This window comes from Mya arenaria, chromosome 3, assembly GCF_026914265.1.
Source record: "Mya arenaria isolate MELC-2E11 chromosome 3, ASM2691426v1".
Taxonomy (NCBI): domain Eukaryota; kingdom Metazoa; phylum Mollusca; class Bivalvia; order Myida; family Myidae; genus Mya; species Mya arenaria.
In genome coordinates this window covers 687,301-759,389 of record NC_069124.1, presented here as the reverse complement: position 1 = coordinate 759,389, position 72,089 = coordinate 687,301, and the positions used below count along the sequence as shown (strand labels likewise).

General features: G+C 32.0%; 3 protein-coding genes across 3 annotated transcripts; 2 read left to right on the top strand and 1 right to left on the bottom strand.

Moving 5' to 3' along the window:
- Positions 1–5,492: 5,492 nt before the first annotated feature.
- On the top strand, positions 5,493–12,489 carry LOC128227881 (uncharacterized). Its single transcript, XM_052938793.1, has 4 exons — positions 5,493–5,618; positions 10,359–10,819; positions 11,358–11,371; positions 11,490–12,489. The coding sequence occupies exons 1-4, from the start codon at positions 5,493–5,495 to the stop codon at positions 11,675–11,677; spliced, it is 789 nt and encodes a 262-aa protein (XP_052794753.1). The 3' UTR covers positions 11,678–12,489.
- Positions 12,490–49,380: 36,891 nt separating this feature from the next.
- LOC128226467 (uncharacterized) lies at positions 49,381–52,471 on the top strand. The gene is made up of 6 exons (XM_052936353.1): positions 49,381–49,744; positions 50,560–50,621; positions 50,811–50,846; positions 51,119–51,210; positions 51,521–51,720; positions 52,385–52,471. The coding sequence occupies exons 1-5, from the start codon at positions 49,480–49,482 to the stop codon at positions 51,717–51,719; spliced, it is 654 nt and encodes a 217-aa protein (XP_052792313.1). The 5' UTR covers positions 49,381–49,479; the 3' UTR covers position 51,720; positions 52,385–52,471.
- Positions 52,472–53,159: 688 nt separating this feature from the next.
- Positions 53,160–54,827, bottom strand: LOC128227877 (putative nuclease HARBI1). Its single transcript, XM_052938788.1, has 3 exons — positions 54,415–54,827; positions 53,539–53,758; positions 53,160–53,284 (listed from the first exon to the last, which is right to left on the bottom strand). Exons 1-3 carry the CDS (start codon positions 54,619–54,621, stop codon positions 53,160–53,162), a joined length of 552 nt encoding a protein of 183 aa, XP_052794748.1. The 5' UTR covers positions 54,622–54,827.
- Between the last annotated feature and the right edge of the window lie 17,262 nt (positions 54,828–72,089).

Below are 72,089 nucleotides of genomic sequence, written 5' to 3'. Positions count from 1 at the left end.
GGTCTGCTTTCAGTTTTGTGATCGGTTTTTGTTCGTAGTGATGTTTTTCAAGAATTGCAAAAATACACTATTGTTTTCGTTGTGTTCTACATACATTTAGTATCATTCCATTATTTTTTTCTTTTGTAATAATATCTTATTCCTGATGAAGCAAATCATTTCCTCATCATCATTGTCATTGTTATTTGAGCGTGTTTTTTCTTGAATTTTTTCGATGAGTTCATTTTATTTCTTTTCTTTTTCCTTGTTAATGTTAGTGGAGTATTTAATGATAATGCTTCCAATGGTTCCTTGGATCAGTTCCCAAAAGGTATTTGGGTTATCGTTACTGTTAATTTCTAGTTTCCCTAATTGCAGTTTTTATTTGGTTTTGATACTCTGTGTGATTATTGATAGTATTGTTTATCTTGAAGTAACCTGGTCCTCCTTTTTGCTCAAGTGTAAATCTGTCCTTTTATTTTTCTTGTCGATAGAAGGATTAAGTACCTACAGTGTTGTAATCACCGCCTATTATTATATTTCGTTCATTATTGGTAGCTACAAAAGTTTCTAATTGTTCAAATAAAGTTGTCTTATCATCGTTAGGTCCATATATATTAGTTATTTTTAGTTATATTTATCTTTGTTATTGACTTTTATATCTAGAATGAATAACCAACCAGCTACTGACTCAATAAAATTTGAACATTCGATATTTGAAAATTTATTGACAAGGAATGAGACGCCTTCTGTGTTTGATTTAAGTCCGCTAAAGAATGAACAACCATCCCATTCCTGTTTTTAGGATTGATTTGTAGATGCATTGGTTTCTTGTAAAAAGATGACGTCATACGATTTAACCTCAATATACTTAAATACTTGTAGATGTTTTTGTTTATTGCCGAGTCCCTTAGTGTTTACAGTGCAGAAAGTGACATTCATTATTTAAAAAAAAACACAAAAACAATGATATTTGTATTATTTTTTATAAAAATCCAGATGTCTCTCAGAAACGGATGTTGAAACAAATTAAGTGGCATAAAGTTTTTTTCTGTTCAGACGAACAGTATAGGGATATTCTTGTAAAGCTGGATGTGTAGAATACGTTGAAATTGTTGATCAAATTAAAGATAGAATCAGAAAAAAATCAAAAAAAATATTTTTGCTTATACAAAATGCCATGACCATGCATAAGAGTTATTATTATTCCTGAATAATTTAATTGATACTATAATTTTTATCCTGTCACATTAAAGTTAAACATTATTATTTTTAAAAGTAACATAAACACAACACATACCATGTTTTAACAATATTGAATAATTAATAAGGGGTGTATTGTGACATTTTTTTAACACAAGTTATTAACTATATATAAAACAAATATAAAAAAGGCAAATGCCTAAAATAACTCTGACATATTGTATCTCAAATTAATAACATCATGCCTTTACATAATTAATGTTAAATACTTTCCAATAAACATAGATATAACACTGAGACATAGTTTAGCTCTTCATGACATGACACGCGACTAAATGTCTAGAATATTGTGTAATTTTCATTTCAGTAAACTAATGTTGTAAAATTCGTTGGAATTGCTCCATAGTATTCCATTAGTGGATGCATAATACTTTAATAAAATTTCCAAGAAATGGGATTAACACAAACTTATAAAAAGAATTTTACTTATACTTTTATAAGGGAGCATTACTTTTGGCTATATTCTAACCTCTTAAATTTTCTGAAATGTAAAAAAAACGATTAGAAAACGGAAAAGGTTGGATGGCCGCACTTGTTATTAAGGATGTATCATTAGGTTATACTTATTGTTTGTTTAATTATTTTAACCTAGTTTTTATATGTTCTCTTCTGAATGCATGTATATCTGGTTTTCCATAAGGCGAAATGAAAACCATAAAGATTGGATAATCTAACTACCATCAGCAATAATTGAATTTAATACAATTACCAACTAAATATCTAATGTTACCTAACAAATTTAGCAGATCTGTGAGGTTAGAAAATAACACTCATACCTTATTATTGACTATACTGAGCAAAAGAAAGCAGCAATGTGATTATGCAACAAAACATCTAATTGTATTATTTTTTCGTAATTTTCTTTATATTTCTGCTATTAAATGTATATGTATTTAGTCTCTCATGATCATAAAATGTTAATGACATACGATATTTGACGTTACGTTTAATTAAAGTAACTTAATAAAACCCTAGATTGAATAATACATATGGAATATACGTAATGTTATGTGATTGTGAAACAACTTGTAATACAAATAAGGGGCATCTCATGCTGTTTGTATATAACAGAACATGTCAAAATAATATGTTGCGTAATATTCATTTGAAATATAATTATATGATCATAGTATGGGTCCCTTTATATAGCATAGCTATGAAATATAAGCTTCTGTTGATGTTGTTATAAAGATTTACTAAGAGTCAATAACATGAGTTTATAGTAAACTGTTCAACAAAAAGGGTAGTCTAGTGTTGACGGTGTCTCTGAGGCCCCGGTGGTTCGAGCTATGGGTTGTAATCTTTGAGAAAGACATTCGATGTACTCTAGTCGTAGCGCTCAGAATAATAAGCCCATTTCTGGTCAAGACTGACTTTACCTCATCTTGCCCTTTCAGTCAAATCTCTGTAGAAAGCTGTTGATTAAGATGTATTAAGTCATTGTTACTATTAAGTTCCAGTTTTCTCCAGCTGCTGTATTTAAGGATCGTTTGCTCAATATATTCATGATCAGCAATTTTATTGTCTATTGATACTTGTATCGGCGTAATTACCATTTTGTCTACCATTAAATTATTTCTAGTAATCTCATCCTAATATACTGAAATAAAAATATTTCCGCTTTTAGGTACACACATTTCCATCTTGTTTGATTGTGTTTTCAAAATGCACCTTTTAATCCGTTGTACCTTCGCAACACATTTTAAATAACCCTGGCTATGCATTCAAATCTTTGCCAGCAGCATACATAATTTTGAAAGGCAATCATATCATAACCAAGTCAACATTCAGGAGTATAGTATAGAATAGTACGTTTGTCTCTACACCGGCTCGGTATTGAAATTGATCGATTGAGAAACGTACCAAGAGAAGAACGGTTATGCGCTTCATATAATAAGTTAGAAGACGAATACCATTTGCTATTTAAATGTATATTGTATAATGATATACGCGGTAAATATATCAAGCGATACTTTAGAGAAAGACCAAGTATGTCTAGAACTAATCAGTTGTTAACATTTCATAATGCAAATGTTGTGAAGCTATTTGCTGTATTTATCTTTAATGCTTTTGAAATAAATAGGACACATACCAAAATCCAGGCCAATAAAGACTGACCTAAATAACTATAATGCTGGTCAACCAAAATATACAACCAGTTTCATAAACGTGTTTAATCACTATTAAGGTTTTTAGCATTTTATCATACTCAGATTGGTATACTAAATTAAGATAAAATTGTTGTTTTATGATATGTCTATTTGTTAATTCATTTCTATGCTCGCCAAAGATTTTACTTACGGTCATATGAATTTGATCGTGAGCAATTTCTTCTAAATCGAATATATATGTAAAAGCGTCGCTTATTCCAATCAAAGATATACAACAGAGAAATAAATCATTATTGATTTAGTTAGAATATAATATTGAATTACACAGATACAGCTGTTAACATTGCAATATAAATAAACCTATGTATAAATATGCTCCGCCAAAAATGTATATGCCATTGTATTACATTAGTTTGATCAAGGATCATATTGGCCTATTTCAAATATGTATTGTGTTGTTTATATTTTGAATAAACTTCCTTCTTCTTTTTCATACATCTATACACTTTGCTGTTGATTTCATTGTGTCTTTCAATTGCAACTGGTATCAGACTCTCCTTTTCCTAAGTAATAAGTTATATTATCAAAGTATTTAAGAACATCACTATGGTTTTTATTTCATCCATATTCCTTTTAGTACATTCTGTATTTTCTTTTATATTTTTTATTTCTTCATTTTTCTAATCGTCACTGAAATTATTGTAACTGTAATATGTTCTTTAGTAGAAGCTACAGTCATAACGAAATAAATGTTTTTTTACTATTTCTCCAATCTATATTAATACATACATGTTCTCCATATCCATTTAGTTTATACCTCTATATATATATTCTATTGGTACAACGTCATAAGCTTATTTTTTAAGTTCTAATATTAAAGTAAAAACTGATTTAATAATTTCTTTTTCGTAATATATTTTTGCATTGTCATTTTATGTGCGAATGAAAATGTTTAAAATGTCTATGTTGGGATTTTAGTAATGTTTTTTTCTTTAATATGAGTTTTATTTCGCAAAACAGTAATTTTTGCGGGAATGGCACCTGTACCTGCTAAAACAACTGGTGCAGCTAGTACTAAAGCTTATATGGCTGTGCATCCTATTAGACCGCTTGCTACTTTTAAAGCTGCGCTTATATTTCCACGTATCTTATATCTATTTCTTTATGCTGCAACTAATTTTGTTGAATGAGTTAAAAACTGTCCTAAATTTTCTATTTTAAACTATGTAATTATATTATTTATATTTAAATACAAGTTAACCCAAAAAGTGTGCACCAAATATGCACCAGTAAAAGGCACAGGGACTAAACCGTAGTAGTATGTTATAGTACGTCGTTGAGGGGGGATTTGACTTATTTGGAGTTTACTTTTGTTGAGTGTTGCGAGATAGATATTTGATTGACAAAATCATAACATGACTATGTACAAAATAATTGAGATTGCAAAGTAAATTAATTTAATTCTACTTTCTCGCAACGCTAAATTCTAGATAAGCGCAAAATTGGCCAAACTGCGCTAGGACGAACATACTCCATACAATAGGCACTGGTCACATGCGACCTTAACTTGAAATGAGCGATTCGACGTCTCAAACCGAAAGATTTTAGATCCCCTTTGACTTCAACTACAAAAGGGAGGTTTGACACCTAAAGTGCTAGGGCATTGGTCACATGCAACTGTATCGACATAAAAGGTAAATGGACGCCTACAACTGTAGTGATTTATGCTACATGCAACTTCTACCGGTGACACGCGTTCAGTCGCCCTTTAAAGTGGCAGTTGCAGTCTCCTGCGACCTCATCTGTAAAAAAGTGTTGTTCACCGCCTCGAATCGTAGAACCATATGTCATCTGCAGCCTCCTCTGAAAAAGGGTAAATTGGGCGGCTGCATATATGGCAACCAGCGTCTCCTCTGAAAAAGGGATTTCTGACGCTTGCGACCGTACGGCTAAAGGTCAGCTGCAGCCTCCTTCAGAAAAGTTCAATTGGACGGCTGTCACCGCAGGGCTATAGGTCACCTGCTGCTTTCACATGGAAAGGATTATGTAAAGCTTGAAATCGCAGGGTCACCTTCGACTTCAGTTGGAAGTGGGTTGCATGCTGCCTCGAACCGCCATTAGTGCAGCCTCCACTTGAATATGGCTTTTGACGCCTGCATCTGCAAAGTTATAGGCCATATGCAGCCTACTCTGGAAAAGTTTATTTTGACGTCGGCAACCGCAGGCCTTAGGGCTATCTGTGGCGTCAACTGGAAATGGACACTCGTAGGTATGCAATCGCAGGGTCTCTGGTCACCTACGACCTCAACTGGGAAAGGTAGATCGACGCAAAGAACAACAAGGCCACTGGTCACCAGAAGCATCCACTGGAAAAAGGTTGTTCGCCGCCTCGAACCGCAGGGCCGTAGGTCACCTGCGGCCTCCTTTGGAAAATGATTAATCGAAGCCGAAAACCGCGGGACCACTGGTCAGCTGCGATCTTATCTTTTTTTTTTTTTTGAGTGTGTTACCTTTTATTGTCACCGTACATTTATGATATGCGTGGTTCGGGGCACACCACAGGAACATACCTCACAAAACATTTCATAAATATAGGGAATTTTATACATACTTGTGTATTAAATTTTAGTTATATCAATAATGATACCATCTTAAACAAAACATCATCTATAATTTGAATTATTATATTACATCCTTGTCTTTTTATTTCTATTTCAGATGTTAAAACAAGTATGACATAACTAAAAGGGTGAACACACATCTAAGTATATATATATATATATATATATATATATATATATATATATATATATACATATACACATACATACACACACATTTATACATATATATACACATATACATATATATATACACATATACACACACACACACACACACACACACATACACATATATGCATATATCTATATATATAAACAAAGCAAAGAGGTGAAAAAGTAAAGAAAATATAAACACTATGTTCTTGTACAAAGTATATAAGTTTTTACTGTTTTTTAAAACGTATGTGGTCTAGATAAACAATTTTACAAATGACCAACTTTTAGGTTCTGTTTCATTAATATTTGATTTTTCATAAATATTCCAAGCAAATTTTAAACTACTCTTTAAACCAATAAAGGATGGTCTTATTTTTCTCCTTTTACAGAGATATATGTATTTTTTAATTTCATAACTAAGTATATTATATTTAATTGAATTTTTACAAGTGGTTCCCAACAAAAATGTCTGGCAATTTAATGGGAAAAAACATTTAGGGCTGATAAAAACTCTTTAACACATTTTTTTAAGGTTTGAATAATCTCACAATTCCAGAATATATGAATCAAGGTTTCCTCTTCAGACAAACAAAATGTACATAATCTATCATTAACAATATTCATTTTAAACAAAAGTGAGTTTGTAGCTAAAATCCTATGTATGATTCTTGTTTGAAACCATTGAATATATGTATCTCTTGTAATACTAAATACCAATCCATAGATCTTTTTCCAATTTACATCATGGAAAACAATGTCCCATTTAGCCTGACATGTTGGAGTATCCTTATTTTTTATCAATTCATTATAAACTTTTTTACTTCCTTTGGTTTCAAGCAAAATATCCTTGACATAACATGACATTGATGGGTTTTGAGTTCTATCATTATTACTAAATGTAATTTTACATGTTTTAATGTAGTTCTTAACAACTCTAATTAAACCTTCAAACAATATGAAATTTATATTTGTCCCTGTACAATTCTCTAAGTATCTCTTTGTTACAAATGTGCCTGTATCATCAACAATATCTTTAATAAAACGTATTCGTCTATTATAAAGACTTTTGACAAAAATACCTTTATTACCAATCTTCAAATGATGGTTGTAAAAACAAAGGTGTATCTAGTATATTCTCAACAGTATCAGTGGATAATTTATCAATGTAGCTATTAAATATGTTTAGTACATCAATCCAAAAATTATTTTTTAATTTCTTTATTATACTTTCAGCAAACAATTTTCCTGTATTAAATACTTTACAGACATCAAACAAGCGATCTAATCTTGACATTGTATGTTCACAACCTCAAACCACAGGGTTAGCAGTAAAGGTTTGTTTTTTTACGCATGTGAAGAATGAAACCGCACTGGTCACCGATGACATCAACTAAGAAAGGGTAGATCCTCACCGCAAAAAGCAGTGCCACTGGTCACATTTGGCCTCAACAGGAAAATGGTTGTTTGCCGTCATGAACCGCATGCTCATATTCATCTGCGGAAAAGTTTTTATACGCATACAACTGCAAAAGTGTAGGTCACCTGCAACCTCCACTGGAAAATGGCAATCGTGCACCTGAGTTATCCGGGTCACCGGTCACCTTTTACCGGAACCGGGAAAGGATGGATCGACGCAAGGATTCAAAGGGCCATAGGTCTCCTGAGGCCTCCACTAGAAAAGAATTATTTGCATTTAGTAAGCATTTTCGTCATATACTGTTTCTCTTGACAAGAATACCGGTGTTAACGTGTATATAACGGGCCACTGCATCTATGAGCCAGGTTTTTTGTTTGTAACTTATAATTTTCAACGAGAATTGGTCTTTGTTTACATTTTCGCCGGGCGAACACTCTTCACTTGTTTCATATTACAGTATAGGGTATTTTTTATTTTGTTTTAAATCTCATTTTTATGTTTATGGCAATGTATTATATTGATGATAATATACATGTTCAAGTATGTATAAAATATCATGTTGGCTATTTGAAATTATTTCTTGTGACTTTAATGAGCCTTTGTCATCAAGCCACTGTGGTAAATACTTGGATCGAAGCCTCAAACCACATAGCCATTAAACATTTGCGGACATTTGAAAATGATAGTATAACGTTTAGAACCATAGGGTTAGAGGTCATCTATCCATTTGAAAAGGGATATTTAAAACCTCGAGCTGCAGGACACACGTACGCCTGCGACTTCCACTGGTTAAGGGAACTGTTATTGGACACCTGCAACCGCATGGATAAATGTCACATATGAACATCCAATGGAAAAGAACAATCTTACGTCTGCGACCACAGGTACACTGATTGCCTGCGACCGCAACTGGAAAGACTTCCATGCTTCCTTTGTAGAAAGTAATTAAACGGCAGCTAAAAGAGTAAACGAACGCCTGCATCCACGGAGCTACTGTTCACGTGCGATCGAACTGAAAAAGATTGGTCCGACGACTCGGAAACGCTAATTCTTCAACGTCAGTAAGTGTAATGAAATTATATTCAGAAATCACAGGACCAAAGTTCTTGTTTTAGTATACAATACGCATTTTAATACTTATGACACTCATATTCAACTTCTTAGGCATTTCATGGCTTGTATAAACAGGTTTAAATAGATACTTCCCAGTTTGGATAACTGTGCCAAAGTTCAAATAGCTGTCGGCTTGAACACTGCTTATGTTCTTAATTTCGTAATAGATCTCCGTTGACGAAATGATTATGTAATGGATTCGCACAAGATGCTGTAAATTTGAGAGATCAACTGGTGATTTGACATCAAAACTGTCTGTTAGCCCATGTGTGTCATGATCTCATTTACCTCGATTAACCAATTTGCATGAACACCTGTATTAGTCCATTACAAACATCTTGGCACACAGTGTGTTGTGGCCCTTAAGCACGAGCCTGTTCCAGCGGCGTAGCATGTTGATCCATCGGTGGTAAGGGGTTGGACTCCGTCCTGTGTCGCCAGTAAGCGCGGGAACTGGGGTGAATCTATGTACACCGAGGTCGTATCTCATCGCGCAATTGTGGTCTTTGTCTGAGGGTTGGAACTGCTTGAATCCCCATACTAGGCTACATAAAACCACGACCGGTACAACACAAGAATTCTACAACTTTTCATATGGTTTGAAGCCAAGGTCTTTCAGGTTGTGCACTAGACCTCTACTGGGCCCTTATATGGAATTGATATATTTTGATATATTTTTCATTTTCTCAATATATATTGTTCTATGTTGTTAAACGGATATAAAAAAATAATAATAAAGAAATAATATTCCAAATATCTCCTTTTTTCACGACCGCGAGGAGCAGAGCGCTGAAATTGAGTAATTTATGAATTGTATGACTGAAATTAATAGATCTGTTTGTTGACCCTATTAAGGTAAGTTAATGAATGTATTACGAAGCAATGCCAAATAAATAACTTTATTATTATCTTTTTACCCCACCCTGTGGCGCAGCGCGCTGATATTTTAGGAATAAAACTTAAATTGCATAATTGCACGTAATCAAGTTGCTTGTAGGTTTATCTATTTGAAACTTACATGCTTAAAAATCATCCAAAATCAGAAAGCCGGAAACATTTTTGCTACGTTTGGTTTTTATACAACTAACGTTCGTGAAGACCTTGTCCTGCCTTGCTAAAATCAGCAAAAATCCACGTTATCAAGGTTAACGTTAACGAAACCAATCTATTCATTTGGGTTTTTTTAATCGTTAAATTGTGTTTTAAAAGTGTTATATTCTATTCGGATAACCATATATACTACTGGTATCCTTACTGCATCGCAAATAAATTGGCTCTAAAAAGCTTGGGTTACCGTTAAAGGTATCTTATTTCCAACTCTTTCAATAACACTTAGATTGCATTGATGTTAACATTCAAATACGAAAGTGCTTAACTAAGTATTGAAAATAGTTTTTGAACGTTTATAATTATGCTGTTGTAAATATTAAATCGGTTGTTATCTTCCAGTCGTTAATTGTGTTAATATGAACGGATATAAACACTCACGAGCGGTTGGTAAGTTTAACACACATACTTTAATAACTGATACATGCAAACTGTTCGAATAGTTTCTTTGTTGTGCTTGGTTATTATTAGACTTAAAACTGGACTATACGTTGCATACCTATAAATTACGTTGGTTATTTCATCACAGACAGTATACATGGGTCAGGACACCAACCTTCATGCATCTCAGCAGACTGAAAACCTTAGTCATGTGATGTTCATCTTCAGCTCTTTCAGAGCGGCTTTATATTCACGGCCTTCGTGGCCGGCGCCGACTGTGTCGATCATCTAGTCTTAATACGCCGGAAGTACTACCGAAATACCACGACGCTGTTCGCAGTGGTGCTCTCTGGATTTTTGCATCTGATCATAAGCGTGTACATGTTGACAATTGCCAAAAATTACATAAAAAAACGCGTAAAACAGGGGCCTCAGAGCGTCGGCTCGTGCATGGATTACTCGATGACGGCGGCGTTTGCAAACGGGATGGTGCTCGTGTTTATTGTGCATAATGTTTATGTTCAGAACTTTAAATGGTCGATGTCTTCGTGTCTAGCATACGCAGGCACACTTGGTTGCATCATCACAAGAAGTTTTTCCATTATCAAGATTGTGCCGCAAAATAGCCCACTTCCAGTTGAACAAAATTCGCTTGTGACGCTTGGGACGTATTGAAGTCAGCACTTTGACGTATTCTTGTCCGTGTGTCAGAAAAACGTTTGCGAGGAAAGAGGGGCTATTCCGGCGGAATATTTAGTGATAGCGTACCCGTCATGGTTACCGTGCTTGTTGCTCTTTACACGAAGAGGACAAAAAAACGGGTATGATAACTTGTATACATTATTTGAATTATTATTTTATTATTTATCTTGAATTAAAAATGTTGATAAGATCTATCGAATCTTACATCGTAGGCGTATACTCTCAGCTCGACATAACACTGCTTGAAAGAGACACAATGCAATCTACGCCATTTTAAAAATCAGAAATACAGGGACATGCCAACTTGTCGAACATTCAAAAGTAAAAGCCTTACTTAAGTGGTTATTTCTGCAACATAGTGACCGAAAGTGTTCTAATCTACATGTTCCCCCATTGTTGACACATAAATTTGATTAGACTGCCTGGATAAAAGTAGTTGTTAACATCCAAATACTATATACATTGGTCACATCTCTGAGTCTCCTAATTATCACACCATGTTAGGCTGACTCCGTCACGTATTGTTGGATCTCGAAATTCTTATAAATGTAACTGAATGTCTTTCTGATTTTTTCTTTGCAGAAGTCACCATCACAGAGCTAAAGATTCTCTCAAACAAGAAGTGAAACGTTTCAGTGTTTAACTGCAATTCGGGTTACTTCTGGGACATATTGCCAAGTTTATTACAGACAGTAATTTTCACTTTTATTTGCTCAGAATATATTGGAAAGGTCCTAATTCGATCACAATATTGGAATAATGAGGTAAAATCAAACGGCTATTGTGACTGTAAACATAAGAGGAAGCCCCTTATGCAGGTGTGATAAGCTGTAAATTTCTGTGGACAGGTTATTTAGAAAAGTGTTGTTTAAAAGTAAAGACACATTTCCTTGGAATGGGAAATCCATCGTTATGTTTCCATAAAACTGTGATACTATGCTCAAATATGTTTGTAGCACTTATTAGCACCTAAAGGTATAATATTGACGGAGTTAAAGACGAAATATTGTTGAATATTTACACTTGGTGTCATCTTCTTTCATTTTATTAAAATGTTACTTATGGCAAGAAACAACATGTTAAGATGGAACTTGGGACACAATTATGCTAAGTATGTCGGGAAGCTTATGCGTAGCCTAAAATGCATAAACTTGAGATCTTCAATGTGGACAGAAACACTTGCTGTGACGAGTTGTTAATGTTTAAACATGATATTTGTATGCAAAAGAAGTTGTTTATATATATTTAAATGGATAAAATGATATATAAGTCTCGTGATTAGATACTAAATAAGGCTGTGATAATTGAATAATATCCAAATGAAATAATGTTAAAATGTCGATGTATTTTTTTATGTGTACATTGGCATTTGTAGTAAAGCATAATGTGACTGTATTTAGATAAACTTTCACTATTCGCAATCAGCACAACCAAAAGGTTTCATAACGACATTGCAATTTACCCGGTGAAATATGAACAGGAATAATAAAAGCAAAGCTCATGCGTTATTTCCTCAACTGGCAAAATACGCAACCACATCAACCATCTCGTTAGAACTTCACAGAGACGCATATCAAAACCATGCTTTGAAAACTCATTAAATGCCTTTATCAAATATACTTTGGAAAACAATAAAGACGTTTGCTTTATTAGTGGTATTATTATTTTTTTTATATTATGAAACAAATTCGTAGTTATGTCGCAGGTATGTTGATATGAATGAGTTACTCATAAATAACGCAAGAGTAACGCAAGCGTAACTTGAAACTTAAATGGAAATTTTCGCCCAAATTAGTTTCATTCCTACCATACTTTACTTCCTACTTCACTTGTGCTAACTTTGGTATTGACCTAGATAGGTAAATGTTAAATTTTGAAACATTTTTTTTCTACATATTCCGTTCTACAATCTTGTTTTCTTTCCCTACCTTATTAGACAAATGTGTAGAGATACATTAATATTTCGATTGCAGTTGTTAACAATAACTATTTAAGGTCTAGTGAAAAGAATGCATCTTAAATGTTATAAATATAAAAAAACAATTCTTAGTTCAATATTTATTTAAAAATAAAGTCGTTTCGAATAACGACACATCTGTTAATATACCCAATCCTGCGACTGTCTCAGCTCTCAATACTTCTACAAAAGAATTGGTCCTTTATTACTTACGAATTTAAATCCGAAAAAAAAAAATACTGAGGAAACTTTACAACAATAGTCCTTAATACCGATATGATCTAAAGAGGGTCTGTGTTTTGCTATTTTTTGCCTTCTTATCTTTGTAGTTTACACTGTATTTTTAAAACATATTAGTCAATTTATCAAGTAAATCAACAGGATAATTACGTACGAGTTACAACATAAAAATGTTTATTTCATATTTTCATAGCAAACATAGGAGTGGAAATATCAACTTGAGGAAGTATTGCTTAAATCAAGGGTAGTCATTTTCCCCTTGATGAAACCTAAAGTCATCCCTTTGGGCAAGTAAATATTGTCCAAATGCTGCCCAAAATAATAATTTAATATTTAAAAAAATCTTCTTTTCATACGTGTTCTTCAGCTTGAAGTTCAATGTTCGAACATTTGCTTTCGTGCGATTCAAATGACAGACGAAAACAACTGCTCAAACATGAATTCGTAGTTATATCTCATACCCACTTTATATATGGATAATTGGGTAGAGTTCCATTATATGTCCATAGATTGACATCTATCATCTGCTTTTGGTTAAAAATTACAATGACTGATGAAAGAAAACTCACCAAACTTGCATATATCTCGATGTTAACTGATCTACAAAATAACGCAGCGGAAATCGATTGGGCAATTAAAGTTAAAAAGTTGTTAGAATCTATCGAGTTTGCTGAAGTTTGGCTTAACCAGGGTGTTTTACACACCTTTCAGATGAGAACTTGAGACTGTTTCAACCAAGAATGGAATGAAATTTACGAGAATCATGAAAGACGTCAACATATATGCTTTTTGCAAATTTTGATTATCAGTCATATTTAGACATCACACAGTCCAATAAATTAACAACAGCATTAACACGACTAAGAGTAGCTTCACACAGATTAGAGATAGTAATGGGCAGATGGCAAACGCCCCACTCAATAACAAGAAATGAACGAGAATCCCAAATTTTGTAATACACTTGAAACTGAATACCACTTTCTATGAGAATGTCCATGATACAATGAATAAGACTTTTATACAATATGCGATATTTTGGACTCAATCCAAACATCGAAATATTCATCAAAAGTACAATGTGATTCATTATAAAAGTTGTTATACTGGAAATATTTATATAGTGTACATGTTTATATTATATGTATCTTACGGACTGTAAGCTTGTAGTTAATATAAGTTTTATTCTTCTTCTGCACAAGGCTCGATTTTAAGCTAGTTGTGGTGCATATCAATGTGATGTAGTACCAATAGCCCGTTGTGTTGCTCGTGTATTATATTCTAGCTCGTTAATTAAGTTTATTTTTAAATCAATTACCAAACTCAAGTCAAGTTTGCAAGTGTGTATTAATTCGATGCGCATTAAAATTCACAAATACTCGTAAGGTCGCAATGTAAAATGGTGTGTTTATTACAGGGCTAAGCAACTGATATAATTGATTAGGAAAATATGAAAAGTACATTTCAGTGTACGGAAGTTCACCCAGCTAAAATATGACTCCACTTGGTTGTGGAAGGTACCGAATTTAAAATCCCCGACGCCGTTATACCGTCTGCGTCATACCGACCGCATCATACCGAACGACGCTGAAAAAGTTCTTTATTGAGTGGCGTCAAGTTTTTATTGCTGAACAATTCCATCAGACACTTGTTTTCCGTGTATATATGCTTTAAACTCAATGAATCCATAAGAGATGGGATAACGCATCCAGATCGGTTTGTATATCATGCTGTTTATGGCAGCCGTTATCTAAATGTGACTGGACGTTGCGGTTACATATGGTGTTTAATGTCACTTTTAGTTGTGATGACACGTTTGTCAATTCATAAAGCAAACGAAACCTTTAATAGATTATTTTAAAAATAAAATAAACAAGAGCATCAACTGTCGCAAAATACTAGTGAACCAAGCTTTATGTCGGCCAAGTTTAGAGATGGAAACTGTAAATACAGTTTATTTTGCCAATTGGACTACTATAGTGACTATGAAGACGTTGATGGTTATCGAACCTGACTGAGATATTCTGCCAATAATACTATTGACTTAATACGGTGATGATTTGACAAAGGCTTCTATATCAATAAATCAACCAACATACTTGCCTCCAAAGTAAAACGTAGTAATTATTTTAACAATTTTCTTACATATTACACAAAGGTTAACAAATCCTTTATAGTTCAAAAAAGCATAATGCCATATCTAAGGATACTTGACTTACACACGGAATATGCCCAATTTGTGCCTGAATTTACGTTGAAATATAAAACAGTAATAAAGACAATCCGTTCCATAAAAGTATAATTTATCACCCCCCCCCCCAAGAATACGATCTTACACTATATTCAACAAGTATCTTCTATATCATAAGTCTAAAATAACTCAAAAGTAATATAATTGATAAGCAACAATATTTATGTAGCGTAATGCTGAATAAGATTCGATATTCAAAACATTTCTCGTCTCGCTGGTTCCTATGAAACAAAAATGTTAGAATTATTTATGCGAAAAGCTATGTCATATTGTTTACATTTCGCTTACAGTATCAAATTCCTTGTAATTTAAGCTCTATAATAACACTAACAAATGTCTTCTCGTTTAGTTCTTGAAGTTGTCTTCAACATTAAAAAAATAATTTTGTTTTACTTCAAACTTTAATATTCTATAGCTGATTCTGGTGACAATTGTATTATGTTTGCGCTGTTTCACATTGTTCGTGCTGCACTAAAAGCCCTGGTTGTTTTGTCACCGATTGCTGTGGTTCTACAAGCTGGTTTTGCCAAGTTAACTTATTTAACTAGTATTACCTTTTGATATTCACTAAAAAACGAAAACTATCAAATAATGCTTGTGATGATTTGTAAGACCGCTGTGTTTTCTTTATCCAACTAATTAATCGGATTTTAGCCAGTTCAAGTGTATCTGGTTAAGTTAAAGCTTCAGCAATAAGGGATCGGATCGTCTGCGGCGTCAAAGGTGACAATGCATTTGTTAAAGAAAATATCACATTTTGAGAGGGTTATTGGTTTATGAAGAATATCTGAATAATCTGACAATAATGTAAAAACAATGAAAGTAACTTCGTGTGACATGTATATAAATTGTGCCAACAAAAAGAAAGAAAAAGGCGATAATGAAATGCCATCAATTGGGACAAATCACGAGTTCATGAAGTGTCCGACATACGGTAAAAAATATCATGAAACGTTTCGTAACGACCACTTTGCAAAGAAATGTACAAATGAATAGGCCTTGAACCTCAAAACAACTCAGAAAACGTATAGTACATTCAGGGGAATTAGATTCGAGTGATGAGTTTTATGCCGATAGTATAAAAATACCTTCGAGTAAACCCATGCCTGCATATTGTGTGAAAAGACGCCAAAAAGCAACACTTAAGATTCAAAGAAATGTTATGACTAATGTTTCCAGGCAACCATTGATTTCTCAAAACTCAAACCCATTTTATTTTAACAATGAAAACGGTATGTCACGTTTGTCCTAAAACAATTCACTCACTTGCAAATTTGCAAGGAATCCTTGTTGCATCAGTCCGGACGACAGCATTTTTTTAATCAAGCTGAAAATATTTATATATTGTAACAGAATGGAATTCTTTTCTCAGAGTGCAGGTATTGGATTGAGTGAAAAGTATAACAAATATCAATTATTGTGCATTACTCAGAATTAAGCAAAATATCAATCTGAATTAGCATTCGCAATCTTAGATTTAGAGAGGGCATCGTAGATCACATCCTGGTACTTAGCATTATGCCAAAACGTACATATGTGAGTGACACTGGGGCTTAATGTAATGTGGTATTGATAAAAACATGTGAAAAGTCATTTGTAATGGGTTGATCATAACTCGATGCCTTAGGATATGTTGCTTTTTCCATACAGTTTGGCTCTCTTTCTATGTTAAATGTTTATTTCCTGTCCATTTTAGAAATAGGAAATATTTCGCAAATGCAATAAATAACGTACATAACGTTTTCTGAAATAGCGAGGCACACCGGAAACATATTCATTTTGTTAAATATGCTAAAAGTGATATCGGGGTACGATATTAATATTATGTTTGATAACGTTCACTGTTATATTAGGAGATAGTTAAATGTATGTTCTTTTCCCAACCTATGACAATAACAAAAATGCCATTTCCTCCCAATCGAACACATCCCTAAACTATTAAATAGAGTGTCTTCCCAAAATGCCCAAAAGTAAATCATTACAAACGTATACTGCTATTTACTTGTTGGCGACTTTGAGTTTACAACATGTATAATATAACAACATGGTTTAAAAATACCTTATTTCAAAACGAAAAATATAAAGTGCAACTCATATATTATTCTTTCAACTTGACGTGTTTAAACGGTTCATAAAGACAAAGTATGATCAAGCAGTTTCATGGAAATACTTAGTACACTTAAAGGCTGATTGAAATAATAATATATGTTAATCAAGACAAATAATTTATACATTATTATTTCACATAGTTATTAAAGATGTTAACAGGCAAAGAATTGAACTATTTAAATACAACAACAACAACAATAACTTTTAATGCATTCAGGCAATTATGCCTAAAGCATACAAATAGTTGACGAGCAAACAGGTAAAATTTAGCGAAAGGCATAATAATAAAATGTAGACAAAAAGATGAATGGTTGTAAATCAGTAGTAGTGAACTATTTTGCAATTAAAGGTAAATCTAGAATGCTTAAATAAAATCATTTTGTCATTAGCAAATTGCTCGAACAAAAATTTAAACAAGATATTTACCAAAGTCCGAATGTTTGTTTTACAGATTTTAGAAGGAGTAGTATTTATCCAATCGTGAATATCATTAGCTAATTCGTGTTTATGTATGTTCGTGTTTATTACTACAACTGGCCAACTTGCTTTGAATGAAAAGTATTATAAATTTTCGAATGACTTTTCAACCGTGGATATATAGTGAATTTTTTGAAGCAATGTATGGTAAGTTGTAATAATTCTTATGATATAATTCATATGTAAACTGTCCATCTGGTGAAATTGAATAATGATGTCATGTGTGTTAAGTTCTGAGGTTATTTGCATGGTATATATATTTTGCCATATTCATGGTTGTGTTAATGGTTTCTTCGCATATTAATTTTGCAAACTTGTGTATATTAGGCCATTGGCAATAGTATTATTTAAGAAATTGTTTACGTATATCCCGGAATTTTTGGAATACTAAAAGAAAATGGTATTCCGATTCTACTTGGTTTTGACTGCAGTTTGTACAAAGTCTCTGTGTTCTTGGTACATTGTTATATATCCCCGTTTCTATTTGTAGTGTGTGAGAACTGGTTCTAAATTTTGTTAAGGCTATTCTGTATTTTTTACATTTAATTCGGTCTAGATTCCAAGAGCAAAATTGTGTTTAAATAGACAGTATGTTTCAAGTTTTTCTTGAGTTGTTATTCTTGAGTACCATGATTGTTTATAATAATAATCTGTTATTCTTTGAATAATTCTGGAATGTTAATTTAAGTTCTCGTTTGGTTTACCTATATGTCATTCATTCCGCTTACTTGTAAAATACGTTTTATATGAAATGCCCAGTTGGCTTTATTTATCGATCTATTGTCCACTGTAATTTTAAGCATACTATACGAATTGAATAATATAGAGTTTTAGTCACTTTTAAGTAATTTCGACGAGTATTTATTCAGAATGATTTTCATTTGTATTTCCATTGGAAGTATCCCTAGATCTCCATTTAATGCGTCTATATTTGTCGATTTTTACACATAATAGTTTTCTGCAGTATTTGTTATGGATTAGTTTGATGTCTTTACGTTCGTGATATCCAATTATTTCATCGCCGTGGTTTAGTATGGGTGCGACTAATATGTTGAACAGTTTATTTTTTCTGAAATTGGTAAATTCGTTTGATTATAAATCATAAAAAGATTAAAACCCTAAGCTGCCAATTGATTCTGCTCCACCCAAGGAGATTTTCTTAAAGCGTAAGCAAAACGCCACACAATGAGATATGTTTACGCTCTTGGAGAGCGAGCATAAGTAAGTAACGGACTATTTAACTGCGTTTACTTTTAAGTTGTATCTGTACTATTTCTTCCATGTATTCTGATCGTTTATAAGATTAAATCGGTAAATCGTCGTTCTTTAGTTCTATGAAGGTTTTCTAATAATTTATACCGCGCAAATTGGTGTAAATTACGTTACTGTTAAAACATAACATAAAAAGCAACGATTTAATGGAAATAAAATGTTACACAGAGTGCTTATACAAATAAGGTCATGATATTTTGCTTGATGAAAGAGGTATTCTATATTCTAAATACGTATTAGACAATTTCATCAATAAATCCCTAAACTTTCTTATGGTTGTGCAGATAACACGAGTGTAATTTACGTTACTTTTAGCTATATTTTGCATAAAAACGATTGATGCTGGTAAACTATGAATACCCTTTACACAATAAATCACTTTAGTTATACACACCTTATAGTCTGGTTTTATTTCTAATTTGAACCAGTGATAAAACCTATGTAACCATGATTACGTTTCTTAGACAGAGATTTGAATATTATTATTAAGTTTCATGTATACAATGGGTAAAATCAAATAGAGTTGCAATCAATTAAATGTTCAAGCACAATAATATAAAAAAACATATGTATTTGTTCAACATAAATTGTAAAAAAGGTATATCAAATATATATTTTTAATTCTTTCTCAATACAGCGTGAAAATTCATTGCAGTTTACAAACATAAACATAAATTGATAAATAAGGGGGAACTACATTTTGTAAGATTTAAACTTGAGCTCATGGAACCGGCCAGGTAAGTATGGAAGAGTTCATTTACAACCTAATTGTGAACAAAACCGCCCTTTTCCTATGGTCAAGTTTCATAGTCCTTAGAAACTGCTGATAGGGTGCCTTTTAAAACCATGTGAGGATGTTGCACATATATTTGTCGGCAATGCAACACTTCAAAGCGTACCAATTCGGAAAGCTCGTTGGTTACCCTGATTTATTCAAGTTAGTTTAACTGCGCTAACATTCTTGATATCTGGTCCCGAAACAAGTACTCCTACAGACTGGATGGCCTTTATAGGCAACAATGACATACCAGTAACCAAAATGTCATGTTTACGTTTCGACCAGTGGAAAATTGACAACTTTGCAGAAAAGTTTTGAGACCCTGTTGTTTTAAGAGAAATATGTTATAATCTTACAAGTCTTAAAGGTGCCAATGTTGAAATATTTCACAAGAAGGCGTTGTTTTCATCCTAACACATTCAATGTTAGATCTTCAGATATCCTAGTGGTTAGAGCAGTGTATTTCAGGTTTTTTCATTCTGGAAATGAAATTGGTCAAAACAAAGGAGAAGATATTTGTTAGGTAATGTTAGCCAACATACCTTCACAAGGTGCGAGACAACAATTGCGCCTCTTTGAATCCTAGAAAAGGACTATTTAGAGGTTAATGATTGGTTGCTGCTAACCATTATGCGATAATCGCCCGAAGATAGGTTAGGGTTAGGGTTTCCGATATTTTCTATATTTGGGAAGGTAAGCTGTCATTTAGTTTCTGATGATGGCTTTATTTTTATTTTTTTGTGTATTTAATATAGAAATGTCTTTGTTTGTTTCGATTCCTTTATCCTATTCGTATTTTTGGGGGGTCTGTTTTGACTGATATTTTCGGATTTAATCTTGTTTTCAAATGAATTGGGATACAATTAACTAGTGTCAGATATTTTAAGAAATCGTTTTTATTTTTGTTGTATAAGCGTTTTATTTCTTCAAAACTGTAAAACTCATTTACCCTGTAGTCGTATATGTGTTCGAAGAATTGTATGCCTTTTTGATACCATTCTATAAAATACAGTGTATGACCGTTTTGTTTTATCTCTTTGTTATTCCAATTTATTGTTTACTTACATTTATTTTCGACTTCTCTTCATAAAATGTGGATTTTATTTTTAACCAGGATTTTAGTACATCATTTTAGAAAGATCCTTCTGGTGTTATATAATATATAACTGTTTGATCAAAGTCTGATTCTAGTAGATACTCATGACCGTAGTTTTTTTATATCATCTATAATTTGTTCAGTTGGATTAGCTAGTACAGTAAATGGATAAATGAGCTTAGGTAAAGCAAATGTTTTAATTACCATAACTTTTCCGGCTAGTGACCGTTTTCTGTGGATCCATTGTTTTAATACGTTTCTAAACTTTTGAAATTTTTTATCAATATTTCTTGTAATATTTGCCTTTTTATCATTTGTAAATATTATTCCTAAAGTGGTACCATAAGCAGGTGTCCATACAATTTTTATGGTATTACAAAATTGTATATTTGAGTTTTTTAATGATCCCTACCTCATAATGATTGATTAATTGGTGTTCAGGTTTAGGCCTGAGCATTTTGAGAACATTTCTAAGGTTTGTTAAAGTGTTTAAAAGGATTTTTTGTCACCATTATTGAAACATTTTGAATCATCGGCAAAAAAGGTTTTCTTTATAATTTTGGCATTAATTTTAATGATTTTTATGTCATAGTTTAGTGCAATATATTTAGATAATGTTTGAAAGCAAATTATAAACAATGTCGCCGAAAATGGGCAGCCCTGTCGAACGCCTTTTTCTAATCCAAATGACTGCGATATACGTCCATTATTATTTATCAGACTCTGAATGTTGTTGTAGAATAGGGTTACCCATTTTAAAATATCTGGTCCAAACTTCAATGATTTTATGCATTCAAAGATAAAACTGTGGTTTAAGCTGTCAAAAGCTTTAGCAAAGTCGGCAAAAAAATAAGAGTCCTGTTTTTTTTTGTTTTATTGTTAATATTCTATGATTTCAAAAATTACCCACCTATTATTCTCCTATATATCTACAATTAACAAACCCAGATTGTTTATGACATATAATTGATGGTAAAACTTTTTATATTCGACTGTTTATGGGTTTAGTTGCTACTTTATAATCTCCGTTTAGTTAAGTAATGGGTCTCCAATTAGTGAATTCATCAAGGTCCTTATTTAGTTTCGGTAAGAGTGTTATTAGCCCCTGTTTCTGAAGTTGTGACAATTGTCCTGTAATGAATGAGAAGTTAAGTGATTTAATAAGGTATTGTTATATATCTATCCAAAAGGTTTTATAAAATTCTGCAGGTAATCCATCAGAACACGTACTGTTATTGTTTTGTATATCTTTTAGGGCTAGTTCACATTCCTTGCTGGTCAAAAGGCCTTAACATGCATGTTTTTCATCTTCTTTAAGTGTTCTGTATAAGGTTTCATGTCGTATTTTTTTAATTTTATTATCTTCAGAGTATAATTTTGTATCATATCGCACTTTCTCGTTTAAGATTTTTTCTATACCTGTTTTTCTCTCATTTTTAACCTTTAGAGTATTTATTGATTTTCATTCAGCGCGTTTCTGCTCAAGGTTGGCAAAATATTTCGTGCACTTTTCGTTGTGTTCAACGTGAATTCATGTAGCTCTTAATATGATACCGTTTAGATGTGTTTGTGTTATTTCATCTAGTTTTTGTCTCTTATTGATGATAATTTCAGATATTTGATGAATTTCCTTTTTGTTATTCGTTTTGTTTCTAAAGTTTCTATTTCTTTTTTTAGTTTTGTATTTTTATCATTTTGAATCTTTTTAAGATGAGTTGTTAACTTAATTGTTTAATTCCTTATTGAACCCTTTATCAGTTCCCAAAGCGTTGCATTGCATTCGGTGTTATTACTAACCGTTTCATTGATGCTGGTTGTTATGCTGTTTTGATAAATTGGGTCTAATAGGAGTTATTTATTTTGAAATACCCCGGGCCTCGTTTTATCGTCGACGTGTTTAATCTAATTAATACTAGTGAGTGGTCTGTTTTTTAGACGGGTTTTATAGTGGTTTCTTCTTTAATGTTTATTAAGTCATCAGAAACTAAGAAGTAGTAAAGTCTACAGTGGATGTGAGGATTTGTGTTCGAGTGCCAAGTAAATTGTATTTTTTCGGGGTGTTTTAGTCTCCATGCATCGCTTAAATTTGAGGAGCTTCACATTTCAAATATATTTGCTCTGCATTTATAATGAGTTCCAGTTTTGCCGTTTTTCTAGTCTAAGTTTTCGTTTAAAACTGTGTTAAAGTCTCACCCTATAATAAATGTTTTGTCGTTAAGAATATAGTTTTCAAGCGGTAAGATCAGCTGTGGTTCATCTTTATTTGACCCATCTGTGTTTATCAATGAAAGTTCTGGGTCATGTTTTGTTATGTCAACAATAAAAAGTCTACCTTCCATCAATTCTGTTTCTGGTTTTATTTCAATTTTGTTTTTGGGGTTAAAAATAAAAGCAACAACCTTACTCTTTGAGTTGTTTCCGCTGAATATGCACCCAACCCCCATTCTGTTTTCCATTTTTTTGAATCTATTCCTTTTTACATTGTACTTCATGGAGCATACATATATCATAATGATTTGTTTTAAAGGGGCTGTACTCCGTACGATGAAATAGCGAAAAAGAAGGAAATGATCGAAAACTGACATAAACTTAGTATCGATGTGTACAATGCATTGAAACTTACTAACTGAAGTACCACATAGTTTACAATGAATTCATTTTTCGCAGTTTTTTCGTATTTTTTCCATCAAAATATATTACAAGGTATGTCTACCTAATAGAATTCATTCCTTATGCGTGATTGGCTGGTCGATGTTATCACGTAATATTACCAAGTAAGGTATATAGCTTAAGTATTCCAACCGTTACGGGTAAACCTTCGTAGCACAGTGGATACAACACTGGATTGCAATTTTGGCGACACCGTTTCAAAACCGGTCTCCGACTAGATTTATTTTACATTTTGGTATTATTGTTTTACAATTATGATATCAAAGAGGAACTCATTTTATTTAAAAATTGTCTTGAGATTCGTTACAAAAAAAACTTTTCTTGGTGCCAATTTGGTGTACAGACCCCTTAAGTCATTCAAACATGTGTTTCCATTTCTGATAATTGCCTAAACCACAAACATAAAGTGTTGCTATTTTCGTCTCCATGAACTAAAACATATCAAGTTCAAAATCATTGTAATAAGAAACCATAACCCATTATAAAATATGTAGATTGTATGTATCAGTGTTTTATCGTAAAACCATTAGATCCTTTATTATTTTTAATTGCTTTTTAAACGATGCGTAACAAATATTAGCTATTTATATTTAAGATAAGGTGAGTTTTATTGATATCTATTCAGGGCGTATGTCAACGTACGTTTATATTCATTTAAAAGGAAGTATGATATGGGTTTTCAAAAAAGATAAACTAGAAAGCACGATGTAGTGTTGTTAAAAATATTGTGAGAATAATAGTGTCAAATTAATATAAGATTGAATACTGTGTTACTTTTTAATTTATATACTTTTTTGTGTATTTCTCTGCATATCAATTATATCACAGTTGTATTAGAATTTATTAAATACGATTGATTTCTGCTTACTGCATTGCGCAAATTGATTTAGATGCGTTGGTTGTAATAACACCTTAATTCTAGATAAGATGTTATATGTTCATGTATTTATATTAAAAATGATAGGTGAAAAATGGATGTGGACTGTTAATTTGCCGCACGAAAAAAATGCAATGTATAATATTCTTAAGTATTTTCAATCAAAAACTGTAATGCATATACAAAAGTATGGCTTCTTAGTATATAATGCTCTATTGCACATTAAATACATACTACATGCATTGTTTAAAATAACCTTTTCATTTAAGGTGTGTCAATAAACAACATGTACAAGAATGTAAACACACAAAATCATTATAAATACGTAGTAATGCGAGGTAGGTTTTGATTTTGCGTCTATCCCTTGCGAAAGGTAGTGTAAATTGTAACATACTTGTTACAAAACTAACTCGTCTTACAATATGGCATTGGTATAAACCCATTGATTATCCTTTTATAAAGTACACAGAAAAAGGGTTTCTTGACAATTTGACGAAAAAAATATAACCACAGTTTTCAAATATTTCTATCTGTTAATTTTTGGAGTAGTGTCTATATAACTTAGGTCGTACACATGTATAGCTCCTGCACATGCATTTGTAGTGTGTTATATTTAGAAAGTCATTTGCAGTCGGTAAATAAGCGTATTCTATATTCATTTAAATTAAGCATGACCTTTCAAAAAGGGAAAGTTAAAGCTGTGTGTGTGATTGCACAATGCAAATTTGTTAAGCAATAATGAAAAAAAAAAAGTATCGAAAAATTCATATTAAAATGTTAAGTTATTTTTTTAATTTCTATTCTTGTATATATTTTCACGTTTACATGCATTTCTGAATACGCTGTTTAAGTTGTATACGCGTACAATTCTATTGCCCATTCATTGTATTGTATATTATTAATCAAATATTAGTACCACTTTTTTGACGAGATACCGAGACAAGTGCGGTACCAATACCAGGCAATTGACGGCAATATATGCCAGAACTCGCTCAATATCGACCAAACTCGGCCAGTATCAATAAAACTCGGCTAATATGAGTTTCTTCCGATTTGATTGGCTACAAAACTCGCCTCATATAGGATTTGAAAATTGGGCCATTTTCATTTGCTTTCGAAACTCGCCTTATATGACAAATATGATGGAAAATATTTTTAAAGGTAGCCATTTTGTTTTTCTATTTTCGTTTTCCTACTGATTTATTAGTATCATGAGTTTGTACACCGACAAAATGGACGACGAAGGTGAAACATTTGACGTTTTGGCACTCGACTTACGAAATTAAGACGAAAAAACATGCTTCCTTACAATGTAATCTGCAGACACCATGAATGAATAAGGGATAAATACGACTTCAATGTTGACTAAAGGTAAGTTATGAGAATGTTTTAACCAAAATAGTAATAGTTAATTAATAAAATACTTATTAATTAGGTGATTTCATATTTGCCCAGTTATTTGTCCTCGGTCAGCTAACCACGGACAAATAACTAGGCCAATATGAAATCACCTAATTGATAGCATTATATTATAACATCAAAAGGTATTCAATATATTAAGCGGTTTAAATGACATGTATTTATAAGCGTACTGCTGTTGATTGTCAATCGATAGCCCATACTGTATGAGTACACTGAACGTCACAGATAGTGTATCCCAATACTTTTCCTCACGCGTGTAGTCTACTTTATGCCCATCCAACTATTGTAATCACGGTCTTTTATCAGGCGAATATTCCCTTCTTGTCTTTCATGAAAGAGTTTCCGTTCCCATGCCCATGCTCTTTCTGTCCCACGTTCAGTGTCTTGTAGGGTTTTCCTAATAGTAACAAAGCCGTGTCTAATCAGGCTTGTGAGGTCCTCGTTTATAAAATTAATCGTCCCTTTGAATTCTTTTCTGCGCTTAATGAGGGCATTGCGTTTTATTTTTGAGACGTTCTTCACAATAATAGGCCTTGGTTTTGGTTCAGTTCTACCAAGTCGCTGCCACATATCAATATCGTTTTCATGTAAATTTAAACTTTCAAGTTTCTCATTTAAATTTTTAACTAAAGATTGTGTTGTTCTTTCTGGAGTTTCAGGTTCATTGCTTTCTTAAATGCCCGTAATGATAACATTGTTTCTTCTAGAGTATTATTCAAGTTCTTTTATCCTACCTTTTTGTGTAAACACCGTATGTTCTAAATATGCGAACAACTACAGAAACAAGCTCAGTAGCAAAAAGTTTAAACATAAATCCGGTTCAATGGCACTGGGTAGATGCCAAAGACATAGCACATAAAAACAAAAGATCACAAACAAGAAACATGGAAGAACAGCACAAAACTCCACAAACAGCACAGTGCATACATACTATATATATATATATATATAAAACCAGGTATGTTTATCAAGGATTGTTAGGTACCGCCTTGGAACGGTCAGTTACATGTAAATTTACTGATGGTTAAAATCAGTTTGTGTGCACAACCTGACTCTTTTTCCAGCAATAAGCCAACTACTATTTGATTTTTCTTGTCAGATCGAAGTTGTTTTCAAAGATTGTCATTTCCATTTTCGACTTCAAATAATCAAGACTCTAATCTATCGATCTTGTCGTCAAACGCTTTGATGAGTTCCGATTTCACCTCACTCACTATCTCTTTAAAAATTTCTTTTAACGCCTGGTTGTTTTTTAATACAGCTTCATTGAATTTTTCATTCATATGTTTCAGCTCTTCTTGACTTTTACTAATAGAGAGAGTGGTTGTGAATCCGTAAGATTGTCATAATCGTCGTTTTCTAAAACAGTTTTTATTTCTTGTGGACTGTTCTGGGTTATTTCTAGTCATTTCTGAGGCTTCGTCTATCTCACCAGTATTCCCGTGTTGGCTTCCTTCTTTCTTCGCTTTCTTTTTGCGTCGTTTTGTTGACAATGTTTGATACTATTTGTGCTATTATCGAATTTACTCACGCTGCTTTCACCCTCTCGTATACTTATAGTATAATATTGCTAGACTGAACTAACTTAATCAATAACCAATTGCCAAGTGTCCTTTTTATTTTTAAGAAGAAAATATTTCATTCTATTAATCATTATTAAATCACCAAAACAGATTTGTTTACAAAAAAATTGTGTATTTGTCAAAGGGACACCACTCTTTAAAAAAATGGTTATAATCGAGCAAACGGAACATTACTATTTATCAGCTACGAAACAGACAGTCATAAAAACACATTGCGATAAGTAACTTTTTGATGTATTGGTGACATTCTACACCGTTGGTTCAGGTCTAGGAAAACAGTATCAAATGCTATCCATTTTATGACCTTATGCAGAAAGCTTGATTGCATTTATACATAAGAAATGACTACTTTTTTATCTAATCAAACTTGACCACATCTTCCCAACCGACTACAAGCTTCGTTCATTTCATCTTTCGAGAACTATTGCGTTTACTTATTTAATTGGTATTAGATCACATTATAGCAAATCTTAAATATAGAAACATCGTATGATGTGAAAGTTTGAAACATTAGATAAAATGGCAATTTCTGGATTTGTCAATAATTTGGTCAAATTTGCATCAAAATTGCCAGAATTACTGATTTTAATAGTTATTATATTAATTACAACAAACCTGAAGTATGAAATCATCGTGTTGTAAGCAGTGCAATTTTTAGGGTGAAACATAACAAAACATGGACTATTTTTTAAATCAATCAATTACATGTTCAATTGCCAAGTATTGAAAAATGTTTTTATTTTAAACTATAGAAACAATTTGACTGAATATTATGTGAACTATTAACCAAATAAGAAATGAAAAAAGAAGAAATATATTTGCGAAGTTCTGGTATTTGCTTATTATCGACCTGGATCAACGACTGTACAATTATTTCACAAAATTAACTTTTTAGCAGAACTGACATGAGCTGCATTTCGTGGAAAATATCATTGGAAAACTGTATGCTATCAGATCAAACAGGACATGTTGTATCGATATAAAAAGTAATGAAAGCAAAAACAAAAATGTTGATTTCTGGAATTTAATCACAAACAATGAATACAAGCCCCAAATATGTAACTTTTTATATCTTATGTTTTTTACTAAAAGTGAATTTGTAGATATTTTGTAACATAATTGGTTAATTTTTACATACATTAATCTTTGTTTATAGTTGATTAGAGTAGCAATGTAAGTGGCTTATTGTAGCATAAGCTATGCACAACCTAAAACGCTGATGGCATTCCTACAATATTTTCATGCGAAACAGGCCTTACACAATCTAATCCAATCCTCACGCAGCTGTATGCTACTGTATGGCAGATAGTTTGACAAGCGCACTGTACGACTTTCATAATATGAGCCTGAACTGGTGCTGTTTCAGTTGTCATTGGATATAGTACTTTGTTACTCACTACTTCTTTACCCCCTTTTAACGGGTTTAAAACAGAATTTCCTTTCCAGTCCTGAACTTGTTCTATGTCTTTGGCGTTTACCCAGTGTCATTAAACCGGGTTTATGTTTAAACTTTTTGCTACTGTGCTTGTTTCTGTAGCTTTTCGCATACATATTGTAGAAATACGCGCAAATTGTAATACTTAACAAATCGTACTTCATCATCACTTTTGACCCCAACATTGTCATTCATAAGCACAACGGTGTCTTTCTTTCTAAACGTGAATTCTTTCATAGTTTTGCCAAACATTCTAGCTACCACCATTTCACCAATCTGTTTTGCTTCATTAGCATTACCCTGATATGATGCAACTACAATGGTTATACTCTTCGTATCTACTTAACATTATGTTTCTTGCAAGTGCATTGTAACAAACTTCTATCTTTGTTTATGTCACAGCATGAAGGTCGCGACAGAATCCCAACAGCATTTAAAGTCTTCATACCCCGACTACTTGTCAAACCTCCAACACGTTCAGACGTCACATTAACATATGCTCATTTCTCGTGAGCATCTGCGCAATAACTAAGTCCTCGAGATTAAAAATCATATAAATGTTTATTAGTCCAATTTGTTGTGCGTATATCATATTTCTGTTAATCTCAACGTCATTGGTTTTGCTGCAAAATGATGCGCCGTTATATCAAACATTGTATGACGTTGACTTCACTTCCTTGCCATGATTGATTATATATCTAATGATGAATAAGTTTAAAAAATAATAATAATAATATGAATGATAATAATAATAATAATAATAATTATTATTCCAGAAATTTTAGCTTCTGTTTATAATTTTAACCTCCATCCCTAAATGTTAATTTTCACAGTTAGCAATATTACTTTACAATTTATATCCATGTATAAGATGGTTATACGATAAAGTTATTCTGATATGTCAACGCTAAATTCCATCATGAAATTCTCACGCTCATTTATGGTTAGTATATAACACTTTAACCAAATAATCACCTTTCTCATTTTATGATAATCTGCAACTTAAGTTTGTTGAAGAGCAGTTTAATACAGTTACTTAGGTACCCTTTCAGCTTAATTTCGTCCAGTTCTTGGCAAACTCAAGGAATTCCCACTTTTTTTTCTTTTTTTTTCGCCAAAAACTCATATTTCATTATAGATGATGTGTCAATATATAAGGTATATTATGGTGCGTATACTATCTATTAGATACATTTTATTGCTAAAATTAATTTCAATGTAGACAATTACCAGAAATTCATACTTTTGCTTACATATTTTAACTTTTACCACCTATATCACAACATATGATGTGTCTATACATTACGTATGTTATGGTGCTATATACTATCTTATAAATGTAGTTTTTTCTGATATGTATATATTTATATCTAATTTTGATATAGACAAATCCCTGAAATTCATACTTTACTTTACTTTTTTTTACTATTTTATCCAAAAAATCACAATTAACAATATAAACTATGATGCGTCTACACATTAGATATGTTATGGTGTTGTTCAATATCTAATTAGTATAGTTATTCTGATATTTCTATCGCTAGGTCCAATTATGAAAGAGACAAATCCCAAAAATTCATACTTTTGTTTACATTTTTTAACATTTTACCCAAAAAATCCCAATTAACAAAAAATGATGAGGATATACATTAGCTATGATATGGTGCTGTTTAATATCTAATAAATATGGTTATTCTGATATTTATATTGCTAAAGGATACTTTGATATAGACAAATAGCAAAAAAAAATTAACGTGCAAAATCACGTTAAACAACATAATGATGTGACTTAATATTAGGTATGTTATGATGCTGTATATTATCTATTAAATAGAGTATTTTTAGGGGTTTTATTGCTAAATCCACATTTGATACAGAAGAATTCCAGAAATTCATTCTTATGTTTACAATTTTTTACTTTTTTAACCCAAAAATAGCATTTTTCACTTTTTTCCACACAGAGTAGATATCAAACAACACAAATGTGCAAAAATCATTTTTGCGCATTTTTTCTCCTTTAAATAGAGTTATTACGATGTGACTTAATATTAGGTATGTTATCATGCTGTATAATATCTATTAAATAGAGTTATTTTGGGGTTTTATTGCTAAATCCACTTTTGATACAGACAAATTCTAGAAATTCATATCTATGTTTACAGTTTTTAACTTTGATGCTGTATCACGTTTAACAACTGTTGTAAAGTGCCTTTTTATGGGTTTTTTACTTATTAAAACAACACCGCACTTTGTGAGTTCGTTTATTTGTAAATCATTCACATTCTATATTAAAAGTTAACAGATAAATATTTATAGGACAAATATAATGTCTTTCAACGAGTAACTCGGTTTGTATTAATATATAAACTGCAATGTAGAGCTCGTCCTGAAATTAACAATAAACAATTGTAAGAACATTTTCCATGCATATCAACTGTTATTTTAGCAAATAAACAATAAGCATACACTCCAAAATCCTTGTTAAAAATACATATTACTTTTAACACCGGATGTACGCATGACACCTTAAATATTTACAAATAACACATTATATAATCTCAGTACAATTGTTTGTTCATTCGCATTTCATTGACTGTCCATTCACATTTTCTTGAACTTACAAACAAAGCCTTGTTTGTCAGTCTTTGCACAATAATATTAAATATCAAACAGTGTGGTTCCAACACTTTAAATATGATAAACAAAAATACAAATACTTACAGAATATGTGGTATTGTAGACGAACATCTCTGCTATATATGATATATCACACGACCCGCTCACTGCAACGGTAGCCTGTTAAAAATGACCATGCAAATAACAGTACCTGTCAAAAGTGACAAACAATGAATCTGGAAAAGATTCATTAAATATTCTAGCAGCCCTTGTAAATTTTGAGTGAAACGAATTTCCAAATATAGTGTCGAAAGAAATATAAAAATACAAGAAATAAGAAAGTGTCCCGACAAACTAATATTACGTACATGTAGAATAAAGTCTAAAGTATCCACCTACCTAATATCTATAAGTAACTTCAATTTAACATCTCGATGACTCCAGATTTTCAAACCAACTAAAATATCTTTCTAGCGGCTTCCTTATAAACTACAAATACTCTCCAAGGGAGATCATTACTATTTAAGTCTATCTAAATAATTTACCGACAAGTATAGGTTACCTTACACTATTAATTGTCACCTAGTTACACAACATTATGATGTGATTTATTATTAGGTATGTTATGGTGCTGTATAATATGTATTAAATAGAGATTTTTTTTAACATGCAAAATCACGTTTAACAACGTTATGATGTGACTTAATATTAGGTATGTTATCATGCTGTAAACTATCTATTAAATAGAGTAACTTTTGGGATTTTATTTCTAAATCAACATTTGATACAGAGAAATATTTTGCATTTTTTTCACACACAGCAGATATCAAACAACAAAATTGTGCAAAAATTATTTCAGTGCATTTTTCTCTCCTTGTTTTGCATTTTCAGCCACAGGGTCACTGGACTATTGTGAATTATATTTAATTGATCGTCATTAAGAGTACTTCGCACATCTCTTTCTATGTTATTGCATGTACACTATATAGTTTCATGCTATAAACGGGTTAACCATATTTGATTTCTGGTTATCAAGTGTGTTTTTGATAATTAAAACAGTTGCTCCTGCTCAATTCATACATTTACAGACGATGTGTAGGACTGATTGATAAGCTTTTAAAATTGATTATAGCTTTTAAAACTGAATTGACTTCATGATTCAATGTCTTTAAAATTATCCTATTGACTAATTTGTTTTGCTGGTGATTGATTTAACCTTTTTTATTGCTTTAATAAAAGCAACTTTTGTTCTGACATCGATTGTTTTCAAGTTATGATTTCCCGACCAATGTTAAACTTGGGTTTTGACTTAGGTTCGACATATAGGCAACGTTGTGACATTTTTGAGCTCTTTGTGATGTTTTTGCCCTCGAATAACTTTCGGCCCTTATCCTTTTTTCAACAATGTTTTTTATGAGTTTTGTTATTTTACCCACATATTTAACACTTTTAAAATAACAATTTGATAGTTGACATATTATGTCTTCCCAGCTCACTTTATACTCACGATGCATTATTGTCACCTACGGCTGTAAGATATCCATTTCTTTTAGGATATGTATTTTTTTTAGATATTTCTTACTGTAATATATTCTGTGGTGTCAGGTTATCGACGTTGATGGTTTAACACAATGTCGAGACATCCATAACAACCAAAAAATTGGTTAGGCACTTTGGTAGTTCATTAAAAAATAATAAAGCGGGGGACAAAAAAGAACATTTGATAGATGTTGAAACAGATGAAGACTTGAATGAGATTAAAGAATATTACATTTAATACTGACAATAAGGAAGATGACGTGAGACTTTCCATTAAACACCTTAAAGCTGGAAAAGCAGCGGGACCTGATTACACTATACCCGAATGTGTTATGAATGCAATTGATAAAATAAATATACTTGTTCAATTATTTAACCAACGGATAGGAACTGCAACAAGACGAGGTAACGATTATGACGATAGCTCTAACAGCGGCGTTGGTAGTGGTAACAGAGACGACAGAGGCAACACTGACAAAGAGGTTGGTTAGAATAGTACATTTTCCAATTTGAACGATGGTAGTTGTAACTTCAATGACACGACCAAAACATTACTCGTTTGTAAAACAAATTGCAATCACAAGGAGTAATACCAATCAAACAACAAAAGCCACTGCTTGTCATAATATGCAGAGGAAAGCGCATTAAAGTCGAAAAATGTGACGCAAATGGATATGTTTCTGTATGTATATCCATATAAAAATCGACACGTGTGTAGTAACATTAATGGTCCGAAACATTGTGTAAAACAACAACGTGCGATGGTATAATAACAAAAATACTTATAATGGGTAACAAATCACAAACTAGTCGAAAAATGTCACAAAGATTATATTTATATCACCTCGAAGACAAAACAATTGTCGCTCATTGTTTGAAAATCAATATATATACTTAATGAAGTTAAAACACTATGGTGTAAAATAAAATCGGTAAATGTCACAAAACTGGATAAGTTCGGTATGGATTTGCATACATAATAACCTTAAACCTTACCCTAATTCAGCACACTATTGGTAATATTTCGAAACTAGTCCAGACGGAATTCTTTAACGTCTATAGCATGAACTATCTTTTGAGTGTATCCGAGATTGATGGTCCACAATAACCCACTCTATCTGATATTTTGAAAATATCACTGTATAAATTAGCTGAAATTATAAAATAATAAAAATCGTCCTTACAAACCTTTCAAGATCTTTGCACAAATATGATCAATGATCTTTTATCAATATTTCCGCAATACAGTCTCATATTAAAACATGTGTGAATGTCATGATTCTTTCAAAGAAATATCTTAAAGGGTTGCCACAGTACACTCATTACTCTGAAACCAGCCTTATACAGTCAGAAATAGGGCGTAGATATATCTGACACCTGCCTTCTTTGAAAGTCTTAACTTCTACATTTCTTATCTTGTGATCACTACTTGGAAACACCTTCAAAACAACACAAAGAGACCAATTGTTTCTATGAACCTCTTTATCTTTCAAGGGTAACAAGTCACCAGCTTTAAGCAGAAATACATTACAGCATGGAATTTAAAATAGTCCTGATAATCACTATCATCCATTCCCAGACGCCTCCCAAGTGGCGGGGGGTGGTGAAAATTGAACAACCGCAGACAACCTTTTTCAGAAAGAAACTTCTTGAAAGTGACATCTACGACACAGAAATGATCAATTTATGAAGACAACTCCTCCATTACTCAAACAAAACATGGGCGATTAATTAGTTCCTTACATCTCACTCCTTATTCCTTTTTCGAATAAGGAATTATAACTAGTTTCATATTCCTTTTTCAAAACAAATAATTGTAGATATGCATAAAATCACTTCTTTGTTATGTGTTTGGTATTTTCATAACAATTAAACAACTTTTTAAATAAAGTAATGCACGAAAAAAATAGAATAAGGTATTAAGAACTAGTTCCGTATTCCTTATTCAAACTCGAATAAGGAATATATATATTTTTTAAGTAATATATTTAATTCAAATAACTATGCAGAAGTGGTCTACATAAATAGTTTACAGAAATGCATTGTCTATTAAAGAGAGTGTTAGTGCTTAAAGTGCTTTAAAAAACGCTCCAAAATCCGAATAAGTAACATAATTCACGAAAGAAATTCGATTTCAAAGTGCTTTATATGCTCATTTTTTGACGAAATATAAGAAAATGATCTTATTAATCAATTTGAATAAATGCCTTGACTTATTTAAAGAGATGTGTTTCAAGTACTTATAACGCACAATAAGTCGAATAAAGAACAGAAACGGTGAATTTTCAACTATTTAAAAAAGACATGTTTTGATCAAATAACCATGCAGATTTGGTCTACATAAAAAGTTTCTAGAAATGCATTGTCAATTCAAGAGAGTGTTAGTACTTAAAGTGCTTTAATAACGTACCAACCTCAGAATAAGAAACAGAAATCTTGAAAACGACAAAAAGTGAACTTACTCGTTTTATCACATTTTGACAAAATAACTTTGCAGAAGTTGTCTATATAAAAAGTTTAAAGAAATGCATCGTCTATTCAAGAGAGTTTTAGCGCTTAAAGTGCTATAAAAACTCTAAAAAAACACGAATAAAGAACCGGATTTTCGAAAAAAAAGCTGAATTTCAAAGTGCTTCATATGCTATTTTTTAAAGAAAAATCAATTGCACATTGATCTTATCAACTAATTTGAATAAATACGTTGTCTTATTCAGTGGGATGGAGTGTTCCAAGTACTTCACAACGCACACTAAGCCGAATAAGTAATAAGGAACTAGTTCCCTATTCCTTATTCAAATTCAAATAAGGAACATAAACGGTGAATTTTCAACTTTTAAAGTAAGACATATTTTGAACTAGTTCCCTATTCCTTATTCAAGTTTGAATAAGGAATAGGGAACTATTTCCTTATTCCTTATTTGACTTACTAGTATTGTGCGTTATAAAAAAAACTTGGAACACTCCATCCCTTTGAATAAGTCAACGCATTTATTCAAATTATTTGATAAGATCAATGTTTAATTGATATTTCTTTATATAGTAAGCAGAAACTCTCCATCCCTTTAAATAAGTCAATGCATCTATTCAAAATGTTTAATAAGATAAAAAAAATGATATTTCGTAATAAAATGAGCAAGTTAAGCACTTTGAAATTGAGTATTTTTCGTAAATTCTGTTACTTATTCGGATTTTGGAGCGTTTTTAAAGCACTTTAAGCGCTAAAACTCTCTGGAATAGACAAATAGTTATTTGAAAAAAAAAATGAATTACTTTAAAAGTTTTTATTTTTTATTCGAGTTTGAATAAGGAATAGGGAACTAGTTCCTTATTCCTTATTCGAATTATTTGTTTTTTTCGTGCATTATTTTATTCACAAACTTCTTTAATTGTTATGAAAATACGAAACACACAACAAAGAAATGATTTTATGCATATCAACAATTATTTATTTTGAATAAGGAATAAGAAACTAGTTCCCTATTCTTTATTCGAAAAAGGAATAAAAAATAAGGAACTAACTTATCTCTATTAACAAAATATATCCCTCTATCGGACCTACCTCTGATTGCAATTAATCTATGCATTGCATATATGAAATAAGAAGCACTCATGAACCCAACAACTTCTATATGCAACTTCTTATCACAAGGTATGTGAACATATTACCCCAACATTTACTACAAGCATGGCCTCCTCTCGTCCGACGAATTACAACTTCCAAAGGTCCGAACGCATCTACAACAATATATTAACAGGGTGGACCGGGAGAAAGGCGATCTGACGGTAAGTCGGACATTTTTGGGGGATCAAATTTCCACCCTCCCAATAATTTGTATGTAACACAAGATGTTATGGAAGAAACCAACTTCTTGGAACCAACAATCTTGAGACCGGCAGACCGTAGCTCTTCTTCGGTTATATTTTTCCCTTTATGATTGACTTGATTAAGAAAATAAAACACTTCAAGTTTTGAAATATGATATGTTCTGGGAAGAATCACTGGATGTTTTTCAAGGTTCGACAGGTTACTTTTTCTCAATCTAACACCCACCTTCAACAAAGGTATCGAGGTTAATAATACAACTATCCTGCTGAATTGGTCTAATGTTTATGAAGCAATCTAACCTTTTCTTATTTACAATGTTCTGTACTTGCTGTTAAATATGGAAGCGTCCAGGTGCCAAAGTGGAAAATATTTTCCAGTATACTATCTCCTAATTAGGAGATACTAACTCATAATTTTGACTTACTAAGTCCTAATTACGAGATACTATCTCATAATTAGGAGATACTATCTCCTAATTACGACTTATTAAGTCCTAATTAGGAGATACTAACTCATAAATATGACTTACTAAGTCCTAATTACGAGATACTATCTCATAATTAGGAGATACTAACTCCTAATTACGACTTACTAAGTCATAAATAGGAGACACTAACTCATAATTATGACTAACTAAGTCCTAATTACGAGATGCTATCTCATAATTAGGAGATACTATCTCCTAATTATGACTTACTTTCTCATAATTAGGAGATACTAACTCATAATTATGACAAAAACGATGGTGATGACGTTGATGATGATGATGATGATGATGATGATGATGATGATGATGATGATGATGATGATGATGATGATGGTTGTGGAAATCAAAATGGTGGTAGTGGTTATGATTGTGGTGATGATGATGTTGGTTGTGATGATGTTGTTGATAAGGGTGATGATTAAAATTAGGGCTTTGCATATTACTGTCATTTTTAAGAAAATATTGGACAAGTTGGCAGCCAAGTTGAGCCAAAATGGCAGTTAAAAAAAACTTGGAGTTTTCAAATGACTAGTGCATAGAAACACAATCAATGAAAGAAAGAAGTCCAGGATGACCCTATTTTTAGTTTGAAATGACGTTGAAAGTATGTACGTGAAGTTAGCGGCCTAGCGGCCCACCGGCTCAGCGGCGTGAAGTTAGCGTCCTCGCGTCCTAGCGGCCTAGCGGCCTGAAGTTAGCGGCCTAGCGGCCTGGCGGCCCAATATGCTATCCTATTTTCTTAAAAAACAAAGAAATATTAACTGAGTTTTAAGCAAACACTATCACTCTGAGGCGATTATCAACATTTAAAAAAAATCGAACAAGGAGTCAGCTTTTCAAAGCATGTGAACATGCCTAAAATGGTTTCCTATTTCAAGCATATATTAAGTATGTATACATGCGTTTTCTTCCAAAACTGTAATAATCGCGAGTTAGTATCTCGTAATTAGCACTTAGTTATGAGTTAGTATCTCCTAATTAGCAGGTTGTAAGTCATAATTATGAGTTAGCATCTCCTAATTATGAGATAGTATCTCGTAATTAGGACTAAGTAAGTCATAATTATGAGTTAGTATCTCCTAATTAGGACTTAATAAGTCGTAATTAGGAGATAGTATCTCCTTATTATGAGATAGTATCTCGTAATTAGGACTTAGTAAGTCATAATTATGAGTTAATAAGTCGTAATTAGGAGATAGTATCTCCTAATTATGAGATAGTATCTCGTAATTAGGACTTAGTAAGTCATAATTATGAATTAGTATCTCCTAATTATGACTGAGTAAGTGGTAATTAGGAGATAGTATCTCCTAATTATAAGATAGTATACTGGAAAATATTTTTCACTTTGGCACCTGGACGCTTCCATAGTTAAATGAACGTTCCTGTGTCTATCGTGATGTCACGAGTTTGAGCACTAGGAGACATAGACTGGGATAAAAACAATATTTATGCAAAAAGCTACAGAAAAAAGCTCAGTAGCAAAATGTTTAAACATAAACCCGGTTTAGTGGCACTGGGTAAACGCCAAAGACATAGAACACAAAATCACAAACAAGAAACATAGAAGAACTGCACAAAACCCCACAAACAGCACAGTGCATACATACTATACATAAAAAATAGGTATGTGCATCAAGAATTGTTAGGTACCGCATTGGAACGGTCAGTAAAATTTAATGGGGTGTGAATACCAGTTTATGTGCACAAACCTCACTCGCCACATTTTTCAAGAGAGCAATAACAACGACTAGTCTGCTCCATCCCGAGCTAATTGAAACACTTTCAGGCGTGGTAGTGACGAAGGTGTTTACTTCAGCACGAACGTCTTTGTCAACATCAGGATTTATCAAAGGAAAGCATTCCGGTACATCTTCTTATTTAACATTGTTTTTAACTGGACCACGAAGCCATAAACTATCAACTATTCCTGAAGTCTCAAAGTATGTAGTAGCACAGTCCATTGGGTTACTATAAGTTTTGCCATAAAAACAACTTTCAGATTCTGGGAATCCTGTCAATGCTATTGCCAACATATGTCAACGAGTCTTGTTTTGAATCTATCCTAGAACAACATTGATGTCAGTGAAAAATGAGACACTATCAAAGTGGACGGACACATTTACAGAAACAATATCAAATACTTCTACAGCCAAAACTGCCGCACAAAGTTCCAATCTGGGAATTGTTATGTCAACCTTTAGGAGCAACCTTGGCTTTTCGAAGAACTAAATAATGAGACCATGTAGCATCATCTGACATCGCAAACAAGTAGACAGCTGCAGCAATAACTTTTCTGAAGCATAGGAGTTAACTTGTAGCAGCTCCATTCTCCTGATAGCACTCAGAGAAACAGGTAAGTACGTCCGAGGTATTTCTATGTTCTGTAAACTCTCGATAGACACTTTCAAGTTTTCCCATTGCGTTTTTTGGTGTCCGAGAGAGGTTTATCCCAATCAATCGTCTTTTGCATAAGTTCCTTGAGAATAAGTCTTCCTGGCACTAATACAAGAGCAATTAATCCTTAGGGCTCATAAATGATATTGATTTTCGACAACACGCCGCTTCGAGTAATCGTTTTGTCTTAAACAAACGAACTGTCAAACACTGATACAATTGTGTTCAAGTGTCTATTATAGTTTCTTTTCGCTTGGGTGTCTGCATGATGTGGTCCATTCTTTTGAATCTGATGACAGAAATTATTGTGGCAAATTATTATGCTTTAATCGTCATATACATGCTCCAAAGGTATTTTGATTCATACAAATATGATGACAGAAGCAAAGAGGTTAAATTGTGTAAACATTTGGTTAAGGTATCAAATTTCACGTTATTCAAGCTCTTTCTTTGATATTGACTGCACGCCATATAGTTTTAAGTTACAGAAAGGTTGTCGTTGAAATATGCTTACATTATCGTTATCACGGATGTTTTGGATGAATTACATTTGTTGCTTGGGCTCACTTCAATCATTTGGATAAAATGTCTGCGACTGATGAGTGAGTACTTAAATTGATTATATTTTTAAATATTGTACACTTTTGTACACGTCAAAGTCTTCAAAAATATTTTCGCGAAAACATTATACTGTTTTGGATTGCTTTCATTTTTTTTCCATTGCTGCAATCATATCACCTTTTTATTTTGTAACCGATTGTTAAGGTTTGTCAAGCTTTACGTGCAAAATCAAATTGTTTATCCAAAGTAAGCTTTGTGCATTAACCTAATTTCGATCAATATGCAATTTTGTGACAATATTTTATGTGTAATATTTTAAAAAGAAAAAAATAGATTATTTGTGCACTTATTATTTTTGACCTTTACAAATTTATCAACATTCTCAATATAATACAAGTTCTGTTTTCAACGAGGTATGTGATTTTACAGTCATGTATCTTCGATTAATTGTAATAATTGAGACTTCATAACTTTCAACTATGATTTTTCCCGAATAAATTGAATCAATTATTACTCACGACCGGACTTCACCTATACCTAGTCAACTATCCTAATTATGTTTCGTTTAAATAGATCAAACGCATTTCTAACTATACTATTTTCTTATGCTGTTTATTCATTAACTTTAATGATGGTTTTTCAGTTTGACTATGGTATGTCAACTTGCCTAAATGAAAAATCCAATTTTGTGATATCGTTTGACTTATATTTAGTATATAGCGATTTGCTTCCTCTTATATTAAGATCATAGTAAAGATTTACTCGTATTGTGAAAGTTTAAGAAGCATGTATCCGAATTAAACTAAAAACTCACTCATTAACTTATGGTTCTTATTATGAAAAATAATCATTTTTACATTGTTCGACTGAAAATGCATATGGCAACTAATTAAGGTTTAGTTGAAAAGAAAACTGGGCTTTATGTTTAAACCTTTTGCTACTGAGCATGTTTCTGTAGCTTTTTGCATAATTATATATTGCAACTGTAGCTATGGTTATCTTATTTAAAACCATTAAATAAAATTATGAAGTAAATCAACATAACTATTTCTAATATTTGTTCCGAATATACAACACTCATTTATACCCCCATACAATAAGACACATCTTATAACAGACAATTTTAAAGAAACAAACAATAACTATATTTATATGAAAAAAAAAACACACTACAGAAACAACCACAGTAGTCGAATGTTTAAACTAACAACCCGTTAAATGTCACAGACTTACAAGCTAAACTTATATTAATCAAAATAGAAGGAGGTTCCAAAAAGTACACCATTATTGAATGAAATACGTCGATTCTTACAAACTGCTATATTGATGCAGAATGAATATGATCAGATATTAGCCTCGGAATAGACATTCATGAAAAAACTTATTGCGATGAAAAAAACCTTGATTTTTCCTCCAATTATGAAAAAAAAACTGTTTAGAAATAAATCCTTACTTGAAATATATGTATAAGTCTCTACAGATGCCATCTGATAAAATGAAATACCATTGTGATATGTTTTGTTTGTATTATAATTTATCAATATCTGTAAAAAAAAACCACACAATATTCAATTTATTAAAACAATCAAAGAATGTCGTTACGTATATGCGTTATTCGTAATATATTGCAGGAGGTTTTTATTTGTTATCAAAGAGAGAGAGAAATATAAATCAAATGTTATAAACATTTGCCTATGAATTTGTATATGAATGTTAATAATTAAAACAATTCGATTATTAACTGAACAGTAAAAATATTTTTTTTTACAAATACTTAACAACAATTTTCGAGTAATTCTTATCAATATAAAGCAAGATGCATTGCAGAACTTAACTGGATTAAACGCTTGCAAACTCCATATCCGCTTGGACTTAATGATAATATATTTAATGTAGGTAATATTTCGAAATGTAATAATATACATATTTTTTTCATTATTTAAAGAAAGAAAGCGTAAGACAAGATCACATGGCAAGCGAATTAATGGAAACATTAAAAGAAAACAACGTAGAACAATTGATATGGAGCAATGTAATAGTATCTTGTTACAACATGGCAAACATCGGCTTCTTTCTACTTTATGTTCCCTTTCATTAACTTCTTTACGGTCACTTGATATGGAAGGCTATAATATCATTTTAAAAACTGATCCAAAGTATGAATGCGCTTGTATCGTTAATGGATATACTAAACATTACCTTCATCCCACTATTGAAAATGTTGATACTAGCAAAAGATATCGCATAAAACTTTCTTTCAGCAACAAGGGTATAGATCTTCTTAATATAAATAATTTATTTAAGAATAAAAATGTAGAAAAATGTATTCTACAATACTTTAAGAATAAAGAAATGCCAATGATATGTTACAAATATAAAAAGCCTATTAGAAATTGTATATTTAATTATAATAAAGTAGTATCAGAAGATGATATTTCCGCAAATACGCCTTCTTCATGAGATTGTATTGACTCCATGTACCGCTACGACCCTGTTGGGCATATTGCTACAGGATATTTTTCTTAAATTAAAAATAATCTTCTTAGAAAACTGCTTAACAAAGGTCCTAAATACCGGATTGCATCTGAAATTAATTTACATACATGTAAATTAGAATTGACAGACACTTTATCCAAATATAGTAAAAGCTGGTGCAAAAGAGAAGGGGCTGAGCCAAACGCCTTATTACCGTGGATGAATAAAATATTGTACCTTATAGATAAGAAAATAGAGTATTTCAACAATAATCCGTTGGCACTGCCCCCAAAGCCTATTTCGATAACTCCAAAGATGATAATTGATATCAAAGCCCTACATAAAAAACTTGTATTTGTACCAGCTGATAAAGCAGCTAATAATGAAATCATAGTTTGACGTTTATATTATGTAAATACTATTATTGAAGAGTTACAATCTTCCAGAACTTACAATTCTAACCAACTTGATGAAGAAAGTGTTATTAAAAATCATATTGATTATAATGCTAAATTTCAAGTTCTTTTAAATGATGATCATAAAATCATTCCTACAATACACTGGTTGCCTAAGATGCAGAAAAATCCGTATAAATCACGAATTATTGTTAATTCTATTTCTTGCTCTACTAAACAAGTTTCAATTTTACTTACATCCTGCTTAACTGCTATAAAGTTTCATGTGAAAAAATACTGTAGTGAAGTTTATGAGAATTCTGGAGTTAATCTCTTATATCAATAATTCTTTAAATTTAGTTAATGATTTTGAAAATAGACGGTATAAAGTCGCAGTACTTAATACCTATTACTTTTCAACGCTCTATACATCTATTCCACAATCTTTAGTTACAAACAAATTGACTCCTCTTATCGAAAAAAGTTTTGCGAGGGAGAAAACTACTAACATGGCAGTTAATGTTTAAAAGGCTTTTTTACTAATGATCGCTCAGATAAATATATCTATTGGACATGCACAGATGTCATTGAAGTTTTAAATGTTGTACTCAATAATTCTTTTCTTAAATTTGGTAAATGTTTATATAAGCAAACGATTGGAATTCTAATGGGTGCCAATTATGCACCTTTACTTGCAGACCTCTTTTTATACTGCTATGAAAGTGAATATATGTTAAAATTATTTAAGTCTGGAGATCTAGCTCTTGTTGAAAAATTCAATAGCACGTTTAGATATATTGATGATATTCTAAGTTTAGATAATCCTGTGTTTACAGATAACATTCATTCGATATACCCTTCACAATTGCAACTTAATAAATCTAATACATCCGTTTTAAAAGCATCCTATTTAGATTTGCAACTAGAAGTAAAGGATGATATATTGAACATCAATCTTTATGATAAACGTGATGATTTTAATTTTAAAATAATTAATAACCCTTCTTTAGTAATTCGTAAAATTAGAATGTTTCCAGCAAGAGGTTGAGCAGATAGACTTAATGAATTACTTGGATTTTATTTAAACCGTGGATATAAAGGCAATATTTTGAAGAGCACTTGCCTTCTTGTTTTTGAACATGAATACCTGAAACAAAATATTGGGTTGAATATAGCATCCTTTCATAACTAAACTTACAGTGCTTTGATTTTTATGAAGAATTTGCTAATTCATGTTATCTTTAAAACCTTTGACACGTGTTGACTGACTCCGAGTGTTTTGGCTGTGACTTAATTTTCTTCAAATATTTTATGTTTTCAAATCATTTGGAAGGAGAGAACAGCATATACAAGTCGCTTTAATTTTTAATAATGTTTTTCTTTATTTGTTCCCAATTTTAGTACAATGATGCTTTTTATTATGAAACTCTATGATCACACAGTTTTAAACCTTGCATTTTATAAGGCAGACTGTGTGTGATGTTTTTGGTTTCTAACGATGACTGCATCGTATCTTTGAAAAATATTTGCACTAAGTGCTCTGAATTGTTTCCCTCCGTCTGTAGATAGAGTTGGGATCTCTAATCATTGAAGTACTTGGGGTTTACCTTTTCGTTTTTTATTATTATTTGTTTTATTGATAAGTTTCCTCAAGTTAATGAATACTTTGATAATATTTACCTTTTGCGTTTTATTTTTATTAAGAATTGTTGGGATAAGAGTGAGGTTTGTGCACATAAACTGGTTTAAACCCCCAGTATATTTACATTTTACTGACCGTTCCAAGGCGGTACCTAACAATTCTTGATAAACCTACCAATTATTTATATATATATAGTATTCATGCACTGTGATGTTTGTAAAGTTCTGTGCTGTTCTATGTTTCTTGTTTGTGATTTTGTGTTCTATGTCTTTGGCGTTTGCCCATTGCCACTAAACCGGGTTTATGTTTAAACTTTTTGCTACTGAGCATATTATTGTAGCTTTTTGCATATATATTGTTGAATATAAATATTACTACTTCCCTTACATTGGCATTCTTACGAACAAAATATAAATGTCTTACAGATTGAATTTTATTACCATTGTCAAAATTATGACAAAAATACTATGTTCATTAATGAATGTTATTACACATATATCATACTTCCAAAAACATTATATATGTAAAACACAATTTAACAAATGAACATAACTATCGATCTAACTTGTTTGCCACTACAAACATTTTTGCAAATGTCATTCACTTTTGTTTCATACATATTAACCCTTTCTTTGTTATGACTAGAATGTGTCGTAGGATTCAGACATCTTTATAAGTTTGTAAAATGGAAATACAAATATATGTATCATTTATGTTCCAGGTTAAGGTAACATAGACAAACGGAAACAAGTACTCGAATGGACTTTTAGTAATAAGTATGATATCATATTAGTACAAGAAATACATCGTTTAGAATGTTCTATAATAACCTGTTTTTTTCAGTGGAAATACTACACACAGTAATGGAGTTTCAATTGTTATAAATTCAAAAGCTAATATAGACATACACACATATACTCAATTTTAAGAAAGTGAAATCACAGCTTTTGACATTGAATTAAATCACCATTCCTAAATAGTATGGGCCTAATAAATACGAAGCAACACTCTTGAAATCTTTACAAAACAATCTGCTAAAATGATAATGAAACCTTTATTATTAACAAACAGACATCATAGTTTACAAGTATTTGCCTACGGTGTCAAATTTCATGTGTTTAAGCTCTTCCATTGATATTAAATGGATGCCATATAGTTAAAGGTAACAGAAGGGTCAACGATGAAAAGTATTTTAAATACCTTTTTTATGATTATTAAATATTCCGCATTACACAACACAGTAAATCATATACACACTAAATGTAAAACATATGATGTTATTTAAGAAGTGGGAGCGGTTGCCATACATAAAAATTAGAGAATGTTATATTGATAAAGAAACAGATAAAAGAAGATGAAAAAAGACAAGACAAACAAAATGCAATGCTTAACCAAAAATAAATTAATTAAAGAAACATTAATATACTACGAAAATGTAGAAAAAAAGACTGTACTAGAGAGGTTTGCTTAAATGTATTTTATTACATGCCGTATCTGCTGATGTATGCTATTAAAAATATCTTTATCAGAAAAGAACACAGCAGAACAGAGCAAGAAGCTTGTTGTTTATTTTAATATATACAGTTCATCGTTGTTTACAAGCGTGCTTTGAATGAGTCCAGGCTCAATTCATTAATTTACGAAGATTAATGTAACTGGTCGTTGAATACTTATTTAAGGTACATGACCACGTTACTCCGAAAAATATGAATGTCGGCCGATTTCAATGAAACTTGGAACAAACAATCGTCAATGACTCTACTTTAACGAGGTGTAATTTTTTTTTTGAATCCCGTCTTTTGTTGATTTACAGCGCCACCTAGCGGACACGTGCTATTTGGCGCTAACATTGATAAAACCGTAAAAAAATATAACTTTACGGCTTTTTTTTACAAAAAAAAATCGGAATATAATTTATTGTACGATGAATAAATAATCCTATAATTTTAGTATAAGTATTTAAGAAAAAAATAATTAATTTTAAGTTTTATGACAAAAAGGCTTTAATAAGAAATCGCCAAAAACAGATACCCATCGGTGAATTTGACGTATTTATCTCGAAAACGAACTCGGGTAGGGTATGTTTTTATTTAGTCATAGGAAACGGAACGGAATAATGAATAAAATTATGTAAAAAAATAAAAAATTGACGGTGAGGTTAATTGCTAAAAGATATAAGTAACCTAAGAAAATTAATAGAGTTAGCGTGATTTCTACGCCACCGTCAACGTCAATAAAAACACGTCAAGTTAGTGACGCCATAGGTTTGTTTGATGCATGAGAATAGTTGTGCAGTGTCATTTTGTTTATGCAACAAAGTTGAAACCTTTCGAAAATGTTTAGGTTCTGAAAAAAGGCTTTCTGTTGCATACTATATGACTAATTATCTTAACTCGATTAGTTTGTGGCTGCGTTTCTCAATGTTCGAGCTACAATTAAAACCTTCGTTCTTCCCTTATATGAGTTTGTTTTGTACACGATAAATTAATTTATTACACACGAGTTAACTAAGGACTTGCCTTAGCCACAGGTATTGTGAAAACAAAACGTCATTGGCCATTTGTCATCGAATGATTTGATGTTACAAACTATGTCTGTCAAATAGAACTTACTATACACGTATTTATTAGTAGTCTTTTGTCTTTGGACACAGTTTTGTGATATGTATTCACATTTACGACGTTTCGATAAAGACATCTATAATTGAATCTTTAGTTGTTACATACTATGTATGCTAGTTATCTGATCAAGCACGTGCTAATTTTTATTTTTGACCAAGACACGAAATTTAACACATTTTCTATTATTACTGTGCAATTGTTGGGACTATTTACAAAATGTTTCGCACTGAAATGCAGAAATGTGTTAGGTTTTATCAAACTGTGTGGTTTTACGCACTGTTATCTCAAATAACTAACTACAAATATGTTCAATTTTTGAAATGACCAAAATACGATAAAATAAAAGACATTGATTTTTTCAGACTTTATTATATTTTTGTGTGTTTTTTCACGTTTTCCGCTTTGCAATTTAGTGCTTCTTTTCATCATTTTGTTTTGGATGAAACGCAATGTGTTGCAAGTTACTCTGAAAACCCTTACTATAACTACAAACCTATGTAAATCAAATGATATGAAAAAGGAAATTTGTATATAAACTGACGTTCTAAAGTCTATAGGACTTTATTAAAGTATTATTGTTACAAATAAGCACCTGTTTTAAGGCTGTCCGAAAGTTCAACCATTATGTAATTGATGTAATAGATTCTTAAAAATGGTTATATTAATGCACATATAGACAGTCACAAATAACACATTGCGATAAGTAACCTGGTTGTTGCATTAAATACATTCTTCATCGTTAATTTAAAGTACAGGAAAACAATATCAAATGTTATTCACTATATAACCTAATGATAGCAATAACAACGTAAATAAATATTTTCCTGTAGTATAGTCAAGTGATATATCAATTTAAAGGTTTGGTCATAACAATCACAAATATGCATATCTTTTAAAAAGCACAGTTTGACAGAGTTATGGCCCTTTTAATTTTACATTTTAATATTTGTTTCTGCCAAAATAGGTCAAATTCACAACCTCTGAATTTAAGTGAAATAAAAAATGTAAAACAAAATATTTTCTTTATTTTCTATAAATTTAATACACATTTCTAAATATCAGAGCTAAAATTATGTTTTAAGCAGTATATTTTACGATAAAAAAATTGAGGAAAACATGTTATTTTTAGGAAATTTTAAAAATGCCGCATATTTTGAAGCATGAGCTAGCAATAAAGTAAAAGTTACAGAACATTTATTTTCTTACATTCACTGATGAACAGTTGCATTTTCACAATACATAGTATTATAAATAGGAAGATTAAAGGTAAACAAAAAATTAGTTGCCATGGTAACCATTCAATAAAAAAAAATGCTAAAAAATAACACTTTATGTTAAAAAAGGAAAATTTTGTAAGTATATCTTGGATTTATTTTCCTGACAATTGTTAAAAACGTGAACTTATCACCATTTAGCAATTATAAACAATTTAATATAAGAAAGACATTGGCCCGATTGTTCAGAAAGTCGCTAAAAGTTAGCGAATCGTCAAATTAACAATCGCTACATTTTTTATGTATCGCTTGCTAACAAATTGTTAAAATTCCGATTGTTCAGACTATTGTTATCGCTATCGCTAACTAATAATCGTTAAACTATTTAACGATATCGCTAGGAAGTTTAGCGATATCGCTAAATTTTAAGCGACAAATGTATAATGGGGTTGACCCATAATGCATTTGCTTTTTCCCACAATGCATTTAAATGCATAAAGTATTACCCACAATGCATTGAAAAAAACATAATGGCTGCCCAAGCAGACAACACTTTGTCATTGTCAGAAAAAAATAAGAAAAGAGGTTGCAACTTTAGTGCATATGAGAGGGAAATTATCATAACTGAATATGAAAAAGTAAAGGACAAATTAAATAACGCAAAGGTATCACAAGATGCGAAACAAAAGATGTGGGATTGTATTGGAAGTGCTGTTTCACTTGCTGGAGTTGGGATAAGAACAGGAAAAGATGTGAGAAACAAATTTCACAACTTGAACCGGGTTGCAAAGTCAACAGAAATGCAACAAAGAAAGCATTTGAAGGGAACAGGGGGTGGACCACCATCTGAAAAACCGCCCGAGGAGGTGCTCCGCCTTATTAACATCAATAAGGCAGACCCAGGCTTCAGTGGGATTCCTGGTGGGCTAGAAACCACAATTGCAGCAGAGAAGGGTATAAGACTTCTTAATTCATTGTTTATTTATAGATTTAATCATCAAGTACTACTTAATTCATTAAGTATCATGTTTATTTACAGATATATTTCTACACTATCAAATGCTTATTAAAATATTTCCGTCTGCTAAAAAGATACACAAATGAACTCGACATGTTCTAAAAATAGAATATGGAATTCCTACCTCCATTTTGTTTCCATGTGGAGTGTGAATATGACAAATCCTTGAATAATGAAAAGATGTCATGATAATTTACCATAGTCAATTGTCCATGACATAAGTTCATACCTTTGCAAATACATGCTACGTGTCGCAGCTTCAAATATTATCCAGTAAAGCGATTTTTTCTTCCAGCGCTTGCCAACTTCTGTCATGATTCATGTGCCACTTGATTGTAGAATGGTTTAACCGGTTTATGTTATTAAAATTCGAATGTCACAAACTTTTAACACGATGAAATAATCATTAAATCACAAACAGTTGTAAACAAATAAATGTGATACATGTTAAATGTATCTTTTGCAAGCATTTATATCATTTTGTTTAGATCTATTAATTTATTTATTTAAAATTATAATCAAGCAATTCTATATTTCATGACAGTGCCTTCCCTTGATATTTGAGGCCCTGACATGGGGTCACCATAACCCATTGTATAAATAAAATCCAAATTTTGAGACGGTTATTAGTATTGAACTGCTTCGATACAGCACATTAGATGCAATGGATTTTATTTTATCCTTTCAATTTAACTTTGTTTCATCTATCATCGATGTAACTTTAAAAAATAAACATAACATATATTTTCAGAATTAAAGGTCGATGAGCTGCCAAATGGTGATGTGGTTATTCAAGTCATACCAGAATCAGATGTATGTTTATTTTATTCAATTGTAAATTATCATGTTGATATAATGTATACATTTATGAATTAAATACCTTAATTTTTAGCAATTAAAATTGAATTATATATCAACAATTGATCATTATTTAAGAGTGAACATGTAATCACACCCTATTCTTAAATAGTACACTTCGATGTATGCTTTATACATTTACAGTCAGAAGCAGAGAGACGTGCAGTGTTCGATTTGGACGTAAGAAATTTAAAATTATTTTCTAGGCTGTATTAAAAATGTTAATGGATTTAGAGGCTGAAGAAGGAAACAAATTCTGAAATAAAATATATAATTAAATGGGTGTTATTTAGGGATATAACTTACTGTCAAACTCAGCTGCAAGATATATATTTTATTACATTGAAAGTAAGGTACACACATACGAAGCCAAAATCATGACTTGTAAAACAAAACAATAATTCTATCCAATGTGTATTAATTCTATATCTTAATTTGCTTTCTCATATCAGACGATAGAATTAGACAGAGGAAGCCAGTCCACCGGCAAGGAATTCCAAAGTAGAATGCAATCCTCGAGTAATCAGCAAGTGAAAAAAATGAAGTAAGCAATTTTATACATATAAGGAATTGTTAACTTTAAAATAGAATACTAACTTATTTGAACTCTGGAATGAAATATGTAGCTGTATATTTATGCAACAAGACGTGAATAGACATAATAACATTGTATTTATCGCATTGAATGTTTTCGTCTAGATATGAAGATGATACTACCTTCAATAACCTTGGTTTCAAATACAAGCTGAATAATAGATGGGCAACGCTGCAAATGTTGTTTTATTTAGTTATTAGATACAATAATTTTAAATTTTAATTAATGTTTTTTTTTCATTAACATGTTATCCTTGCAGAACATCTCTGCAGGAAAAGGTGCAGACAGCTCAACTGGAATGGTTCGAAGGACAAAATAAAAAAGTTGAGCTGGAGATGGAGCTTTTGAGGGAAAAGATCGCAACGTCTAGGGAGAAAAGGAAGCTGTTTAAAGCTTTGCAGATAGAGTTGAAGGGGAAGGATGACATGGACATAATTCCATTAGTTTGTGACGAATAGGGTAAGTGGATCAGTTAACAGAAATGCATAGAACACGTAACATAAACTTTACTTTGTTACATCAAAACAACAACATAGCACCAGCTGCATGCTTTCTTCCAATAAGAAATGTTCCTATCCAAAATAGGCCTGCGCAATATGGTCACGGATGGCAAATCCATTTTCACCACCAACATAGGGTATAAGTGGAAGTTCATCCACATCGCCGTCATCAACGTCAGGTTCACCAAACAACATGGCAATGTTATGCAATACTGCGCAAGCGACAATCTCTCTACATGCTTGAGCGGGTGCCTTCCTTACCTAGAGTATAGTATATAAAACAAATTGAATAACTTAACATATATAGGCAAAGCTTCGAGCTTATATATATATCCTTTTTTATATCATTTTTTTAAGATATATAGCATTATTACATAACCTAAATTAATCTATCAAACAGACCTTCTTGCACATGACGGAGAATCTTCTCTTCCATCTACCAAATGTTCTTTCTATAACAACCCTCGAACGGCAGTGGGCTCTGTTGAATCTGGTTTTCACCGGTGTATCAGAGACTCTGTACGGCGTCAACATGTAACGCGAACAAGCATATCTTAAAAAGACAAGAGAGAGAAATACTTTAATCTTGTGGCTGTTAATAATGTTATAAGTTGTTGTTTCAGATTGGACCATAGCAGATAAGAAACAGGGGGAGATCATCAGTTCTGAAAATAATACTGTGTTAAAAAGATGACACTATTCATTCTGAGTATTAATAATGTTTTAATTGATCTCATATGATAAACATATTGAATTCAAAGGTTTGAAATATACATTATAACAGTGTGATATACTGTTGTAATAATAATTAGATTAAATTTTTTTTTATCTTTCAAATGTTTGTGTATATTGTGTGTTGCCCAAAAGTTTTAATGTGGACCTACCCGCTGTCAGCAAGTAGAACACCATCTTCAAGTGTATGAATATTTTCCTCCAGAAAGTCCTGTAGCGAAGACGCTCGAAAAACAAAACTGTCATGCGCAGAGCCCGGCCATTCTGCATTTATGAAAGTAAATCTTCCTGAAAATAAGATTAATTCACTGACCTTTATCAACAGACGATTGATTATGGGATCATAAGGTCAAATGACCAAGTTAATTGTTATCTTTTAAAAAAGGATTTCACCTTGATGAACATAAGACCAAGCTCATCCTACATCTTCAAATATAAATTCAAATACTGATGTTAATACACAAAACATGATTTTGAGGTCAGTGTCCTTCTGACCAAATCACTAAATGATATTAATCCTTTCCAATAGGCGAAAATTCAGATTCAGACTTTTACTTTTCAAAATCGGGCGGAATACTCAGTTAATATGCAATACACACGATAGTTTATGATAAACACATACGTGAACAATTAAAACAGGATTCACCTGAATAATGTATTGCAATATTATGTACCTTTATTATCACAAACTGCCATTACATTTATGGATGCCCTTTCCTTCCTGTTAATGAACGGCCTTTCTTCTGTTGGGCCTGGCTTCGTAATTTCAACATGTGATCCATCAATGGCACCTGTTGTCGAAACACATTTTATTACAAATGAGCATAATTAATATAAATTGATCACTATGAAACGGAATGGAAATTCTTTAATCCATCTACAAATATTTGTTTTTAAGATTAATGATAAATTTAACAACAGCTTTAAAAAAAAAATGAATGAATTGAACCAAAATTAATGCAACATATGAACGTATCAGTGATAATGTGATGTTGGTTACACTCATAATTTTTATATTTTTTAATACATATGGATGATTTCGCACCAATCACATTTGGAATCCCAGCTACATCCGCAAACCCTGCCATAATGTTGCGACGGGTGTCCATTCTAGTCGGCCAACGTATAAAGCGATCTTTCATCTCTACAAGACCTTCTGTTACATGTTTTACCACGCGACAAACTGTCGCCTTGTCGCGCCCCATGGTGTCCCCTACCACATCGAAAAATGCCCCAGTGGCATAATAACGTAGAGCAATGCAAACCTGAGGGTAAGAAAACATACGTATGTTTTCACGTAAGTTTTTGTTTCATTGATAATACATTTATGTTTTCTACGAATTTATTATACAGTTCTCAATATTACTAACTGTACTATTATTTAAATAATTATAACGCTCCTTAGCTTTACTTTTTGTTCATTTCTTGAGATTCTGTTTTCCACCGATTTTTGTATTGAGAATATTTGAAGACGGGCCTCTCATAAACACTACGAAACCGGTTTAGCAATAAAAAAATTAATCAATGCTATCATAAAATTGGATACAGAAATAAAAACACCAGGAAAACCGTGTATACATTTGTGGATTACACTCAAATTGCAAGACACATAAGGTACTTTACGATTTGATTCAATGCATTTATTAATCATTGTTTGAATCTTATCGTAGATAACTTGTATCTACCTGTAGATGACACAAACCTACTATCCAATTTCAACAGTGGAAGGTAAATTTTGCTTTGTCATTCTGGCATAAGTATAATATTAACAATTAATATCACGGGTCTATTAACTGATTAAAGGTCCATGTTAATATTAATGATTGAAAGGTATATATATACACATAAGTCCAATTATAATTCCTCTGATTAATTGAAATTTGTACCCAAAATGAAAAAAAAAAATGGTATAAATATTTACCTGCTCTGCGGGATCCATGGCACAACCTTTACCGGTAGGTCTACGGAGCCTTTCTTCAAGCTGGTCAGTTATAAATTGCAACCCTTCCTTACCAAATCTGTACTTTGCACGCAGTTCCTTGTCTGTGAGAGTTTTATATACAAAATTTGGCCGATAAACACGTTTTTTCCTGATGTTTACATTCTGAGCACCAATTATTGCGGCCATTTTGTTTGTCGTCGTTAACCGTCGCTAAATTTTTGATATCAGGGTAAGAGGTGATTTAAATTTGTTGTTAGTTTAACGAAAATGTTGACGATCGCTATTGCTAAAAACTTCTGAACAATCAAAAACAAATTAGCGAATATCCTAACGATCGCTATCTGTTTATCGCTAAATTTAACAACGATTTTCGTCGTTAACTATTTAGCGACTTTCTGAACAATCGGGCCATTGTCAGCAAATTTTAAGGTTAAATAAATTTAAGACAACTATGACAGTTTCCCTAGAACCGTAGACTCTGGCTACCATGGTAACTGTTTAAAAAATTGACTCATTTTCTGGATTGACATGGTAACTATAATCACGAATACATACTACTTATTGTTTAGAAACAAACAAAAGGACGACATTTCTGTTTCAAAACAAATTTAATACACTTAAGTGTTTAATTATTGGAATCAAAATGTGCATATATTTAGAACCAAAAAGTGCGTACATGTATTTGTAACCATTCATAACATGCGAAATTTTACACATAAAAGATAACATTTAATATGGAAACTCTATAATATTCACTCTATAATCACTCAAAAATGCAGGAACTGTTAATGTTAATTTAAAAGAACAGTTACTTCTAATTGCCAGAAGATTAACCCCCTTTGCGTTAAACTGTACTTCAATATTGCAGAATTTAGAAAATAAATCTGTGAGACACTCCATAGTATGACTGCTGCATGAACCAACCACCGTCGAATTCTGAAGAATATTGTCAAATTACACCAAGTTGATTTTGTAAGGCGCAATGTTGGAACTATTTGACTTTTTTCATGAGCCTGAAGTTATAATAAAGGAATGTGTTGATTCCAATACACATATATACAAAAAGAACTATATGCATTCAGTGCATATGGCAACATATATATACAAATATAAACATACAGTGTAAAAAGGTTTTAACACAATTAATTAAGGGAATACATCATAATACCACATATGATCATAATACAGTTAACATACATACAGAGTTAAGTAAGGATTTTCTAATTTAAAACTTCATTCCGTTCAACATTTTTGTTACTATTATGATATTTATAATTTATTGTTTACAATTTGAACATACAAGTAGGTTACTGTATCTGCATCAGTCAGGTGATGGTAAGACTGAAAGTAAAACGAAACATAATAAAGATTATTCAGAGAGGGATATATATGTATATCATATCATACGCTAGCATTCTACAATTTTAAATGTATACGGATAAACAGAGACATTCAAGTGGCATGGTCTGTATATGTTGTCTACGATTTCGTCTTAGTAAACAGAATAAAAAGAAAAATAAAGATTTTTCCTACCTTTTTTATTTTTAAAATCTTGTTATATAGTAATAGTTATTCATTGTTGCAATTTTTAAGTCGAATAATTCATTTAAAGCCGAACAAAACCACTTCATTTAATAGTTTCGGTCAATAGTCGGTCAATATTTAACATTAACACGTATCTATTACGTTGTTGGGCATTAATAAGTGATTGACCTAGAAACCCGACCAAAACAATTAAGTTCATGATACATCGCGTAACAAAATGAAAGTCATAATGTGACAAATTATGAAATAGCACGTTATATTTATTGTATCCACATCAATATGAACATTAAGCACATGTGTAGAATGTTGATTCGTCTCATATAGTGCGTAAAAACAACAACATACCATTGGTCGTTATACCGGTACGAACAAAATGGAAAACAATTACAAAATGTTTATAAAAATTCGGTTTTATTGTCGGGATTTTGGTCAAAACCAAACGTAAACATGTGTTTTTCTAAGATATTTGGCATACGTAGTATGTTTATACTACGTTTCGGTTACAAAGGTCTTTATTGAAGCGCGTAAATATGGAAATATATCCTTAAAATATATAAAAGTCACAAAATATGTAAAAGACAAAAGAGCAACACAAATGAACACATGAATGATAGGTTAAATTTAGGAAATATTATATCACTTAATCTGATAACACAGCAATACAAAAAACATATCGAACTAGAAAAAAAACACATCGAGAAATGTACAATTATTTGTGTGATTGTTCGAAAAACAATGCAAACACTGTGCTTTGTTATATAAGCTCATAAGTACTAATTTATGGTTGCGAATAGTGACTGTTTTAAACCATTTTGTTCACCTTACGGTTGAATAAGTATCGTGTTTATGTTGACATAACATTGTTATTCATCCGAACGCTACTAAATGCACGGTCAGAGCCCATTTCTGATAACCGACCTGATATAAGAATTAACGCGTACAGAAACAACGAAAACACATTGTCATACCGAATACGTGTATGAAGATTAATCCCATTTCTATCAATTTATATTTTCAGGTATTCAAAAGGACAAGCTTTACTTGATTTCAAACGTGGATGTGCCTGTGTAATAACCTTGCAGGGGATTTATTTGCGGCGTTACGGATCGATGAGCTTTCATCGCTATTGTTTTTGGAAACCGTAACGTAAAGCCGAGAATGTTCATCAATGCTAGCTTTTTGCACTTATTTTACAGGGAATTAACTCTTGTCAACGAGGTTTTTCTATTAAAAACATGTGTGCAGCTATTTTAAACGGATGCATAAAGTTATGTTTATATTTTATGTACTAGTATACGGTGATCATTGTTCATTCACTTTTGCTTGAAATAAGAGTATTTTACGAGAAAAACAACAATAGCAACAACAAAAACAACAAACACACCAGCAACCTCGCTTTTAATCTCAGTTTATACTTAACTCAAAAAATCTTGTTCGTTCCATATCTAAATCGATATATCTGAATCAAGTCAAAATAGTGTAAGAATAAAAAAAGGAAATTGATTATTTGTTTTATTTAAATTTGAGTCAAATGGACACATGTATTTTTCTTATATCACCTTTCCACATTGTGATTGCTTTTATATCGTTTGTCTTATATGGTTACAGTTTAACTTGTTCCCCTCTTTTTTCAAGACAGTACAAGGCAAATATTTCGCTTGTCGTTAGCTATTCTCAACATCTATTCTAAATATTATCCTTTCTGTTGTTGCACTCCAAAAACTAGTTAAACGGAAAGTTAGAAAGCAGGACGAGTTTCGGTTTGAACATAGAAAAACCATGTCAGAGATATCATAGATTTGAATCTGGCAACGAAGAGCAGTATAACGGATCATTTGAGTATGATCTATTTGAATGATGTACACATCAGGTTTGTTTAAAGTAACAATTCTGCCTCGATATTAAGAATGGTAAGTCTTATTCCACTTGTTGAAGAATAATGGTTTTCTCATGCCGCACTTTACTATGCTAGATTATGGTAAGAGCCAAACATCTTCTTACGGTGTCCTTAATCAACATGTTCGAGGCGTGCTTGAGTATTTTTAGTCTCTGGCATCATAAAATGTTAACATTGTTAAGGCTGTTGCCGTGAAGATATGTTTCGTCAAAGTTTCCCTGACGAAAGACTGAACAATAACATAGAATGATTCTTTCCTTCGTGCAGACTGATCTACAATTTTTATTTTACGTCGTGTCAAAACAGATCTCTGAATTTAGAACCCTTTCACTGAGTTACAATTAAATACCTCAATACCGAGCATAGCTCATACGCTCAGTCTTTGAGAAGAAATTCCTCGTAGTTATCACGATCATTTGATCAATACGAATTGTTTAACAGGTATCATTTTGATATCTCTTTTCTTTCATAGAAGGTGGATATTGCATGACGGTTGACGGTTTGTATATATTCACCATGCTGTTAATGGGAACGTACAAACAACGATGCCAAAATCAAATGTCGGAAAACAAACGTCGCGCAATGTGACGTTTGAATAATGTCTATGCACGTTTATGTAGATGACGAATAGGAACCATGACATTCATGTCACCTTTTGCTAAAAAAAGAGAAAAAAGAGTAAACTATGATTAAGCAAATCGTGATTTCATTGGCTGCATCGACAATAGTTCTCAAATCATTAAACGAACAAAACAGTAATCGCTTGTGAATAGAATGACACGTTAAGTAGTAAGGTTGTGTAGGATAAATTGCGTCCTGTTTTGCGTTTAGGATATAGTTATATGAAACCTCAAGGGTGTTTGTCGAGCTTGTTTTTGCGAATAACTGCATAATTTACATACCATACGAAGGTAAGGAATGTATATCAATAATTATTGTCACAAATTGCCAGTTGTCAGTTGTACCAAACATATATATACACAAATAGCATAACCCAGGACGTTGTTTTTAATCCATTATATGGACGAATATTGTCATTAATTAGGCGGTCTGATGCTTAAGTGAACTACGTTTTTATGATCATAATCAGCGAAGAAAGTTATCGTTCATTTTATACAATGGACAGGAAACTCCTTATGATGCAGTATATTACGGTATAAATGCCTAAACGAGTCGGTTGTTTACGATTTCACGCATCTGTAATGCTATCGATGTGCAATATTTCCTCATCATACTATTAATACTTCACTATAAAACAGTGTGCACTAGTAACAGTCCATGTTGCAACGGTAGCTTCTTTTTCACCATCAGCATTAGCATCAGTATCAGCAGCATCCCCTTCAAAGAAGCAGAAGTAGAAGAAGAAAAAGAAGAATTAAATCAAAATAGGGAAATACCAGAAAAGTAGAAGGACTTTAACCAAAAACCTCTGACTTTGGGAATAGCAAAAAACCCTTTCTGACTTAATCTTGTCCTATGTGAATGTACAGTGTCTTGGGAGATTGTCTCCCATGTAATCAGGGACTATGCCAATTTGTCGAAAGGTAACTAGTTCATTGAGTTAAAGTGTTCGGGGCCAATGTGCGACCTTGCATCAAGATCCAAGACAGACCTCATTATTTTATGAAGGGTTTGGAGCCTGGTTTTAAGTAAATTGATCAGACCATGATACCACATAGAACAGACATAATCAAAATTAAAAAGAATTAAGGCCATGACAAGGAGTTTCTTGGTGTGTTTTGTAAGGTAACCTTTCCTCCGATATAAATATATTTTAACTTATAATAATAATAATAATAATAATAATAATAATAATAATAATAATAATAATAATAATAATATAATAATAATAATAACAATAATAATAATAATAATAATAATAATAATAATAATAATAATAATAATAATAATAATAATATAATAATAATAATAATAATAATAATAATATCTTTATTTAGAGAAGGTATAAACACATTATGACATAATTACAGGTTCAACCATAACAACATCATATTTACAATGTGGCCTTCTATGAAGAAAAACAAACAAACAAAAACAAAATGCATTTGGTAAATCATAAAACATATGCATCGCCCTTAAAAATTCCTATACAAGAACTTTTGATGTTTTGAATATAATTATTCTATACAAATCATGTTTAATTAGCATAATAATTATTTCAATATACATCATGTACACGCCGACAGACACTCCATAAAACACAACAATTTATAAAACAACAGTTATTTCAATCTTTAAGATAATGAAAAGATGATATACCTTTTTGAAACTAATGATATGTACATTTCAGGAGGTGCACTTTATAATTATGCTTAAATGTGTTTAACTTTTTTGCATTTCGTATTTCATCCGGAATAGTATTCCAAACCTTCATACTGTAGTACGAAAAGGAATCCATGAAATAGTTAGTTCGCGGTGTTTGTATCAAAACTTAATCTTGTTTTGAAGTTGATCTTAGAGAATAGTGTTCATTATTTGCAAAGATTAGCAATTCAGACATATACCTCGGAGCCTTTTCATTAAGGGTATTATAGACAAGGGTTGCACAGTGATATTTCCACCTGTCTGTAAACGTTAGCCACTGAAGTTCTTGTTACAATCCGTTTGAAGATAATCGTTTAGGAATTTTAAGAATGATTTTTGCAGCCCTATTTTGCAAGGATTTCACTTTATGTAAGTAACTTGAGTTTCTTTTGCCCCAAATATGACAACAATAATCTAAAATTGGAAGGATATATGCATTGTAAAACAAACGTTTCATCTCATCATTGAGGTAGAACAATAGACGTTTCAAAAGTGAGATTTTACCGTTGATTGTTTGCAAACATCTTCTATTTGCGGACGCCATTTTAGGTTATTATCAATATAGATTCCAAGTAGTTTTTGCACAGTCACATTTTCTAATGCTGTTCCATCGATTGTAAGATTTAATTTACTAACTTGTTTTGTTTTATATATAGTTCCGATAACCATACACTTGGATTTAGTTGGATGCAATGACATGTTATTTATTTGGCACCAATCGACAACGAGATTAAGATGTCGTTGTAGTTTACTTTCAATGATGTTTACATTACTACTGGTTTCATGCATTGTTAAGTCATCTGCAAATAAATCGATGTTCATATTCGTCTTACAAAGCACAATGTCATTGATATATATAAGAAACAGCAGTGGACCAATAATGGATCCTTGAGGTACTCCTGATGATATTGGAAGCAAGCCAGACTGTATGTTTCCGACTTTAACTAATTGTTTTCTATTAGATAAGTAGGATTTAAAAAACTTTATCGAATTTTCAGAAAAATGATACAAGTTTAATTCATGTAGTAGAATTTCATGATCCACTACATCAAATGCCTTTCGTAGGTCTAGAAAGACAGCACCAACAATTTTGCCACTGTCAATATCTTTTACCCATGCATCTATTAAACTTGTTAACGCTGTACAACAGGAATGGTTTTACCTAAATCCAGACTGTTTAGTGTGTATAATGTTTGTAGAATGGAAGTAATCTTGAACTTGGGTTGCTATGTGCCTTTCAAATATTTTTGATATTGTTGGCAATATCGAAAATGGACGATAATTACCCGGATCATCTTTACATCCTAATTAAACACGTGCAGTTTTCAAGGAGTCTGGAAATATTCCGTTCATGATACTGTTATTTATAATAGACGCAATGCATGGTGCGATGAAGTCACCACAAAGTTTAATTAATCTTGGGCCAATCTCATATATCCCAGTTGATTTACTTATATAAAGTTTATCAATGATCTGTTTTACCTCAATTTGTGATATACAATTCAATTTGAACGTTTTGTGCCCTAATTAACGTTTAGGTCATATTTCAGTTTACTAAAACGTTCGGGTTTAAAGGGCGTTTTTTCTATTATATTTGATATATTGGTAAAGTGAATGTTAAGTTCATTAACAGTATTGAGTCCTCAAAAAACTTCTCTATCACCAATTTGTAGTTGCTCCGGTAAAATTATCTTGCTATTTTTTTCAAATGAGAAATATCCTTTAAATTCTTCCAGATAAAGCTTGGATCCTTTTTATCCTTCACCGCTTGATTAAAAAATGCCTTCTTACTTTTTTTTAATTAAGGCTGTAATTTGTTCAATAGTGGTATCATTCCATGTACTATCAAATGTTGAGTTAAACCTTTTTTAATGTTTAGACCTAAATAAAATTAACTCAGTTTTACCTAAATGAAGTGACCACTTATTATCAACCAACCGACAAGATGCACGTCATCTTACAGGGATGTGGCCACAGAAAACTTACATTTACCTGAAATAATTATGCCAGAATTATCAGCACATAACAAGACCTTGTAAACCACGGCTGATATATCGTTAATATAAATCAAAAATAAAAGTGGGCCTAGTTTGGAACCCTGAGGAACTCCACATGTAGTAGGAAGAGGTGTCATACTTTATTCTAGAGACATCAACTACTTGCTTTCTATCTGAAAGATTAAAACCATCCTGAATGTCATCAACAAGTCCTGCTGTTCGACGCTTCATAAGAAGGATCGAGTGGTCCATTGTGTCGAAAGTCTTTTGGAGGTCAAAAAGAATCATATCTACTTCGTGACCTTTGTCCATCTCCATCTTTAAGGACTATGTTGTAGATGCACTATTACTCCCAAATAAGATTGACCACAATTAAAACGATTGTTTTAATATACCTAAAGGATAGATATATGACGAAAACGATGGTTCTTATGAAGGATAACGAGTTTTATTTGAAATAAATGTGCGTAAACACGGTATTTCTACCTTATGACACTAAACTAGATCACAATAAATCTTTATTATAATTATATATTTTTATGGATTTCAGCTATTCAGCGACACGGTTACAATCTTGTTATCAGTAATTAGTAATTTCAATAATTGCATAATTAAGTAAGTTGTTTAAGGTTTATCACTCAAAAATTATGTTTGTTATACACGTGTATTAAATAAATTTGAATAAGAGTCTCACTTTAATTGTTTCTGTTGAAAAGCCACTTCTCAACACGGACTGAAATTTATGCAATTTATTGTTTACCTTGAAGTATGTTTCAACTTGGTCATAAACAACCCTTTAATAAATCTTTGATTCAATACTTAGAATAGAAACCGGGCGGTAATACCTACATACGTTTTGTCATTCCTTTTACATATGGGAACTACTCAGGCTGTTTTTCGAACATCTGGATCATCCCTGAAAGAAGAGCAAAATTCATAATTGAATAAAGAAAAAAATGATCATATTTGAAGAAAAAAAGAAAATCCTCAAATTTCCTAAACAAAATCACAAGGGTATTGTATGGCTTATCGAAAAGGGTTTCTACAAAAAAACATTATGTTAACAAAAAACGCACAAAAAAATCAGCTCTCGCAGTAAACTTATGACGGAAAGAACATCTTAAACAGGGTTTCAGATATCATTAATAACAAAAAAATGTCTCAAAATCTTTTAATGGCCATTCTTGTATTATATCTAAATACAATAGTAATTGTTAACAGTATTGCTCATCGCGATTCTATGATGATGTTTTTAAAACAATTCGTAAAATAAGAATGTCTCCAGCAGCTGTTTGGGCAGATACACTCAATTAATTGCTGCGATCTTATCGAAGCCGTTGATATAATGGCACTACTTTGAAAAGTACTTGCCTTCTGGTTTTCAAGGATGAATTCTTTATAAGAATATAAAGATGAATATCGCATCCTTACATAACTAAGCGTTCATTCCTTTGATTAAACAATTGCAGTTTGTTCAATTTAAAACTGTTTTTTTCAATCGTTTGGTTCACTCGAAAAGTTTCAAAGTAGGATTATAACGTCACTTTTTTTTCTAAATTTACTTAGGAATATCATTTGGAAGAAGATTTTAATAGCAAATATATATTGTATTTTATTTTCTTATAATGTTTTCTTTGATTATTGCCAGAGTTAGTACATTCATGATTTTCATTATGAAACTTGAAACTTTCCGTTTAACTAGTTTTAGGAGTGCAAGAACAGAAAGGATAATATTTAGAATAGATGTTGAGAATAGCTAACGACAAGCGAAATATTTGCCTTGTTCTGTCTTGAAAAAAGAGGGGAACAAGTTAAACTGTAACCATATAAGACAAACAATATAAAAGCAATCACAATGTGGAAAGGTGATATAAGAAAAATACATGTGTCCATTTGACTCAAATTTAAATAAAACAAATAATCAATTTCCATTTTTTTATTCTTACACTATTTTGACTTGAATCAGATATATCGATTTAGATATGGAACGAACAAGATTTTTTGAGTTAAGTATAAACTGAGATTAATATCGAGGTTGCTGGTGTGTTTGTTGTTTTTGTTGTTGCTGCTGTTTTTTTTTTTTTTGTAAAATACTCTTATTTCAAGCAAAAGTGAATGAACAATGATCACCGTATACTAGTACATAGAATATAAACATAACTTTATGCATCCGTTTAAAATAGCTGCACACATTTTTTTAATAGAAAAACCTCGTTGACAAGAGTTAATTCCCTGTAAAATAAGTGCAAAAAGCTAGCATTGATGAACATCCTCGGCTTTACGTTACGGTTTCCAAAAACAATAGCGATGAAAGCTCATCGATCCGTAACGCCGCAAATAAATCCCCTGCAAGGTTATTACACAGGCACATCCACGTTTGAAATCAAGTAAAGCTTGTCCTTTTGAATACCTGAAAATATAAATTGATAGAAATGGGATTAATTTTCATTTGGAAATTAACAACTTACCCTGTATTTTTGTAGAGGGTCACCCAAGGAAGCTTACTGTGAAGTTTCATTGAATTTGGAGTGGTAGTTTCAGAGTAGATGTTTTTTGTAAAGCAAAACATGAAGTCAGCCATTTGTTGTTAATGTTATTGTTGTTGTTGATTAATCGTGGCCCCTTGTTGTATTTTTATAGAGGGTCACCCAAGGAAGCTTCCTGTAAAGTTTCATTGAGTTTGGAGTGTTAGTTTCAGAGGAGACGTTTTTTTTAAAAGCAATAAAGGATGTCGGCTTTTTTGTTGTTGTTGTTGTTAATCAATCGTGACCCGTTGTTGTATTTTTATACACGGTTACGCAAGGAAGCTTCCTGTAGTGTTTCATTGAATTTGGACTGGTAGTTTTAGAAGAGATGGGTTTTTTAAAGCAAAACAGGAAGTAAGCCATTTTGTTGTTGTTGTTGTTGTTGTTGATGTTGTTGATGATCCATCCTGACCCCTTGTTGTATTTTTGAAGGGGTCACCCAAGGAAGCTTCCTGTAAAGTTTCATTGAATTTCAGAGGAGATATTTTTAAAAGCTAAACAGGAAGTCAGCCATTTAGTTGTTGTTGTTGTTGTTAATAAATCGTGATTCCTTGTTGTACTTATGTACAAGGTTACCCAAGAAAGATTCCTCTAAGGCTTTTTTTATTTGATTCTATGTTTTACGAACACCGCCGATCAAAAAAACTCATTTTTGAAATAAAAATAAAATTGTGATTTCGGGTTTTATTTTATTTCCGCAGATGAAACTTTATCGCGGCAAATCATTAAAAGCAGAGGACATCGCAATAGCTGTAAAAATGCTGGTGTAAACATCTCTGAAAAAGTTTAATCCAATGAAAAACATTCATTGGATTTGGAGGCTGGTGCTAAAAACCTGGTATCCGGTACCTGGTATCCCCCGGTATCCGGTATCACTTTCTGATACCGAATTATGTTGATATCAGAGTGATTATCAGATAATAAATCCAAGTATCCACGGCTATCCAATTGCTTTTTGACAACCAGTGCATACTTTAAATAACACGGTATCAACATAATCCGTCATCATAAACTGTGATAACGGCTCTTCTCGATATCGATACCTGGTACCGGGTTTTAGTTCACCCGGATAATCCTTTTCGGCAGGGTGACTTCCGGTTTATTTCCGGGTTATAACGAAGCATAATAACAGCAATAAATATGGACTTATTATCGTTCCAGGTTTGTTATTATTTATTTATTTTTATTAGATTTGTCATTTAATTGAGTTTATATTACATTATTGTGATATAATTTGAATGTCATGAGCTATAAATCGCTTGACTGTTTACCTGGACAGTTTAGTTCTGGTGGGTGGGGTAGATAGTTCAGAAAAGACTGCGGTTACTATTCTGATTGGAGTATTATTAATAACAAAAAATATCATCTTTTCTAAAACATTGGTTTTGAAAATTAACACAAATAATACATTAGGCTGTTTTACTATCTGACAGTGATATGTACATTACCAGGTACAACTATGTAATAGTCTTATGAATGAACATATATAAATCATCATCAATATAAATTATGATATTTATACTGTTCTGTGTGTTTTATTACTATGTAATAAAAAAAATACTTAGAAAGAGTAATTATATTATGCTGTCATCTTTGTAGTGTTCTCAGCTTCTGAAAGATTTGTTACTAGTACGTTATGTTTAAATATTATGATGGCCACCGGACACCATGGCCTGGAATTAAATCGGGGTCTAGATTGTCTTGATACCCATCCATAAATAAGTCTGAGAGTAACTTATTTTTTTTTATAAAAAATATACTTTTAATGTCCCATTCCTTTCTTTACAGATATGATTCAAATATGCTAATGTTATCTACTGAGACCATCACTTACAATGAAGAACATCACTACAATCGGTTGGGCTGCTAGATTGGTAGCAACATGATGTAAGCTAGTGCCTGTTGAAACTCTATTGTTGGTTGGGCATATATTGCTTACTGGACCGCTATATTGGACGGACCATACGTGTTGGTTGAACAACAGTTATTATAAATGGTTGGACCGGAAGTGTTTGTTGGACCACCAGTGGTGTTTGGACTGCTTGTTGGACAGAATGTGTGATGGACAACTAGTATTATTTGAATCACTGTTGGATAGACAGCTTTTTTTATCAGACAGCTATAATTAGTTGATTAACAAGTTCCTGGATCGCTACTTCCTGGCGGATAAATATTCTCTGTATAGAAAGAACAAAAAAGCTCATTTGCTAACTGTAACAATGACATGGTTTGTGAATTGGCATCAGACAATTTGCAGCCAAGACAACACAGTGAAGTGATGGCCGATTCTTTAAACTCTAAATGGCAAATAAATTTACCGAAAATAGTTGATTTTTTTATGTCACTTGTCTATTATAACATGCATTTACAAAGTATAAAGAGTGATTAATAAAAGTATGAAGTGAACTTGTCAGATAAAGCAAAAACAAATGTGCACACACTTATATGACATTAAAATAGAAAAGCATAGAGAATACATCATAGCTTTTGCTTTTCTGTGTGTTTTTTTTCCCGACCAAAAAATAAAATTCCAGAAATATATTTTTATTTTTATTTCCTCCTCCTCTGACACTTCACAACTCTGGCAGTTCGTAAACATATAATTAAAAAAGGCCTAAAGGTTCATTGAATTTGGACTGGTAGTTTTAGAGGAGATGTTTTTTTTTAAGTTAAACAAGACGTTTGCCATTTTGTTGTTGTTGTTGCTGTTGTTGTTGTTGTTGATCAATCGTGGCTCATTGTGAAATTTTTGTAGAGGTCACCCAAGGAAGCTTCCTGTAAAGTTTTTGTATTTGTAGTGTTAGTTTCAGAAGGGATGTTTTTTTAAAGCAAAACAGGAAGTCAGCCATTTTGTTGTTGTTGTTGTTGTTGATCAATCGTGACCCCTTATTGTTTTTTTTTTGTAGAGGGTCACCTAGGGAAGCTTCCTGTAAAGTTTCATTGAATTTGACTGATAGTTTTAGAGGAGATGTTTTTTAAAGCAAAACAGGAAGTCGACCATTTTGTTGTTGTTGTTGTTAATCAATCGTGACCCCTTGTTGTATTTTTCAGAGGGACAACCAAGGAAGCTTCCTGTGAAGTTTCATTGAATTTGGACAGGTAGTTTCAGAGGAGATGTTTTTAAGCAATTGTTGACGGACGGTCTTACGGACGGACGGACGCCGGACAAAGAACGATCACAATGGATCACCTTGAGCACTTCAAGCTCTTTTGAGCTAAAGTAAAAAGGAAATAGAACAACTTAATTTCCACTTATAACATTAATACCAATAAAAAATGAAAGAGAAAAATGAGAAAACAAGAATTAATGTAATTACAGACGACATGGACAAATACATGGCATTCATAGTAAGTAATTAAGCGTTTATTGATAGTTTACAATTTCTCAATCAATCTCTTGCATATCTAGTTCATAATCTACCTTCAGAGGTATTTAATTTTACAAAACAGTGCTTTCAAGATGACTTTGAATAAATAAAAAAACAGGAGTTTATCCATTCGAGTACGATATATATGAACGATACTTAAAAGTTAAATACATTGTACTTACTTACCACCATTTTTTTATTCCCAATTAACAGATGAAGATTTTACAGATGAAGACTACACACATGCAATTAATGAGTGGAAATTATTTAGTTGTAAGACAATGGGACATTATCATGATCTTTACCTACACACAGATGTCCTTTTATTAGCAGATGTACTTCAAATTTTAGGAAGACTTGTATTGAGTACTACAAATTAGATCCATTCTATTACTTTATGTTCTCCTGTTCCTGTATGGGATGCATGTCTAAAAGTGACAAATGTGCAACTAGATTTGATTACTGATATTGATGTGCGTTTAATGATTCAAAAAGGACTATGCGGTGGCATTAACTACATCCCTAACATAATTTATTATATTCAAAGGCAAATAGTACGTACATGAGACATTATGAGTCAACCACTTCCAACAGATAACCTTAGATCGGTAGACCTGAAATACTAAAATAAATAAGTGTATTATTGAATGTGATCTTGAATACAAACAGAAGATACATGACCTGTGTTCCGATTTTCCATTAGCACCTGAAAAGTTGGTGGTAAAATATAAATGGTTACCTCCCTACTGCCAAAACCTTAAAAGCAATTTTACCTTAATGAAACAACAAAACTTATCCCGAAATTCTTTTACAAAGAAAAGTATGTACTTCACACAAACAATCTTAATTTGTATCTCAGCCTTGGAATGAAACTTACTAATGTGCACAGGATATTACAATTTGGTTAAAGGAATATATTGACTTAAATACACAAAAAGAACTAACGCCAAAAATGCATTTGAAAACTATTTTTTTAAATTGAGGAATAACTCAGTATTTCAAGAACAATGGTAAATCTACGTTAAAGGGTATGTCTTACTCTTACACACGATGAAAAGATACAAGAAAAGCTTGCGGCAAGGGAAACATTTGATTCTGCCAATTTTACGACGATCTATTTGCAATAAATCAAATTAAATGATAATTATTTCTTAATCGACCATGTTATAATGTTATGTCCATTCTCTAACTAAGTAAGTGCATTATGAATGACTTTCACTACAATAACTGTTTTAAGAAATATGGTAAAGAGAATGTAAATCTACTTTTTACAGACACTGACTCTCTTTGCTATGAAATAAAAACAAAACATACATATGAGGATTAACATGCTGATAAACACCTTTTGATAACAGCAATTACCCCCAGTGAGAGTAAATAACACTTTAATGACAATAAGAAAGTTATTGGTTAATTGAAGGACGAGGCAGCAGAAACTCCTATCACGGAATTTGTTGGGCTCCGATCAAAGATGTATTCATATACATATAATAACAAATGGGTCAAACAATGTAAAGGAATAAGCAAAGGAGTTGTAAGGAAGAAAATAGTATTTGAAGAGTACAAAGAAGCTTTCTTTAAAGCATTAACAATAAAACATAGTACGAACACCATCAGATCAAACAAAGTCAATTTAAAAAGCTACACCATCACAAAGACTAGTTTATCATGTTTTGATAATAAGATATTTATTTGGGGCGATTGGATAACAACAGTACCATATGGACACTATCAAACAGTATTTAATCTAATCCTGAAAGGGTACCCAAGAATTGAAGTCATCTGAATAACCTAACCATTTAACAAGAGCTTTTTACTTATTGTAATATTTTCTAATTACTTTTTCATTTCTAAAGACAGATTGTTTTGCATGGATTTATTCTTGCCCATAAAAGGAACCCAAGATTGATTCTACATTTAAATCTTTTAATTGATAAGTAACTCGGTCTGTCTCCAATATTGTATCTACAGCAAAACAAATTCAGTCCAATTCGTTGTGTAAGCCTTTTCAAAGTGACGTTTGTATTTACTTATACGAACTTGATCCCCCACCTTGTACTTAAATGATTTTATTTATTATGCAATATAGAATAAAGATTAAAGTAAACTTGTCCTCCGTTTTTTTAAAGTTACTTGCTGCTATTGGAGACATTTTACTACTAGTATGTCTTGGCATATTGTAATGGTGAACCATATCTTGTAAAACATCTATGTATTTATTAGTATTATGTGCAGAAACCGCCTTTTCTTGATTAAATGTGTGATACATACTAGTATTATATTTGGAAAGCCATCGTTTGAATTCACTACTATAAATTTCCTTCCCTTTCTCTACCCAGAGTTTTTTTTCTATTTGATTTTGTTACTACACTATCAAAGGCATTCATAACAGATGAACTGATTATATGCTTTAATGGCAAAACCCACGCATAATTACTAAAACGATCAATACAGTAAAACTGTGGTCGTTCGAACAGGCGGTCGTTCGGGAACCGGCGGTCCTTTGAGCTTGGGAGCTTTGTCCCGAACATTTTTCCTACTATTTTCATATAAAATATACTGGCGCTGCATCGAAACCTAAATAAGTCGAGGAGTCGAGAACAGTAGCCGGTCCCAAATATGCAAATCATGCATAAAATCATTTGGCTCTCTCGAGGTCATAATTCCACACTTTTTCCCGAACGCGTGTTCCAAAAAAACAAACAATTGCTATGTGTTAATATGTTTTGCAAGTTGTAAAAATTGAAAAGACAGTTGAAAATAAATTTGATAAGGCGTGAAAAACCGTTCATCACTGTTTACGCATGACCGATGATAGTTGATAAGGGCATTTGAGAAGTTACTGACAAAATGTTAATTGTGAGAAATGTAAAGAATTCCTTCTTGTCACTTTGCTTTGCAATATGGCAATAAAGAAGAAAACGAATCTACCCCCACAACCTCCACCGACAGCCAACGTAGCCATGAATTCTCTTAAGATTGTCAGAAAGTTCACCGCCGATGCTGACCGTGATCTTCAGACGCTCTGCACGCTGTCACGCCATATTACGATTTAACATTTTCGCGAGACAGACAAGATGCGCCAATCATCAAACCTTGATTTTGCGAAACCTAAATCTGTCTAATGCCATAATATGTACTCTCATATTTAATTGTTGTGTTAAGAAACTGTGCTTTTTGTAAAAATAAACAAAACTATTTATACATTTATTATTTTGTTTTCAAACAGCCTTTGAACATATGACCGATTTCAACAACGCATCACATAATCGGCTTCGTAGTAAACATGCTGCGTGTCGACTTCAAACTTAATATACACTGAACGAAATTTCATAACAGACTGGAAAAATGAAGCTCGGGTCGTTCGAAACATCGGTTCCCTCGAGGTTTCAGCTCGGTTCCCAGCGTCCTCTCGGGTTTTCAGTTTTACTGTAATTGTTTATAAGTATTTCTAATTTTGATTCATGAAATGTTAATCTTTTAAGAAGTAATGGTAACATCAACTTATGAATCTCCATTCTACTACACTATATGTTTCATAAATTCACGATTTTCATCACTAGTAATTACCACCAACTTCAGTAAATCATCAATACTTGAAATTCCCTTGTTAATGAGATGCAAACTATCATTTTCTGCAGTTATTGATTCCACAATTAATCCTAAAAAGTGAAATAATTCATCAGGATTATTGTACAATTTTGTTCCACATCCACCTTTAAAAATGTTGGAATCCTTTTTACTTCTTTTCTATGGTTTCATCCCAGAAAGTTGAGTAAACCTTTCAGACATCTTTTTATAATTGTGAGTCAACCTTTTTGGAAATAAATCTCTTTGTAATTAAATATATCAAATCAGAATCAACAGTGGCATTATTTTTAGCAATTAATTTATTGTGGCTTTCAATTGTCATATTTTCGAATCACCATCGAACCGAGAGACATATTTTGTTTGTTCTGAGCAAAGTATTGATAAATCTCTTTCCAGTTCTGCATTT

Coding starts and splice junctions, on each gene's coding strand:
- LOC128227881 (XM_052938793.1), top strand. CDS start 5,493: ATGGCTTTTGACGCCTGCATCTGCAAAGTTATAGGCCATATGCAGCCT. Junction 5,619..10,358: donor TCAACTGGAAATGGACACTC/GTAGGTATGCAA, acceptor TGAAAACCTTAG/TCATGTGATGTTCATCTTCA.
- LOC128226467 (XM_052936353.1), top strand. CDS start 49,480: ATGTGGGATTGTATTGGAAGTGCTGTTTCACTTGCTGGAGTTGGGATA. Junction 50,622..50,810: donor AAGTCATACCAGAATCAGAT/GTATGTTTATTT, acceptor ATACATTTACAG/TCAGAAGCAGAGAGACGTGC. Junction 50,847..51,118: donor GTGCAGTGTTCGATTTGGAC/GTAAGAAATTTA, acceptor TTCTCATATCAG/ACGATAGAATTAGACAGAGG.
- LOC128227877 (XM_052938788.1), bottom strand. CDS start 54,621: ATGGCCGCAATAATTGGTGCTCAGAATGTAAACATCAGGAAAAAACGT. Junction 53,759..54,414: donor CCATGGATCCCGCAGAGCAG/GTAAATATTTAT, acceptor TCTTACCCTCAG/GTTTGCATTGCTCTACGTTA. Junction 53,285..53,538: donor TGGGATTCCAAATGTGATTG/GTGCGAAATCAT, acceptor TTTCGACAACAG/GTGCCATTGATGGATCACAT.